Source organism: Vidua chalybeata, chromosome 18, assembly GCF_026979565.1.
Source record: "Vidua chalybeata isolate OUT-0048 chromosome 18, bVidCha1 merged haplotype, whole genome shotgun sequence".
Lineage (NCBI taxonomy): Eukaryota > Metazoa > Chordata > Aves > Passeriformes > Viduidae > Vidua > Vidua chalybeata.
Window position 1 is genome coordinate 4,054,827 of NC_071547.1, and position 68,610 is coordinate 4,123,436.

General features: G+C 55.4%; 2 protein-coding genes across 5 annotated transcripts in view; both read left to right on the plus strand.

Annotated features, from left to right (window-relative positions):
• Positions 1 to 5,712: 5,712 nt before the first annotated feature.
• RPH3A (rabphilin 3A) lies at positions 5,713 to 35,061 on the plus strand. 4 transcript variants are annotated; one of them, XM_053959806.1, is made up of 21 exons: positions 5,713 to 5,805; positions 13,007 to 13,209; positions 13,608 to 13,622; positions 14,413 to 14,547; positions 22,004 to 22,133; positions 22,320 to 22,406; positions 22,772 to 22,934; positions 23,332 to 23,358; positions 25,314 to 25,451; positions 25,566 to 25,673; positions 25,789 to 25,851; positions 25,924 to 26,115; positions 26,782 to 26,861; positions 27,419 to 27,493; positions 28,488 to 28,597; positions 29,607 to 29,733; positions 30,228 to 30,284; positions 30,439 to 30,590; positions 31,608 to 31,689; positions 32,173 to 32,269; positions 32,593 to 35,061. In XM_053959806.1, exons 2-21 carry the CDS (start codon positions 13,133 to 13,135, stop codon positions 32,721 to 32,723), a joined length of 2,046 nt encoding a protein of 681 aa, XP_053815781.1. In that variant the 5' UTR covers positions 5,713 to 5,805; positions 13,007 to 13,132; the 3' UTR covers positions 32,724 to 35,061. The 4 variants fall into 4 exon arrangements, with proteins under 4 accessions (XP_053815781.1, XP_053815783.1, XP_053815784.1 ...); XM_053959808.1 differs by having other exon boundaries at positions 13,611 to 13,622; XM_053959807.1 differs by lacking the exon at positions 5,713 to 5,805 and adding an exon at positions 10,620 to 10,639.
• Positions 35,062 to 48,941: 13,880 nt separating this feature from the next.
• Positions 48,942 to 68,610, plus strand: part of WSCD2 (WSC domain containing 2) — a 21,924-nt gene continuing 2,255 nt past the window's right edge. The window contains exons 1-8 of the mRNA XM_053959753.1: positions 48,942 to 49,305; positions 57,659 to 58,577; positions 61,304 to 61,418; positions 62,054 to 62,238; positions 63,029 to 63,150; positions 64,398 to 64,572; positions 65,324 to 65,488; positions 67,159 to 67,359. Of these exons, the coding sequence (XP_053815728.1) occupies positions 58,208 to 58,577; positions 61,304 to 61,418; positions 62,054 to 62,238; positions 63,029 to 63,150; positions 64,398 to 64,572; positions 65,324 to 65,488; positions 67,159 to 67,359 (1,333 nt within the window). The 5' untranslated portion in view covers positions 48,942 to 49,305; positions 57,659 to 58,207. The remainder of the gene's footprint in view (positions 49,306 to 57,658; positions 58,578 to 61,303; positions 61,419 to 62,053; positions 62,239 to 63,028; positions 63,151 to 64,397; positions 64,573 to 65,323; positions 65,489 to 67,158; positions 67,360 to 68,610) is intronic.

A 68,610-nucleotide genomic window follows, 5' to 3' on the forward strand; every position in this document is an offset into this window, starting at 1 on the left:
TGCCCAGGGTGTGGGAGAGAAAAAAAAAAAAATCAGAGAGAAGAGAAATAGCAACAAATGGGCCCCGAATCCCACCATGTGCTGTCTGGATGGGATAACAACGGGATGGTTGCTTGGAAAAACCAGGAGAGGATGAATTCCATGGATCCAGCAGTCCTGGTCCTTGGTGAGCAGTGCCATGGTGAGCTGGCACTGCCATCCCCAGTGCCTGGCAGCCTCTGTGCCTCTCCCTGTGATCCATGTGCGATGCTCCGGCTGGGAAGGGGCGGGGGAGCAGCCAGCTGAAATCCTCTTCCGTGTGCTGGCAGAACAGGAGGATATTCTTGGAGCCGGGCTGGGGAGCCAGCAGACACCTGCCGTGCTGGGCTTTTCTTTCCCGGTGTAAAATTTCCATTTGGGAGTGAGATAAGAGCGGGGCGATGCTTCCCTGCCGCACGGAGGAGCCGCCCCCTCTCCACGGGAGAGCGCTCCCAGCTCTCCGTGCCGGCCGGGAATGCAGTCTGGACACGGCTTGAGCTGGGGATTGATGCTGATGGATCAAGAACCGGGCAGAGCCGGGATCTGGGATCTCTTTAGATCAAGTCTGCCGCGGGGGGATTGTCCTCGGCCGCCGGCCGGGGCACCTGGAGGTGCCACCAATGCCACAGGGGCCGGGCTTGGGGACAGCAGCACCTCCCGTGAGCCCTGTGCGGGCACATCCTGCTGTGCCCACCCTGCAGCTGGCAATTTTGGGGGTGCAGCGCTGCCCCCCCCTCGGCATCCCACACACCCAATCCCGGGACTGCAGCCGCCCTGTCCCCATCCCTTCCCTCCGGCTGGCGGCTGCCACAGCCCGGGCACGGCAGCAGCCCCCGGCCGTGGGAATGGGAAGTGGAGAGGCTCTATTTTAAACCACCGCTGTGGGTTGGTGACCTAGAAAAGCAGCTCCGGGAGCAGGAGTGTGAAGTCCAACCTCCCCCGCTGCGAGCGGGGCCGCCGAGCACAGGGTGACCTAAATAAAGGCACGGAGAGGTGTCGGGGATGCTGCTCCCCTAAATAAAGCCATGGAGAGGTGTCGGGGATGCTGCTCCCCCAAATAAAACCATGGAGAGGTGTCGGGGGTGCTGCTCCCCTAAATAAAGCCATGGAGAGGTGTCGGGGGTGCTGCTCCCCTAAATAAAGCCATGGAGAGGTGTCAGGGGTGCTGCTCCCCTAAATAAAACCATGGAGAGGTGTCGGGGGTGCTGCTCCCCTAAATAAAACCACAGAGAGGTGTCGGGGGTGCTGCTCCCCTAAATAAAACCACAGAGAGGTGTCGGGGGTGCTGCTCCCCTAAATAAAACCATGGAGAGGTGTTGGGGGTGCTGCTCCCCTAAAAAAAAACTACAGAGAGGTGTCGGGGGTGCTGCTCCCCTAAATAAAACCATGGAGAGGTGTCGGGGGTGCTGCTCCCCTAAATAAAACCATGGAGAGGTGTCGGGGGTGCTGCTCCCCTAAATAAAACCATGGAGAGGGGTCGGGGGTGCTGCTCCCCTAAATAAAACCATGGAGAGGGGTCGGGGGTGCTGCTCCCCTAAATAAAACCATGGAGAGATGTCAGGGTGCTGCTCCCCCAAATAAAACCACAGAGAGGTGTCGGGGGTGCTGCTCCCCTAAATAAAACCATGGAGAGGTGTCAGGGGTGCTGCTCCCCTAAATAAAACCATGGAGAGGTGTCAGGGGTGCTGCTCCCCTAAATAAAACCATGGAGAGGTGTCAGGGGTGCTGCTCCCCTAAATAAAACCATGGAGAGGGGTCGGGGGTGCTGCTCCCCTAAATAAAACCATGGAGAGGTGTCGGGGGTGCTGCTCCCCTAAATAAAACCACAGAGAGGTGTCAGGGGTGCTGCTCCCCTAAATAAAACCATGGAGAGGTGTCAGGGGTGCTGCTCCCCTAAATAAAACCACAGAGAGGTGTCGGGGGTGCTGCTCCCCTAAATAAAACCATGGAGAGGTGTCAGGGGTGCTGCTCCCCTAAATAAAACCATGGAGAGGGGTCGGGGGTGCTGCTCCCCCAGCCCCAGGTTTGCAGCTCAGGACCCTCCCAGCACCATCCCTGCGGGTTTTAGAGGGATAAGAGGCGTTTAAATGGATAAATCCCTGTGTTTGGCAAGGATGCAGCAGGAGCAGCTCTGGGGGTCCCCTCTTCTGGAGGGTTATGGAATATATCCATGGAATATTTCAGCAATGGTTTGGCAAAGCTGGTGCTCCTCGTTGAGGGGTGGGAGGGGAGATAAAGCTGAAGAGAAAGCTCCTTCCTCCCCCCTTTTTAAAGCGCTGTCAGGAGGAATTTCAATTATTTAAAGCTCACAGGTACGTGCTCCTTGCAGCCTCCAAAATGAAACAACGCCCAGCTCTCCTCAGCCCCAAACCCGGGAAGGTTCCGGGCCGCTGCCTTCAGCTGAGTGCAAGACAGGCCAATTAATTAAATCAGTAAATAAGTTCTCCTAATCCCATTAACAAAAGAGGAACTGGAGATTAAATCTTTGATGGCACTTACTGCAAAATTAATGCAGGCAGTCAGTTAGGAAATGTATTCTTCCCCTCACCTCGGCAAGGATAACAGTGCAGTTTTATAGGACAGGGCGTTATCAGGAATGGGAAATGGATGTAAAAGCAGCACAGATCTCATTAAAAGGGTGTAATGAGCTGCAGACACAACGAGCTGGGCCTGCTGAGCTCGGGGCTCTGCGGTGCTGCCACGCCAGATCCTGCCCGTGCCACCACGGGGAGGGGACATGGGGGTGCTGCTGAGGGGTTTGGGGTCCCTGTGGGTTTTCTCAGCTCTGGGGTGAGGCAGGAAGTGGCTGGGGCTGGGAAAGGGGATTTTTCACCCAGGGTGAGCGGGAGCAGGGTGGGATGCCGGAGCCGCCTCGCTGCGGAAGCTCCCTGGCATCCCTGGCAGGTTGGGAGCAGAGGAGTGACAGGCTGGGGGGTGGTGAAAAACATCCTGGAACCCTCCCAAGGTGCTGCTCCTCCTCGGCTTCTCCAGAGGAGAAAATCCCTTCCCCAGCCCTTGGAGCAGCTGCCTTCCCTGCGGCACCACTGGAACCAAGGGACAAGGGGGGGAAATTCCTTTCTTCTTTTTTCATGGTTTGTTTGGGGTTTTTTTTATCCCAGCACTTTCACTGGGGGGATGAATCGTGGACGTCTCCTCTGGCTTGTGCCTGGTTTGGGGTTTTCTCAGGGTGGGCTGGAGGGGTTGGAGGTGTTGATGAAATGGGGGGATCCAGCTGTGTTCCTCGCAGGTCCCGAGGGAGAATCCCAGGGATATTTTTCTCCTGCTCCAGCCTAAATCTTGGCTTGGGGTTTTCTCCCCTGGAAAAAGGAGATGCAAACTGTGTGGTCCCCAAAGTTCTGGGACAACCTCGCTGGATTCAGCTCCTGCTGCTCCCATCACTCCTCTATTCTCCTCCTGCTCTTTTCCCAGGAGTCCTTCCCGGCGAGGAGCTGCTCTGGGAGGCTGGGGATGGGTTTGGGGTGCTGGTTTATGGATGCTTTCCCATCTTTCTTGTGTTTCCAAGAAAGAAATCCCCCTTAAGCCCTTGGTGGGTGTGATGGGCAGCACAAGCTGAGGATGAGTTCAAGTCCTTGTCACATTCCAGGGAGATCCTGGAGGCAGATCCGTCGGGATCTGTGGCCAGGCCAGCTCAGGGGGAAGCAGCTCAGTGATTTACAGGAGTGAAAAACGCTCCCCTGGGTGCCTGAGCTGCCATCAGTCCTTTCCATTTACCTCATCGGAGCTGCTCAGGGAGGGCCTGACGTGCTCCTGATTTATTTTCCCTGTATTGGAATCGGTGACAGCAAAGTTATCCACAGTTTTTGTGAGCCTGAGCTCTGAGAGTTTATCCATTGCCACTGGAACTCTTCTAATCTTTCATCATCTTTATATAAATAAATATATAAATGAGTATAAAAATAATAATATAAATTAATATATAAATGAGTAAAAATTATATCAATGAATATAAAATAAAGATATAAATATAAAATAAATATATAAATAAATATATGCATAAATAAAAATACATATATACACATATCTATAAATATATACATAAATATAGCAAAAAACGTATACATGAATAAATAAATGAGTGTATAAATGAATATAAAAATGACTATATAAATAAATATATAGCCCTCCCTGCTTTGATCTGCTGGAGGATCTGCCAGACTGCCAAACTGAACTTCCAATTCCACAAAAAAAAAATCCAACTGGCTCTTTTATTTTCAAAGAGGGGTTAAAAAAAAAAAAAAAAAAAAGGAGAGTGGAAGTGCCAGGGATTTAGAACAGACAAGTGCAGGTGTTGCTTTGTTTTCTTTCTGGAAAGCCACTTTTAGATCTGATTTTCAAATTGATGCTGCTTTTTGTGAATCTCCAAGGAAGGTGTCAAGACAGATCAGCTTGAAAGTCCCTGTGCTGCTCTCTCCGAGTATTTTGCATAAGTGAGGCAATTCTTTTGCTAAATAAAAACAGTTGGGCCTGGAAGAGAAGAAAATGTCCATCAAGGATCCAGCTGATGCCAATCAACACTCAGCCTGCAGTGCTGCAATACTTTCCTGGCTGAAGGCAGGGAAAAGCTCCATCCTTCAAGGACTTCTCTCTCCGGGGATTTCTGTTTACATCCCCCCAAAAGCGGGGTTTTCATGGGGGGTTTACTTGCAGCTGGGGAAAAACCTCCTATGGGGAAGTGGTGAAATCCAGCTGGAGGAATGAGGAACTTTGCTCCTCCAAGGTCTTGGCCAGAAGCAGCGTGGTCCTGGCTCGTGCCTGGGGGTCAGGAGCTCTCTAGGGCTTGGGAAGGGCTGCCAGGCTGTGGGATCTGCAGGGAACTGGGAGGGGCAGCAGCTCCCACAGCTTTTGGGGGATGCTGCAGGTGGGGAGGGTGTGGGATCTTAAAGCTCATCCCATTCCACCCCCTGCCATGGCCAGGGACTCCTTCCACCATCCCAGGGTGCTCCAAGCCCTGTCCAACCTGGCCTTGGACACTTCCAGGGACCCAGGGGCAGCCTCAGCTGCTCTGGGCACCGTGGGCCTCACAGGGAACAATTCCTTCCCAATATCCCATCCAGCCCTGCCCTCTGGCAGTGGGAAGCCATTCCCTGTGTCCTGTCCCTCCATGCCTTGTCCAAAGCCCCTCTCCAGCTCTCCTGGAGCCCCTTCAGGCACAGGAAGGGGCTCTGAGCTCTCCCTGGAGCCTTCCTTTCTCCAGGTGAACACTCCCAGCTCTCCCAGCCTGGTTCCATCCTTGGGAGCCTCTTTGTGTCCCTCTGGACTCGCTCCAGGTGCTCCCTGTGCTGGGATCCCAGAGCTGGGGGCAGCTCTGCAGGTGGGGTCTCACCTGAGCGGGGGAGAGAGGACAGGGATGGGATTAAAATAAAATAAAATAAAATAAAATAAAATAAAATAAAATAAAATAAAATAAAATAAAATAAAATAAAATAAAATAAAATAGGGATGGGAGATGAGGGTGGGAGAGGGCTCGGGAGGAGAATGAATGAAAGAGACATGGAGAGAGGATGGGCTGGAGGAGAGGACGAGCGCAGGGGGTCCCGCTGCCCCATCCCAGGCAGGGGGAGTGCCAGAGGGGGCCGAGCGGCTGCGCCTGGGAGGGGGGCGGCTCCTTGGGGCGCGGAGCGGGGCGGCCCCGGCCGTGTCCCCTCCCGTGTCCCCTCCCCGCGCCGTCCGCAGTGCTGCCGCCGGAGCCGCGCAGCGCCAGCGCGGCCGAGCGCGGGGAGCGGCCCCGGAACCCCGGGACCCCCAAACCCCGGGACCCCGGCCCAGGTAAGGGGGGGGATGATCAGGGGTCCCCCGGGGCGTGGCAGCGGCAGCGAGGGGGCTCAGGAGGTGTCGCGGGCTCCGCAGGGACAAAGATCGGGATGCGGCTCTGGGGGGGTCGGGATGCTCGTCCGGGAGTGTTCCTCGCCCCCGCACCGCGCTCTCGGCCCGGGGAAAGTTGCGGCATCCCGGAGCGTGCGGGCGGTGGGTGACACCCCCCGCCCCGCGGTGTCGCCCGTGGGTGGCCGGTGGCAGCGGCTGCAGCGGGTCCCCGGCGGGGCGTGGGTGCGGCTGGGGCGCGGCTCTGGGTGCTGCTGCTCGGCTTGGCCGTGTGCGGACAACTTTGAAGCGTGTTGGGCATTCGCGGGGGTTGAAGCCCCCAAAATTGGCTCTTTTCCCCGTCCCCGGAGCGCGCTGCGGTGGCGCCAAGGCTGAGCCCCTTCCCGGAATCCTGGCAGCGAGGGGATGTGGGGAGTGCCCTGACCCTGCTGCTGGAACATTTTGGGGTGCTCTGCTCCCTGTCGGGGCTCTGCAAGGGCATCACTGCCCGGCTCAGGGTGGCCCGCGGGCTCTGGCAGGTGCTGCTCGTTTCCCAGGGTGGACCAAAGTGATGCAAACGGCATCAAAAACCTTTCTGGAGTAACCTGGAACCTCCAGGAGGCAAAACCACCTCGGGAATGAGGCTGAGGCTGCTGGAAGCTGTCGCTCCCAGGGGTGGGTTCTTCCAGAAAATACACCTGATTGTGTCTCTTGCTGGTGTCTTTCTAATAATTCTGGTTATAAGCTGGAGCAGAAATTTGTCTTTGTGTGGTGATGAACACTCCTTAATTTCCCTGCTCAAACAGCTCTGAGCAAAGGCAGCTGCCCCGGCCGTGCCCCTGCTCTGGGCTCGGGCCATGCCACGCTCCTCCCGGGATCCTGGGAGTGTGTGCGGATCAGCCCGATCCCCCTCTTCCCATGAGGTTGCAAGGAAAAAGAAAAAAAACCAAAAAAGACATAAAGCTTCCAAACACGGCCAGTTGGCTCCAGGGATGCAGAGATGAGAACAGATGAACCATTTGCTTTAATTACTGGTATCAAAAGCCCAGGCTGCAGCTTAGCCTGAAAATAAATATTGTTAATGTTGTGACACTGGGCTCTATTTGATGATGCATCATTCATCCGGGAGGGATTGAGCGAGCTGCGAGCTGCTGCTGGAGGGCTGACTCAGATCTGCCTCAGGGATTCCGTGGCGAGGGACCAGCCTGGAGCCGTGGGGCTGAGCCCCACTCGCGGCACCGGGAATTGCTGTCGCATCCCGTGGGCGCCTCGCCGGGCATCCCGCAGGAGGGGAGCGCTGGGTGGGCGCTGCTCGCCCGCAGCAGCCTCGGGCAGCGCTGTGGCATCGCCGGGCGATGCGGTGGGAGCTGCTCGCCGTCACCTGCAGGGTGGGAACCCAGCGAATGCCGGCCCCAGCACCCCCGCTCGGAGCCCCCGCCTGGCTGCAAAGCCCTGCTCCGCTTCCTGCTCCTTCACAGACTTCCCTCTGCGCTGCCCCGGCTCTGCTGCCTGTGGCAAAGGCTTTTTCTTTTTGGTGTGGGTCTCCCTTTGTGCTGACAGCCCGGAGCCCATTGCGGGGCTCTGCGTGGGGTGAAACATTCCCAGCTTTGGAAAGGGCGAGGGGCGGAAAACTGCTGCGGGAGGGTGCGGGGCCTCGGCCTGGCTTTGTGCGCAAGTTTGGAGGGACTTGTCGTGGGGGATGGCAGGGAGCCGGTTCCCCGTGCCCCCCGCGGGTCCCGGGGCGGTGGCAGCAGCGGTGACCCCTGGGCCAGCTCGCTGGTGGCCCCGGCTCGGTGCCCTCCTGCCGCCCGCAGCGCGGTGACGCTGTCACTGCAGTCACTGCCAATTAGCGCTGATTGTAATGAACCGCTCCAGGTGGTCCCAGCCGAGCCCGCAAGGGCTGGGAAGGAAGGGAAGGGAGGAGGCTCCGCTTCCCGAGGCCGGGCTGATGAATTCCCCCGCCTTCCTCAGGCCCGGGAGTGGCTGCGGGTGAGGCCGTGCTGGCTGATGAAGGTTCACGTGCTGGGGGCACCAATTCCCTTCTCCAGCCCCTTCTCCGGCGGGTTTGGATGCAGCTCTCTGGATTTGGCGTGCCACTGATGGGGGCACGTCTGGCTCCGTGAAACCAGGTACGGAGAGAGCTGTGGGGAGGAGAGAACTGGGGAGCCCAGAGTGTCCCAGGCTGGTGCAGACCCTGAGCCGGTGGCCGTGCGCTCCTCTCTGCCCGTGGCCCTCGGGGACGGTCACGCTGTGGTGCTGAGGGGTCCCCCCGGCAGCGGGACCCCTCCCCACAGGCCCGCGTGGCTCCTCTGCCCCAGCCCGGGGATGCCGCCCCCGCTATTGCTCCTGTGGGGTGACACCGCGGCTCTCCACCATCCCTGGGGCACCCTGTGGGGACTGTCCCCGTCCCCTGGCAGCGAGCAGGACCTGCCACCTCCGAGCTCACCCGGCTGGTGCTTCCCAGCCTTTTCCCGTGGCTGACCCTCCCGCAGCCGCTGTCGCTGTGCCAGGGGCCAGCGCTGGGTCCCTGCTGGAATTCTGGTGGCTCTGGCCGCGCTCCGTGTCCCTGGCATCGAGGGTGCGACGCCGGCTCCTGTGCCCGAGCCGGGCAGGGATTTTCCCGTTGCTAAGCAGCTCCTGAGGAGCGATGGCAGCACCGGGTGGGCTCGGGGTGTGCTCAGACTTCACCTGGACCTGCCCCTCCAGCAGTGCCAGGTGAGTCGGATACACCCAGGAGTGGGTTATTTATTTAATTTATTTTTTGCCATTGTCTTTCCTGTAATTAATCAAGGGGAGTAAATCCTTGCGACAGCATCCTAACAGTGTTTGGTTTGAGAGGGAGCTGCTGGAGGAAATGTCAACGTGCTGCTTAAATAAAATTGACTGAGCTGCTGCTCAGCTGCCTTGGGAAGCAGCTTTGTCTGGAGGATGACGGGGAGCTGGGAATTCGGGGGAGTGGAATAAAGGCAGTTCTCAGCACCTTGTGGGAATTTAAAGGCAGCAGTGCCATTAGCCAAGCCAAAAGGAACTGGTGTTCCCAAAGGCTCCCAGCGGCTGTGGTGTGGATTTAACTGGAGGGCACTGGAGGCATCGCTTTGCTTTTCCTGTCTCTGGTCTGTCACTGTCACCTGTGGACTGTGGCTGTCACACTGAGCTTTAATTAACTAATTAGCACCACGCCGACCTGGGATGTTGTGGGGCTGCTGTTCCCTGCAAGGGTTTGGTGTGGGGCTGAAGGATGAGGCTGTGACTCGCTGGCTCTGGGTCTTCCCCAAAAGCTGCATTCCCAGGACCCCTCAGCTGCCGTGGGGCAGTCAGGGGTCTGATCCCACACCGTGGCTGTTGGAGGATGTGGGAACACACAGCGTGTGCTGCCACGGCTGTGTCACCTGGTGCTCCCGCTGGGGTTGTCCTGTCCCTTGTCCGGGTGTCCGGGAGGAGCTCCAGCCCCAGCAGCTTCCTGCCAGCTGAGCTCTGCCCCCCTCCCTCCTGCTTTTAAAGGAGAGCCTGGGCCGTGGGCTGCTCCCTGAGCACCATCCATTGAGCAGCTTGCTCGATTTTGCCCGAACTTTCTAAAAGAATTTGCACGTGGGATGAGACAGAGGACGGAATGTCGGGATTTGATGGAGTTTGGGTGTGTGGGGCCCTGCGGGGCTGGGCTGCCCTCCTGGCCCTCCCTGTGACCTGCTGATCATCTTGCAGAGTTACACAGCTGCTCCTGCAGGTATTTTGGGGGGATATTTTCCCTTTTTCCCCCCCTCTGCAGGTAAATCCTGCCTGGAGCCAGAGGACAGTGAGGAGCTGCTGCCTGCCCCTACAGCCATGAAGGCGTTCCACAGGGAATGGTGTGGGGTGTGCAGGGGGCAAAGTCCTTTTCCTGGGAAGGGACAAGCCTGGATGTGGGGTGTGGGGTCTGTGCCAAATCCTCTGGCAGGATTTGGAATTCCATGTGGTTTGCAGCCCTTCCTGAGTGCCAGGCATGGAGCAGGGCAGGATCTGGTGCTGATGAACTTGGGAGATGGCTGGAAATGCCTCCAGCAGCTGGGAGGGCTTTCCAGCCAAACTTGGCGTTTTGTCATGTGTGCCCTGAGTGGTGAGGAGACAATTCCACCCTGGCTCATCCCAGCTTTGGCATTTGCTCCTCACACTGCTCATCTGGGGGGGATCTCTGTGAGTCCTTGTCACCCCAAAATGAGCCCCATCAGGCAATTCCATCCTCATCCCCTATTTTTCCATCCCTGGCTCCAGCTGTGGAGCATAAACCCGCTCAGGTGCCAACGTGCAAACCCCACCATCCCAACAGAGAATGAGTCTGGATCCATTCCACTTCCAAACCTCCTGCTTGCTGATGACACCCAATAATCTCCCACTTGGCACCAGAGCAGCAGCTTGGGTTGGTTGGTTGGGGTCTGGCTGCTGCTGCGTGTTCCAGGTGAATGGATGATCCCCAAAATCTGCATTTTTCCACCCGGATTAATCACATCAGGCTTTGTCAATGGAAAAATTACCTCATCATTGGCACTGGCAGGTGGTGAGAGCAGCAGACTTATTCAATATTTAAGAAAGCTGCATTGCAGAGCTCAGGAGGCTGAAGGGAGAAATAGGTTGCCTGTGTCAGTGTCTGCTGCTGGAGACAATCTCTGCAGGCATCGGCTGGCAAGCGTGGAGCTCGCTGGAAAAACCTCACCCTTACCCTGGGAGCTTGGAAAAGATGGAATTTTCTCTCTTCTCCCCTGGTTTGGCATTCCCAGGTGGCTCAAGGGGTGCCTTGGGGCTGCCCTTTGTGCTGGGCTCCCTGCAGGTGGGTGGCTCTGGGCCCTGCAGCGCCGTGGGGTGGGATGGGCTCATTCCATGGGCATCCCGCTGCCTTTCCAGGCCTCCCGCGCCTGCTGGAGGTCGAATGGGACCTGCTAACTCCTGCCACTGCGCCTGCCAGATTTTTGGGTGCTGGAGGTGGGCCCACGAGTCGGCAGCTCCGGGAGCGGGATCCGCGGGAGGCGTTCAATCCCGTTTGATTAAAGCATGACCAAGTCCGCGGGCTCCGTCACACACAAGTAACGGAGCGGCGTGATTGGAGTCATGTGGCCCTTCCTTAAGGCCAGAAATTAAGACCTCACTGCTATTCCTGGCTCTGCCCGGGACGTGCCGCGTTGGCGCCGGCGGGAGCTGCCAGCATCCCTCGGAAAACCTCGGGATGAGACAGCTCCTCGCATCCCCACCGACACCAGGGCAGCAGATCCGGGACCCTTCGGGGTCAGCCAGACCCTGGAAGGTCTTGGCACCCTCCTAGGCTGGGATATTTCCATTTCATTAAGGAAATGCTGCTGCATCCCATCGATCCCCGCTTGGATGGCCACATCCTGCTGCTCGGGAGCCAGGATTTGGCAGAGGAGGGGGGAAGAGCCACCCTGAGCTGTTATTTTGTTCTTTCCCATGTGCTAAAAATGCTGGAAGAAGCATTAGGGCAAGCGGGGGTAGTTGCTGGAAGTAATGCAAAGTAGATTTTCCAAATCTATTATTTATAGGTGGAGAAAGGGATTGTGTATTCCTCCAGGAGCCAGCCCCAGGCTCCGCTCCATCCACAGCAAAGTGGAACGGAGCGCTCATGGCCTCGCTCTTATTAGCACAAAGTTCCAGTTGGGCAAAAGAGTTTTCCTTCCTGATCCCTCTTTGCTAGGGAAAACCAAGGATTTCCAAGGATTTCCCCCAGTTGCAGGGTTGGGGTGGACATTCCTGCCCCATGTGGCCTCGGGGCAGTCCCTTACCCACCTGCATCTCCCCAAAAACGGGTGGTGGCATCGTGGTGCTGCCCTTGCTCCCCGTTCAGTCTGTGCCCACCCCGGGACCCCCCGGGACGTTTTGTTCCCAGCGGGAATTCCGTGCTGCAGTGCGGATTGTGGAGGTGGTGGGGGGGACTGAAATGAACAATTTGCTTCGTTAAGTGACCTTGTTAATCGGAGCCTTCTGCTTTGGCTCGGGAACAGGCGCTGTGTGAACCAGCAGAGCACTAATTACCCACGTGCTTCACTTCTCCTGCTTTTCCAAAAATACTTTTTTACATCCCCAAGTTTTCCGTGAAGCCAAGGTGAGCCTCGAGCCTCCACAGCTCCTCAGGGAGTGATGTGCAAAAAAAACCCTGCAGAGCGTTTTCCCCCTTCTTTTTTGGAGAAGTTGGGTGTTTTTTCCTGGCTTGGAGCTGGTGATTTCAGAGGGGCAGTTTTGCAAGCTCCCGTTTTCCATCATTTCCTTGGTACAATCTCCCCAGTTTCTCTGCTGGAGTTTTGCTGGAGTTGCTTCGTGCCCTACAAAGGTTCATTTACCAGTTTGGGCAGAGCTCTGGTCCTGCTGGGATGCTGGTTTTGGGACCAGGTGGGATGAACTGAGAGGTCCCTTCCAGGCAGGGAGGAATCCAGGGCAGCAGGATGGGAAGGTGAATGATCCATGGGCTGGGAGCAGCCTCGTCGTCCGTGGCTGGGCTCTGCAGAGGTTTTTGTGATTTTTTTTTAGCTCTGCTGCAGCCAAATCTATCAAATCCCTGGTTTTCCCTCAGGAGAGGTGACGGATGAATGGATCCGTCCATCCCCATCCCCCTGCAGTGAGTAGGAGCAGTGGGTGGAGGGGCAAAACCCCTCCAAAAATGAGAATAAAGCAAAATCAGCTGTGGATTCAACATCCATTGGTATTTTAATGAGAAGGGTTTGAAGAACCCTCTCTGGATGAACCTTTGGAGAGGAGTGGACAGACCCTCCTGCTGGAGTCCTGGTGCTGTGTTTTCCCTCCTGGATCCACTTGGCAAAAACTTCAGTAAACCAAAAAGGGAAAGGAGAAGTTGTTTTTTTTTTCTTTCCAGAGGGAATGTGGTGTGGGAAAGGACAGCGAGGCATGCTGGAATTTGGGGAGAAAATTTCCTTGTTTGCAGCTGTTTCTCTGGAATGGATCCCCCTCTTCCCTCCTGGCTCTGAAGCCTCATAATTAATGTGAGGTTGGGGATTCATTAATTACATCCAGGCTGTGCTGCCCTCATGGGAAGGAGGTGACTGGAGGCTCCTGCGTCCCGATATCCAGACTAAAGTGACATTCCTGCTCCAAACCCTCTCATAATCCCACAGACAAAGCCTTGCCCAGCGTGATTTTTAGGGATTTTGTTGGGTTTTTTTTTCCCCTACAGCCCGGCTGGAAGCTCAACTTCTTCACTGGCACCTGGGAGCAGAGCGGTTGAAGTCGCTGCTGAGCGGCGTTGGTGACGGCCAGCGGGGCACCGGTGTCCCCAGACTCGTGCCCGGGGCGGCCGGCGATGACCGACGCGGTGCTGGGCGGCTCCTCCGACCGGTGGATGTGCCCCAGTGACAGGACCATGTCCCTCCGAGCCAGGTGACAGCAGGGCACAGGGACAGTCCCACGGCAGGTGGTGACGCCGGTTCTTCCCGTGGGGACACCAGGAATTGGTTCGGTGCTGTTGCACGGGGGCATTTTGCTCCTGAAAGCCCTGAGCGAGGTGGTGGGGACAGAGCCGGGGTGTGCAAGGGACCTGGCGCTGTCCCTCTGTCCTGTCACCCTGCAAGGTGATGCCACGTCCACTCTGGAGCACATCTCCAGCCTGGATTTGGTGCCTGGAGGTTTGGAGTTGCTCTCTGGGGGCAGTGGAGCTCCACGGGGAGGGACCAGGAGTTGGGGACTGTCACCCTGAGGTGGGAGGTGTCACCGGCTGGGCTCTCCTCATCTCTGCTCTCACCTAATCCTCATTCCCTCTCTTTCCCTGTGCTTCCCAGCAGTGAGAAGGAGCAGTAAGTATCTTTTATTTTTCACTTATTCCTCTTTTCCTGCTGCTTTGATGGTCTGGGAACAGGAAAAAAAATGGGTTTGGATGCAAAAAAAAATTAAGTCTGGGAAGTGTCACACAGGGTTTTAATGAATTTAAGCTCAAGACCATGTGGGTGTGTTCAACCTAGAGGGGGAAAGTGCCAAGAAAGGACTTTGGATGAGCAGGAAGGTGAGGAATGTTTGCCTTTGGCACCCCTGAGTGGCAGACGTTACCCTGTCACCAGGTTAGCGCTGCCTGGCACCCAGGCTGGGCGAGAGGATCTTTGGGAATGATGTTAGAGGGACAAACACTCCCATGTTTGGAGAAATGTTCCCAAAAAAAAAAGCCACCCACTCCCGCGCCACCGCCCCGGCCCCGCGGCTGCCAGGCAAACCTGGTGTTCCAGGGTGCCAAAGGAAACGTGCAAATAATGGGAATGGGTCTAAAAAGGAGTTTTCCCTCTGTATGAAGCCAATATTTCCATCTGAAACTCCTTAAAAATAGAGATCAGAGCTCCCAGCTGTGGGTAGGGGGTGTGGGGGGTCATTGCAGGCTGGATGGGATCTGGAGGATGGGGTGGTGGGCTGGGTTTGGGGTCTGGAGGATGGGGTGGTGGGCTGGGTTTGGGGTCTGGAGGATGGGGTGGTGGGCTGGGTTTGGGGTCTGGAGGATGGGGTGGTGGGCTGGGTTTGGGGTTTGGGAACTGGTGCCTGGGCACAGCCAGGGGTGGGAATCGATCCGTGGCTGGATCCCTGTCCCCGCTGTGCCCGCAGGCTCCCGGCGGGCTGGGCAGCGCAGCCCGAGCGGCAGCGCAAGGGCGAGGAGCTGACGGATGAGGAGAAGGAAATCATCAACCGGGTGATCGCCCGCGCCGAGAAGATGGAGGAGATGGAGCAGGAGCGCATCGGGTAAGGCGGGCTGGTGACACCGAGGGACACAGCAGGGACAGAGGGACCCCGGGGCCGCGGCAGGAGGCTCTGCTTGGCTGCTTTCCTGGGCAGCAGCCTCTGCACTGCGGTGCTTCTCCCGAAAGGAGCCTGCGGGGGATTTTTGGGCCCCGGCCAGGAGGAACCTGCGCGCCGGGGAGGGAGCGGCTCCGGGTGCCTCGGGGGGCTGGAGCCTTCTGCACTCATCCCGGATGGTTTTTTTCCAGTGGAAAAGGGATCATTGATAGCAGCTCGCTGCTTGTCCAGTGCTGAGCCAGAGCGGGGAGGAGTTTGGTGCTGTTCTAGAGGAGGGGTGATGGATCCATCCCGGGGGTTAATCCCACTCTGGAAGGAGCTGTGTGAGGCTCAGGAGGGCTGTGATGCTCAGGTTTGCCAGGCTGGCATCTGGCAGGGAGGCAGTGGTGCTGGCTGGCCCTCGGTTGGCCATTCCTGGCCATTTTAGGGAGCCATTCCTGGAAAGCCTGATTTTCTGGGATTTTTTGGGGGATTTTTCTATTCTGGGTCCTGGTCCCCAGAGCCGCTGGTACCTCATTTTTCACCAGGAGCATTCCCGGTGCTCGTGCAGAGGGTGGGAAGTGCCCGTGTTTCCTTTCCAGCCAGGTGAAATGAGCTAAGGCCGGGGTACCCATCCCCTTGCTCTGCTGGGAATGGTTTTCCAGAGGGGATCTCCATGTTCCCGTTGGGATCACGCCTCTTTTCCTGACAGAGGAGCAGTTTCTTCTCACTGAGTTTAAGCATCCACTGCTTTTTTTTTTTTTCCTAGCAGGCAAAATACTCAGCCCCAGGCAGGAGCCACACTCCCCACTGCTTTGGGGAGTGCCAAATTCCCTCCCGCAGCTCAGGGACAGTTTGCTGTCCCTTAAATATTGGCTGTGGAGAAGTGCTGGATTTATTCCCTCGTTTTTCAGAAATCCTCGCTTAGGATTTGAACGTGCTGGGAAGGTTTTGCCTCTCCAGGGGCTGTTCTCCCTGCCTGGGCTCGGCTCCTGCCCCACGGATGTGCTGCTCCCTCAGGCTGGAGGTGCCTCCGGGGCTTGGCATCACTTTCCAACGCGCAGCGCTCCCCTCTCGCGGCTCTTTGGCAGCAGCCAGGTGAGAGTGGCTCTCTCGGAGTGGCGGTGATTCACGCCCAAGCCGAGCTCACAAACAGCTTTCCCTGGCGTTTCCCTTTTGCAGCCCGGTAAGAATTCCTTTCCAACGCGATATGCTCCTTGGATGAGCCGTAAATCATCTTGGGGAGAGATTTAATTTTGTGCAGCTGTTTTCCAACTCTTCCCTTTCTCCTCCTTCGCCGAGCCGGAGGAGGTTTGCTCATCCTCATTCATGAAAAGCCGGGCGGAGGGGCTGGGAGCCGGGAATTCTGGCGGATGTGCAGCCGCAGCTGATTCCCCTCCTGCGAGGAGGCGTAGCGGGAGCCGTGCCAGCCCCTTTGTGTTTGTTGGCTTGCACAACAAGAGCTGTAGGATGTTCAGCCCCGGGAATGTGGGACAGCGGCTGGATCAGCCTCGTACGGAATCATCCGTTCGGGAGAGGCTCGGGTGTTATCCAGGATCGCTCCTTCTATTACAAAATAATCCGGGTTTGCCAGGCTGGCCTCTGGCAGGGAGGCAGCGGTGCTGGCTGGCCAGGCTGCTTTGGGGAGCTGCTCATGGAAAGCCTGATTTTCTGGGATTTTCTGGGATTTCTCTATTCCTGTAAAGGGAAAAATAAATCCATTAAAACTCACCCAGAGGAGCTGTGGCTGCCCCATTCCTGGAAGTGTCCTAGGCTAAGTTGGAGCAACCTGGGATAGTGGAAGGAGTCCCTGCCCTTGGCAGGGGGTCTTTTCCAACCCAAACCATTCCATTATCCCATGAAAACAGTGCTTTAGGTTAATATAAGGAATAGCTGACACGCAGTGAGATTCCAAAGGGGGAATATGTGGTGAATACTTGGAATTGCCTCAATAAGTGGAGGTGTTTGAGGGATTCATTTGAGGAATCCTGAATCCCTCAACCAGGGCTGTGGATGAACCTCCTCATGCCTCAAATCCTTCCCGATTTTTTTGCCCTCCATCTCCTGTATCCTCCATCCCACCAGCCCCTTGTCTTGAGAACAAATCGATGCCTCTTGTTGGGCTGTTGTTTGTGGAATTGGACTTGGTGTCAAACCCAGCTCAGACTAATCCCGTGAAGGAGTATTTTTAGCTCTGAGGGTGGATGGATCCTGTGGGATACGTGAGCTGGATGCTGATGAGGGCTGGAGGACAGGGACACTTGGTGTGGGGGGGATTTTTTTTGTCTCGTGGCGCAGAGAAGGACGAGAGGAGCTGGAATCATCTTGGACGTGACACAGCAGGAGCACATCGAGCTGGAGCTGCTGGGTGATCGGGATCATCCTTTGGGATGAGGGACACAGGGCTGGAAGTTTTAGGGAAAAGGGATTATCCACGTGGGCAGGGATGGATCCGTTCTTGTCCCGTCTCTCTCTGTGCTTGGGGGTCTGTGTGGTGGCTCTGGTGACACTCTGGTGACAGCGGTGCTATTCCAGCTGCAATCCATGAGGATCCTGTTTTCCAGCTGCCACAGGAGCACCTGCAGGCGCTAATTGACTCCGTTCTGCATCTCTAATTGGGGGCCATCAATAACCCAGCCAGGCTGCTCCGCTGCCTAATGAGTTCCAGCACGCTCCTGGCATCGAGGGGAAGATCTGAAACCCTCCCAAGGTGGAAATGGATATTTCTGGAGAGCACGGAGCTGGCTCTCCCAGAGGGGAGGTGACAGCTGGCTCCTGGCTCTGGCCATGGCCCTGTGGTCCCCTCTCAAGGTGCAGTGGCCTGGCTGTGTCCCCCTTTGCTCCAAGAGGAGCAGCTCTGCAGCAGGATTGGATTTTAATTCGGCTGCTCATGGCTGGGATGACACAGGGATGATGCAGGAGCAGATGGAAGCCCCTGGGGATTAAATCATTACCCTCAGTGGCAGGGAAGCTGTCTGGGGACCACAGCCTGGGATCTTCATCCCTGTGTGCAGACAGCACAACAACAAAATGCAGGCTCAGGGCAGGGCAGGGAGGTTACTGGAGACAGCTGGGAGCATCTCCTGGGATGCCAGTTTCTGGAGGAGATGAGGTTCAGTCGTGACCAGGGGACACTTGTGCTGCTTGAGATTTTGTGGGGGTTTGGTTGAGCTTTCCCCTCCAAAAAAAACCCTCCTCTCTTATTTCCAAGACTACAAAAATTCCCAGCCTGCTGTAGCACACTGAGCAAGCACCTGGATGAGCATGGGATGGGATACTTGGAAAAACTCTGTGGCTTTTCCCTCTGTGGGTGAGGGCTCAGCCTGGAAAAGCCCCAGTGGTGCTTTACCTTTAGCTCCCTGCCCACTTGGAGGGGAGGAAAATTGCTTCTCATTTCTCATCCCAATTTTAATTATGTTTCCCTTAATCTGGAGCTTGGCTGCTTTTCTTGTCCCTTTTCCATTGGGAAAATGAACCTTAATTTAATATTCAGCCCTTTAAGGCACACAATTTCCCCATGGAGACGAGGCTGGGCTGCATTCTGGAGGCTCTTGGTGACCTCCTTTGTGTTTCACTGGAATTTTTTTGCCGTGGATGTGGTGGCTGAGCCCATCCCTGCTGCTTCCTGCACGGCACTGAGGAGCACGTGGAGCTCAGTGGCCTAGATCAGGTCCTTCCTCATGGATCAGGTCCTTCTCCCACCCTTTTTGCTGCATTAAAAGTCCTCCCTGCCACAATTTAAAGCCCATTAAGGCCATCTTGGCCATTCATTTCTGCAGTTCTGATGAATATTTAAAGACAGCAAACTCCTGCTCCGTTGTTAAGTCTCGTTTCCTGGGATCATCATTCTGGTCACTCTGTCCCTCTTCCCATCCCTCTTCTCCTGCTGCAGTGCTGAGAGTTCCATAGAACAATCATTTAGGTTGGAAAAGGCTTCTGAAGTAATTTATAATTCATGGAATCCAACCCTAAGCCCAGCTCTGCCCAAGCCACCACCGTTCTGCCCGTCCAGGACTGAACCCAGCCTGAGGCCGTCCCTCATCCCTGCGGGATCCTTTTCCTGCCACGGACTGTGGGAAATGTTGGGATGTGCCCGTGGGCCCTTCCCTGCCTGCTCCAGGGCTCTGGCATGGGGCAGGAGCAGCCAGGGATGTCCCTCCCTGCCCACCTTCCCCCTTCCAAACCACATTCCTGGGACTGGGCAGATTTCCATCGTCAGGGCCCCGTTTCGTTGCTGTTATCTCCGGCGGAACACGGCAGATAAAGCTTCTCCTGTCTCTCTCCCATCAGTGCCCCATCCCTGTTTCCCTGGCAGGGGAGGGATCTCTCCCCATCCCCAGGGCTGTCCCTGAGGGCTGGGCTGAGCCAGCTCCCTGCCACCGGCTCCAATTACTCAGCCCCGGATTTTCCCCCCCTGTTTTAACAATTTGGAAGGATATTTCCTGGGGAGTTGAAGTGCAGATAATGCTGGAGCCGTGGAAGGGAGAGGGATGAGCTGGAGGCTGGTTATGTGCAATAAAAGTGAGGAGGAAATGATATCCAGTGGAGAGAAAAGCTTTTGGGAAGGCAGAAATCTCATTCCTGGTGAGGGCAAGGCTTCCCTTGGTTATTAATGGGAGAATGGGATGGATTTGGATCTCTGGAGATGCTGGATGGAGCTGGAAACAAACCTGAGCTTTTTTTCTCCCAGTTGATGCCTTTATCAAGAGTTTCTCAGCCCTGGGGTCTGGGCACATTCCCCCCCTTTCTTCCTACCAGCTTCACACCAGGACTTTAAATTGAAATTTTTCTACAGTTCTCTTCCAGCAGGGTTTAAGTCATGGGGAAAAAAAAAAAAAAAAAAAAAAAGCAAGAAAAAAAGCCCAATTTTCCCCTCCTGAATGGATGTTTTAATTAGAGAAATGTACTTGGCTTGCAAGTGGTGCCACAGGTGTGTCCTGGCTGCTGAGCCCTTCCAGTGGTTCAAAAATCCCACTTAAGGAGCAGCTCATGGTAAATGAGAGCCTGGGAGAGATTTTTGCAGCTAAATAATGAATCTCTTAAAATGCAAAAGCATTTTCCTCTTTTCTGTTTTTTTTTTTCTCTCCCTTTGATTGTGCCATTTGTTCCAGTTTCTATAATAAGTTTGTTTGGGCTTGCAGATTTCCAACTGGAAGCTGCTTTGCTTGGAGCTCCTGCAGCTCAGCAGGAGGAACTGCAGGGGATATGAGGTTTGCCCATGAATAAAAGAGAGGTTTTTTTTTCCCCCAAAATGTTCCCCCTTGGTGAGGTGGGGGATGATAAAAGCTGGATGTTATGAGGATCATGCATTCCATGGGATGTGGGCTGGGGTTAATTGCTTTTAAATAACACTTGGGGAACAGCCAGAATCCAGGTTTTAATTGGAATTGCTGGCTGGGTGTTCGTGGGGTGATGCAGCTCTGCTGGAGTCGCTGGGATTTCTGTGTTTGCCACAGGCTCTGGAGCTTGGGAAGGCACCAGGGGTGGATGGTGGCTCCAGAGCTGGGTTATTCTCTAGGGAGGAACCACCTATGGCTGTGAAGGGACCACGGCACCTCTCAAGTAAATCCCAGAATGGTTTGGGTTGGAAAGACCTCAAATCTCATCTCCTTCAGTGGGCCCACACCTTCCACCAGCCCAGCTTGCTCCAAGCCCCATGCCACACTGGAGCAGGGAGTTAGGCTGGCAGGGAGCTTCTCCCTGCAGTGGGAGAGCACAAAATCCGCTGGCTGTGGTTCTGAGGATGCTGTTTGTCAGCACAAGGATGGGAACCAGGATCGCTGCTTTTCGAGCCCCCGTGCTCCTGGTGCTGGCAGGAACTCGTGAACTCTCCCATCTGCTGTCTGGTGACACCAGAGCTGTGAAAACAGAGCCTTGTCCCCACTGCTGGCTCTGTCTGGCTCTGCTGCTGCCCACCCAGCCCAGCTTCCAGCTGGGAACAGGCTGCAGGTTCATCTGGAAGTGGCAGGAGGCAGCCGGAGCCCGGCGGGATCGGCCCCCGCCTGGGGAGCAGTGGGAGATTCCTGGCTGGCTTTTGGCAGAGCTGATGTGTTAACGTGGCTTTGCTTGGATAATTTGTGGGATTATGGATCCACATCCCTGAGCGTGGCTGGGCTTGGTGGCTTTGAGATGCCCCTGTTGGCTGCAGTGAGGCCTTTTTGGGCTGTGATCACCAGCACGTCCTAAAATGCTTCATTTTGGGGAGAAATTCCTCCCTGGGAGGGTGGTGAGGCCCTGGCACAGGTTGCCCATCCCTGGAAGTGTCCAAGGCCAGGCTGGAACAGCCTGATGTAGTGGGAGGTGGCCCTGCCCATGGCAGGGGTGGAACTGGATGATTTTAAGGCTCCTCCAAACCAAAACCATTCCACGCTCATACAATTTCCCTTCCTCATGCTGCTGTTCCTTTATTCGACTTTTCCCCACAGAGCCCATGGAATTCCGGCCCTCCAACCCCAGAGGCATTTTGTGTGCAGGGGAACCTGTGGATGGTCCATGAGCATTTCAGAGGCACTGGCAGCCGAGTCACCACAAATCTGAAGCTGTCACCTCTCGCAGGAAAACGGCTTTTCAACACCCGCTGGTTTCTTTCCGCCGCGGCTCCGTCAGATTTGGGTCAGGCTGCCACGGGGGGCTGCTCTCTCCGGTGGGCTTGGGTCTCCTCCTCCCTTTCTTCGTTCCTTCCTCGCTGAATGACATAAATAATGCAGCTTTTTTCCCCTCGCCGTGCTATTTTTAGGGCCAGGATTCTGGGTTAGCTGAGCGCACGACGCCGACGCCAGCTCCCGGCTGCTCGGCAGGCAGCTCCTTCCTGCCTTCCAAACTCCTTCGGCCAATGCTGCCTTTCCAAAACTTCCTGGTTCTGTTCTTTGGGTTTTTTTTAACCTTTGCAGGAACCAGGTGTGTTTTCACAGCCTGATCTCCAGTGGGCTTTCACTTCACTGCAAGAATTTCCATCAAAAATATAAAACATTTTTCCTCAAACAATGAGAAAATTAATTAATTAATTAATTCAGTCCTCATTAGGGGCCTTCCAGGATCTCCTCCTTCAGCTCTTCGTGGGCAGCTGCTGGGACTGGGTGGAAAGGTTTCCTTTTAGGGACAAGTTGCTCCATGCAAAGCTGCTGCCTTGGATGGATTTTCCATGTCCGTGGAGCTGGGGCCGGTGTCACCTCTCTGACAGCATCCCTGGAAGTCGATATTGTGCCATATAAACCTGTTGGAACCTCATTTCCCGCTGGGATGTGCTTTTGTCCCGTAGCTGGAAAGGGAGAGGCTCCGTGGGGAGCGACGCCTGGAAAAGGAACAGCCGGACCAAAGGCAGCGGCCAAGCCCGGGGAGCGGGGCCTGCGCCCCGTACCCTGCCCTTTTCCTGGCATTCCCAGCATCCCTGGCATTCCCTGACATCCCTGTGCCCTCTCGCCAGGCGCCTGATGACCCGGCTGGAGGACATGCGCCGCAGCGTGCTGGGGGACGGCGTCAACCGCTGCATCCTCTGCGGGGAGCAGCTGGGGACAAGGGGCTCCGCCTGTGTCGTCTGCGAGGACTGCAAGAAGGTGAGACCCCTCCCCCGAGCCCCAGAACCGCCCCCCAGCCCCGGGGGCACCGCGGATTTTGGGTGCCCGTTCCCATAGCCCGGCACCCGCGGAGTCGCGGGTGGCCGTGCAGGCAAATCTCTCGTTGCTGGCGTTGGGGACATCTTGGTGGCACCGGTGTCACGCAGATCTTTGTTTTGCCCGCAGAACGTGTGCACCAAGTGCGGGGTGCAGACCACCAACAACCGGCCCCAGGCCATCTGGCTCTGCAAGATCTGCAGCGAGCAGCGGGAGGTGCGTGTGGCCCCTGTCCCCGCTGTCCCCGCTGTCCCCGCTGTCCCCACCCCACACCTCCCAGACGGGACCGACTCAACCTCGCAGGGGCCTCCAGCGCCACCCAGCCTTGCCCAGCGGCTGTTCGAGCGTGGTTCTTACAGGACGGTTTTGTTTTTTACACCAAATGACGTTTTGTTTCATGAAAACAGAGGTTTGGGGGGTCCAAGGGGCTGGCTGTGGGCAGAGATTGGCTGCTGCAGCATGAGCCGGGGAGTTAATTGGTTCATTAATTAGCGGCCTGGGCTGCAGGGTGTGGATGTGGGGTCGCGCCGCGGTGGCACGGGCGGGATGAAGCTCTGAGAGGCCCGACCCTGCTCCCGCAGGTGTGGAAACGCTCCGGCGCCTGGTTCTTCAAGGGCTTGCCCAAGCAGATGCTGCCGCAGCCGATGCCCGTCAGCAAGAAGGGACCCCAAACCCCGAGCGAGCCCCGCCCGGCCGAGCCACCCGCCCCGGACCCCAAACTCCCCTCCCGGGCACCCACCCGAGGTAGGTGACAGCGGGTGCTGCCCCCCCAGCACTGCCAGCGAGGCTCTGGGGCTCCTTCCCATCCTCGGCAAGGGAAAACTCTGGGGGAAAAACATCCAGAGCAGTCGTGTGGCTGCTGCCTGTGCCCTAAAGGGGGTAGCGGTGGAGCCTGGAGATCTTTTATCCAGGAGTTCCAGGTGGGGATGGATGGGGCTGCAGGACATGCTGGAACGGAGCAGCCCCTGGTGGGGATCAGGGCCTGGGTAGGGATGTGGTGATGGGAAAGCCTTGAAAAAATAGGGATAAAATAGGGATAAAATGGGGAAATCCGGGGAAACAGTGGCAGCGCGTCCCGGGATGGTGCTGGGGGTGCGTGTGCCGCAGCTTCACCCCCTCTCGCTCTGTTTGTGCCCCCAAGGCCAGGCGGATGCCGAGGACACCGAGGGTAAGCACCGGCCTTTGTCCCCTGCCTGTGCCGAGCCCCGTCCCTGCGTCCTTCTCTTCCCAAGCTGTTTTCCCGCCCGGTTTTCCCCGGGATGCTGCAGCAGGATTTCTCCTTGCTGCTGCCGCCGCCCACCCTGCGGGGGGCCCGGGTTATTCCAGGGCTTCCCCACCTCCCGCACACGCCGGGGCTGAGCCGCTGCCGTTCCGGAGCCGCCTCCGTGGGTGGTGGGATCTGCTGGGAGGGGCAGGTGGCTTTTTTTTTTTTTTTTTTCTGGTTATTTAACGGCAGTCCTTGGAAAACCTCCCGGGGAAAGTTTAGGAGGTTTGTGGCAGCTTGTGCCTGTCTGTGGGGGATGGAGCAGCCCAGCCTTGCGCTGTGCACGGGAGGCAGAGCAGGGCGAGGATGTGGAAGTGGCTTGTTCCTTGCACCCTCCAGCACTTCCAGTGGTGGAATCATCCAGTTTGGAAAAGCCCTCAAAGCCCATCGAGTTCAGCCGTTCCTCCAGCACTGCCAAGGCCACCACTGACCCCTGTCCCCAAGGGCCACATCCACACTGCTGTTAAATCCTCCCACAGGGATGGGGACTCCTGGGCAGCTGTGTCAGGGTTGGACAATCCTTCCAGTGAAGAAATTTTCCCTAATACCCAACCTAAACCTCCCCAGGCATAACTTGAGGCCCTTTCCTCTTATCCTGTTGCTTCTTACCTGGGAGAAGAGCCCGACCCCCACGTGGCTCCTGCCAGGGAGACGTGGAGAGTGAGGAGGTCTCCCTGGGAAGTTCATTTTGAGTAACAGCCCCCATTTTCACACTTCCACATGGGATGCCAAGGGGATGAGGATCTCTGATCCCCCCTCCAACACCGTCTGCTTCTCATTTGGGTGATCATTAAGTTGGGAGCAGTGCAGTGGCTGCAAACCCCCCTCTTCCTTGGCTCCGTGAAAGAAGCAAAGAGGAGCTGAGGGGACAGTTCCTGCCTGGAATGGTCCCCTCTAGCCCAGGTTTTGATGTCCCCAGTTGATGATCTCCCTCTTCCCGTGCAGCAGCAGTTGGGGAAAGCACTTCATCAAGGCGATTTAATCACGCCCCCAGCCGGTGCCGTTAAACCTCCCAGCCCCACGGGCAGCTTTTATTAATCCGACGGCTCCTGGAGTCGGGAAGGCTTTGCCAGCTCCGCACGTCCCTCCCGGTGCTCAGCATGCTCCTGCCGTGCCCATGATTTTCCTACAGCTCCCTTGGAAAATTATTTATTGCACGGCTCTCTCTGCACCACGGGGCTCCTGCTCCTGGATGCTCATTTCCCCCCACCTCCCTGCTCTTCAGCATTCCCGGTGTTTTTCCCTCTCTCCCTCCTCCTTTCTCCCCCCACAATCTGTTGCGTTCCGCTTTGTCCTCGCGCCCGGTGACCCTGAGAGCCCAGCCAAGGAGAAACAGCCCATTTATGTCACGGCAAAGATTTATCCCTGGCGTCTCCAGCAGCAGCCAGGTGAGCGCCGAGACCTTTTCCGTCACGTCCGTGGGGTCGCAATTCATCACCCCGGAGCGCCGGGCTGGGATTTATCTGCTGGGACGCTGGGTGATGGAAGGGAGAGGCAGAGGCAGCTGCCACGGCTGTCTCCTTAATAAATGGGAGATGATCAGAAGGAAAATAGGATCCCCACCCCGCCCCAATCCGAGGAATGTGGAGCTGTGGTCCCATCAGGGTGCTGAGGACCCGGTGATGGATACCTCGGGCCTTGTTTTCCCGTGGGACTCTCGTGTCCTTGGGGATTTCCTGAGCACTGTGTGCAGGTTTGATGGTGCAGAGCCCTCCCGCCGCAGTGCCCGCAGCTCGGGAGGTGCTGCTGGCAGCGGCCGTACCCATTGTCCCCCTGCTGCTGGCACCCAGGCCGGGCAGCGCCCAGGGACGGCAGCTCGCTTTTCCAGCCTCACTGCTCCTTTCTCCCTCTCCCTGCAGGCACCGACGCCACAGCGGCCGCCCGGGGAAGCCGCAAAGCGGCCGAGGGCCGGCCGGGTCCGTGCGGCAGCGAGGACACCGGTGGGGACAGCGACAGCCGGGACTACGCTGCGGAGAGCGGGGTCAGCAGGAGCCCCGGTGAGAGCGGTGCTGCTCCTGCATCCCCGCAAGTTCACATGGGGGGGGGGGGGGGGACACAAAGCCGGGAGCCGTCTGCGGGTGGTCTCTGCTGATCGTCCCCTGTCCTTGCAGGCGTGAAGAGAACCAACTCCGTGCAAGGCCAGCGGCCACCCCCGCCAGCCACGGCCGGTCCCGCTGCCGCATCCGCCGCTGGATCTGCGCCGGCAGCGGCACCCGCAGGTAGGACGCGATGGGAGCGCGGCCGAGGCGTGCGGTCCCTGGGGACGCCCCACGGGCAGGGGCGCGGTGGGAGAGGGCACCGGGGGACGCCCGGTGATGCCACCTCTGTCCCCAGCGCCGGCGGCCGCAGCGGCAAGGCCCGGTCCCGGGGGTCCCGCCCGCTTCCCGGAGAGACAAGGTAACCCCGGGCTGGCTGCGGGGGGGGCTGGGGGGCAGAGCGGGCCGGGGGCTAACGGGGTCCCTCCCGCAGCGAGCCCCCCGGAGCCGGCCCGCGGCGCCGCCAGGGAGGAGCGGGGAGGGGGCTTTGGCGGCAGGGAGGACAGGCCAGCCTGGCAGCCCCCTGCTGCCACGCAGCCCCCGCCCGCAGCCGCGGCCCCGCAGCGGCAGCAGCCCCGCGAGGAAGAGGAGGAGGACGCCAACAGCTACGACTCGGATGAAGGCAGTACGTACCCAGGGAGGGAGTTGCTTTGGGAAATGCGGGATTTGGAGGAGGTTGCTGGGTGGGCGTGACTCGCACTGGAAGGCGGTGGGTGTCCAGCAGGGAAGGTCCTTGGGGAACGATGCTTCCCTGCGGGGTTTGGAGCTGGGGTGGGGATTTGGGGGGAGGATCTGTGGTAGAACATCCTGGGTGGGAAGAGCTGCTCGGGGTCGGGAGCAGGTGCTTGGATTGGAGCAGCTGATGCCCTCTGTGCCTGCTCTTCATCACTGGGATGAAGGAGCACGAGCCTGAGCTGGTTTGCAGAAAGCCGAGACAGGAGCCGGGTGCTGAGCCCCAGCCTTGGGAGGAGCTGCTGTCCGAGCTGGAGCATCTCCTCAGGGTGGTCCGGGGTGGAATTGCTGTGGGAAGGTTCTCCTTTGCCTGGGGAGTATTGGAGCCAGCCCCAGAGCTGCTCTCCCTGGGCAGTCCCTGCCCTGCAAAGCTGTGCAGAGCTCCCGAACCCGCCTGGATTTGTGGCGGTTTGGCCGCTGCCAGCACAGTGTCACTGCATTAAACAGCTTTTACATTTGACCCGCAAATCTTTCTAATTATTACTAATCGGGGATGATTAAATGCAGTTATTGGCTGGGGTTTTAACGAGGTTGTTTCCTCCTCCTCCCTCGCTGTCAGCCACGCTGGGAGCTCTGGAGTTCAGCCTGCTCTACGACCAGGACAACAGCTCCCTGCACTGCACCCTCATCAAGGCCAAGGCAAGAGCTCCTCTTTCCCCCCCTTTTCCCTGATTTAAATCCATCTGGATCCCAGTTTTTGGTACAATGGAAGCCATGTGGCTGCTGGCAGAGGCTGCTCCCTTGGGAGGCTCCAGGCACAGCTGCTCCTGGCTGGGGAGGGTTGGGGGGCTTTTCCTTGTGTGGATCCAAGAGATCCGTGGGAGTGGTGATGGCCTGGAACAGTCCTCCCAGAGAAACTCTGGCTGCCCCGTCCCTGGAAGTGTCCAAGGCCAGGTTGGACAGGGTTTGGATTAGCCTGGGATGGTGGAAGTTGTCCCTGCTCGTGGCAGGGGATGAAACTTGATGATATTTGAGGTCTCTTCCAACCCACACCATCCTGTGATTCTACAATTCTGATTTTTCCAGGGATGGGTCAGATGTTTCAGCACATCCTGGCACCCACAGCCGCTCGGGGCACAGGCTCTTGGGTCACTGAACACATTTTCTCTTTGAGCTTTTCGTGGGCAGATTTTTCTCTTCCTTGGCTTTGCTGAAGGAGGATTCACGTCCTGTGTTTCCTTTATCCTTTTTTTTAGGGCTTAAAACCAATGGATTCCAATGGCCTGGCTGATCCCTATGTGAAGCTGCACCTCCTGCCCGGAGCCAGCAAGGTGAGGCTTTGCCAGGTTTGGTGCTGGGGATGGAGCAGAGGTTTCTCAAATCCCCCTCAGGTCCCTCCCTCAGATCAGATTTTCTCTGTTGGTTTTGTCTGCTCGCTGCTGTTTTTCCCTGGGGGTATTTTTGAACAGGGAGGATGCTCCCAGATGCTCTCCCAGATCCGAGGAACAGCTCATCCTGCAGGCAGGAATCTGCTCAGGGGTGGAGGGAAGCTCCAGAGGAGACATTGCTGTTAATGCATCACAAAACATCTGCCCAAAAATCTAATTATGCCCAGGGTTGGAATTATCCATTTGCTTGGAAGCTGCAGCACGTTCTTGTTGGAGCTGTGGGGAGAGAGCCTTGGGGGAAACTCTGGCTCCATCATGGAAATTCCTGGAAATCTCCCTCCCCAGCCCAGCTGGGCTGATCTGGGTGGGCAAATCTTGAGGAAGGAATGACAACCTGCAGTGCTGGCTCTTTCCTTAGAGGGTGCAGCAAAGAGGAACCAGGAGTAAAACCGGGGGAAAACTGATAATAAAATAATTGGATTGATTTTATGGCTTTGTTTTATGCAGGGGGGTATTGGTATTGTTCAGAGGAAATCCAGGTGTGATGTTGGGAATCACTTTGATTCCTGTTGCTCTCATTTGCTGATAGTAATTTCAATTTTGTTTTTAAATTTTGAACGTGTGGTTGCGAAAGACACGCAGGCAAGTGACGGCTCCTCCTTTAGACCCTGAGAGCTGTGACCTGAGCCCCCACATCCTGCCCTGGGCACCTTTTCCCCTCTCCTTGAGGGAATAAACCCCAGGGAGTGACAAAATCCAGGCTCTCCCAACCACCACGTGTCACCAAGTCCCCGGTGCTTGTGCAAAATCCCACCGCGATGCTCCCTGGGAGCTCACCATCACCCAGCTGTGCCAGATGTGACGGGGCATCCCTGGCAGGAGCTGGGATTTGGGCAGGGAGGAATCCCGGGGTGCAATTCCCCGGTGTTTATTGCAGTCGAACAAGCTGAGGACGAAGACGCTGCGCAACACCCGGAACCCGGTGTGGAACGAGACCCTGGTGTACCACGGCATCACCGACGAGGACATGCAGAGGAAAACCCTCAGGCAAGCCCAGCAGGAGCCCGGGGCTCCCACGGGGTGGGGCTCTGGGTGTCCTCATACGGTAAAAATGCGGCGAACCCCGATGCGGGAAGAAATGGCCACGTCTGATTTTATATCAGAAAGTTGAAGAGTAGTTTTGTTAAAACGGTGCTATATTATATTAATATATTATTTAAAGATATGTTATTTTATATATTTCATTTTAATTTTACTTATTTAACTAATTAATAAATTCGTGACGCTCTGTTGAGAGTCTGAGATATAGCTGGATTTGATTTTGGTTATCAAATAACTTTCACTAGAATTTAATTAAGTAATCACTTCAGGTAAATAACCTCCATACCACATTCCACATGGGGAAAACAAAGGAGTGGAGATAAAGATTGTTTTCTCTTCTGCTCTCTGTGCTTCTCTAAGAAATCCTGAGAGAGAATTATGTCTCTCTGTCCAGAGAATGTGAATGTCACAGTCCCCACTCACAGCACCACCACCAGGAGTGCAGGGGGTGGGTTTGGGGCAGTGGGAGATGCAGTTTTGGGTTAAAATCAACATGATTTTGTTCATTTGGGTGGTTCTTTGAAGAAAGGAAAACTGGCATTTTGACCTTGTAATTTAATAGTGAATTATTGATTATACTATGATTTTTATCATCAAAGAGACGTGCATCTCTGCTGATTTGACAGTAGCCCAGAAAAAAAAAAATCCATATAAATATCTCTTGAAATTTATGGCTCTTTCCTCCCTCAGAAAACTTCCACCTCTTCATTTCTTGCCCCATCACAAAGCAAATATTAAAAACGTTGATTTTTTTTTTTTTTCCTTTTTTTTTGGCAATCCAGAAATTTGGGGGTTGATGGCTTTTGGTCAGAGGAAATCCAGACCCAGGGTGGGTTTGGGGGGGATTTGCTTTGCTTTTCCCTCCCCCTAGCAGTGCCCCTGCAGGGATGGGTTTGACTCTGGAGTTGGGCACTGCTCCAGCCTGGTTAGGTTCTCCTTTCCCTCTTCCCTCCAGGATCTCCGTGTGTGACGAGGACAAATTCGGCCACAACGAGTTCATCGGAGAAACCAGAGTTGCCTTGAAAAAACTCAAAGCCAACCAGAAAAAGAACTTCAACATCTGCCTGGAGAGAGTAATACCAGTGAGTGTCTGTGAAAATTCCTTCCATTCCTGCCATTTCCTTGGAAATTCCTGCCATTTCCTGAAAATTCCTGCCATTTCCTTGGAAATGGCACCTGAGGGATGCAGGGATGGGCTGGAGGCGCCCGAGTTCCCCGGCACCTTTAGGAGTTGCATTCCCATCTGGGCTGATGTGACATCCCGAGGCCAGGAGATGAGAGCCTGGTGGCAATCCATGGGAAGTGACTCCAGGGCCTGCTCCTGTTGGCTTTGGCAGCCCCTGCAGATGGATGTCACCGTGGAGGAGGGGACAGGTGGCTCTGTCACCTGTTGATTCCGCTGGGACGGGGGTTGGTGGAGCAGATGGACATTGCTGAGGCCCTTCCAGTGCAGGAGCTGGGCTGCATGCATTCCCAGTTTTTTTTTTTTTTTTTTTTTTTTTTTTTTTTTTTTTTGCTGTGGGATGTGCCTCTCCCGGTCACTCATGGCAGTCTCCTTGTCCCTTTCCCACCCCAGACGAAGCGCGCCGGGACAACCGGCGCATCCCGTGGGATGGCTCTGTACGAAGAGGAGGTGAGTCCTTGGAGCAGGACAAGCTCCACCCATGTCCTTTCCACCATCCCTTGTGTACAACCCCGTCATCCCCCCGCATCCCGGAGATCCCACATCCCCTGATATCCATCTCATCCCTCCGAGACGAGTTTTCCCATGGCGGCTCCTCCCGCAGGTGGATCGCGGTGGGGACGTGGAGGAGCGCGGGAAGATCCTGGTGTCCCTCATGTACAGCACCCAGCAGGGTGGGCTCATCGTGGGCATCGTGCGCTGCGTGCACCTGGCGGCCATGGACGCCAACGGATACTCGGATCCCTTCGTCAAGCTGTGAGTGAGCCGGGAATGGCTCCGGGCTGGAGCACGTGGTCATGGAGCCACCTGCTGTCCCTCCTCTGGAGCCCTGGCGCAGCAGGAGCTGTCCAGCAGCGGTGCTGGTGTCCCCCTTGTGCGTGGAGCTCAGGGGTGTCGAGGCAGCCCTTGGGTCTGTGGTTCTCCCAAGTGCCCAGACCCCGTGGTTAGCCCATGGAGAATCCCAGAGTTGTTAAAGGCTGGAAGAGATTTCAGGAGCCCAAGCTTTGACTGATCACGTTATGTCTGCAAGCAGAGGACACGTGGGGGATGTGGGGGTGGGCTTGGGGCTGGTGACCGACTTCCCTGGGATCCATAGGAGTGGGATTCCCACCCGGGACTCATCAAGGGCGTGGTGGGAGTTCAGGGACAGTGGAAGCTGGAGGAGAGGGGTCCTTCTCTCCACCTCTGACCTGCCCTGGCTGCAGGACAGAGGTGGCTCCATGTCCCTCCGTGTCCTGCTTGCTGTCCCATAAACCCACGTGGCTCCTGGGAATGTGGGGAATAAGGTTTTTATTCCAGCCTCGTCCGCTGCACCACGGAGAGGTCCCTGCAGCCATTCCTGGTGGGGGTTTTGCTCCTGGTTTTTTTTTTTTCGCTTTTAGAAAAAAACTCTGTTCTCCCTAAAACTCATCCAGTAATTCTCATGTTGAACATATTCTGCTCAGCTTTTTGTAGCTCAGTGGAACTGGGCAGTTTCCCCTCCCAGTCTCTCTTTATTTGTTGTATTCTCCATTTCCACAAACAGAAGATGGTGGCTTTACGTTTTTAAATCAGCTTCTAACAGAGATCTAATTAATCCCAGCCCTAAAATGAGTTCTGGATCTGCAGCCGGGCTGCACAGCCCCAGCCCCACACTTTTCCCACATCCTCTGGAAGTTGGGAAGGGAGAGTGGCCCTAAATAAATCTCTTCCAGCCCAGAAACTCACTTTTTAAGCTTATAAACTCCCACTGTTCTTGTACTTGAATTTTGAGCTGTTTTCTGTTGCCCCCAGTTGGCTGAAACCTGACATGGGAAAAAAGGCCAAGCACAAGACACAGATTAAGAAGAAAACGTTGAATCCTGAGTTTAACGAGGTATGGATGGATATTTTTTATATTATTAAATCAATTCACTGAATGCTGTGCTGAGTGGAGGAGGTGGAAGACAAACGCCCCAAGGTCTGGCTCTTTGCTCAAGCTCCTTTCCCACTCCTGTGCCCAGGAATATTTTGGGAATGACTTTGCCATGGCAGCACCACACACCCTGAAAGCTCCCTGCATCCCAGCTGGGGATGTGGGTGGGATGAGCATTGCTGGGGGTGGAATTTGGAAATTCTCCACTGGTGCTGCTTTGGTGGGACACCTGGAAAGGGCTCACGTAGGTGCAAGGGGTGAGCTCAGCTCCTGGAACAGAGATGCCACAAGGAAGGAGCATTTTTCCTCCAATAATGACATTTTAACCATCCTCTCCTTGGATTTTGAATCCCAGCTGAGCAGAGATCAAGTCCAACCCCTTAACTGCAGCTTTTAGGGTGTGTTTTCCTTTGGGGTGTGACGTGGGTGCTCCCATTTCTGCAGGAGTTCTTCTACGACATCAAACACAGCGACCTGGCCAAGAAATCCCTGGACATTTCCGTCTGGGATTACGACATCGGAAAATCCAACGACTACATCGGTGAGCGATGGGCTGGAAGGCTCTGCCCTCTGGGGCAGGGGTTTGGTGTCTGCTGTGGGGTTTGCTGGATGGGAGGGGGGCCCGGGTCACCTGCCAGGTGGGATGATGGAATCTGGTGGGTGCAGCCCCTGCACTGCCCCACCTCCAGCATCCTGGGAGGTCTTCTGGGCAGGAAAAGCGTCTCCAGGCGTTTCCAATTAGCCCTTTTGATCCAGGAGGTGGAAAAAGCGTTGCAGGGTGTGAGGTGTGTGCCCACGGCAGGATTTCCTGGAACATCAGCACCACCTCTGGATACAAAGCCTGCTCTTCTCCCCTTTTCCCAGGCGGTTGCCAGCTGGGAATCACGGCCAAGGGCGAGCGCTTGAAACACTGGTACGAGTGTTTGAAGAACAAGGACAAGAAGATCGAGCGCTGGCACACCCTGCAGAACGAGAACCACGTCGCCAGTGATTAAAGGGAGCCTCTGCCCGGCCCTCCCCGCCCTCTGCCACGCCCCTGTAGGTCCCTGATGTCCCTGATGTCCCTGATGTCCCGTCGTCTTCCAGCGCAGCCACGCCTTGCTACAGCCTCCGATCCCAGGGTCCTCCCCCTCCTCCAAGCCCCCTCCATCCTCCCCTCCGCTGGAAACTCCCCCAGATCTTTTCTATTCTCCTTTATTTATTTTCAGCTGGGGGAGGGAGGCCGTCGAGTTCCCCTGGTGTGTAATTTTGGCAAGCAATAGTTCCCTCCTGACTGTTCCCCCTGCCCTCTCTGTCCCCGGTCCCCGTGGCAGCGTTCCCGTCGCGTTTCTGACGCTCTGTGTCCCTCCAGCCTCCGCTCCTCGCGGCTCCGGCGTCTCCCCCCGGGGAGATGGGAGTGCTGGGCTTGGGAGCATCAGCCTGTCCTGCTTGTGTGATCTCAATACCTCAGTTGCAATAACGAAAAAGCTCCTTGGCTTTTGGTGTGGGTGTCACCGTCGCCTGGTGTCCGTGTCGTCGTGGTTAGGCCAAATCCGGTGTCACCGGTGTCATCCTGCGAGTCCTGCTTGAGCTTCACCTCTGGTTTGGCCCACCTGAGCAATGTTGTGGCACATCCTTTGCTGAGAAGATCCACCACCAACACAGCAACAGCGGCAAGGAGGGTTTAGGGAGCTCTGTGCTCGCAGGGGAGCAGCTTTGGTTTGGTTCCTGTCGTTTCCGGCCGCCGCCGGCGGTTCCTTCGCCCGAGGAATTCGGGGGCTCCGCTGCTGTAGGAGCCCAGCTGTGTTTTAGGGTTGTGACTACCTCCTCTTCACCTCTGAGCTGTGTAGTAGTGACTGGCCGAGCCCTGAAGGCAGTCCTGGCTCCCCTCAGACCCCTCCTGCTTCCAAGGATTTACTGTTCCTCAGGAGGGAAGCTGAGGGAGCTGCTACTTCCCCCAGCCCCCTGATGTGTGCAAGGATTGTTGCTTTAAACCACCACAACTCCTGGAATTGGCTGGAACAGTCCGAGAACTTCCAAACTTGGGTTGTTTTGGTTTGCTTTTCTTTTGTTTTTTTTCCCCAGTTTTCTGCACAAGAACCCTCAGCCTGCACTTTAAGGATGGCCTGGAGCTGTTGGATTCGGTCTGGAGAGCAGGAGAGCACAGACTCTCTGTAGGTGCTGCTGCTGGGCAGTGGAGCCATTCCCTGGCTCTGGAGCCATTCCCTGGCTCTGGAAAACCCCAGGCCTCGTGGATAGGAGCACACTGAGCACTATGGAATAAATGGAATTTTTTGTCACACTGAGCATGAGGTGTGAAACCTCCCCCCGAGTCCCCTGCACCCTCTGCTGCAGCTGCCCTCTCTTTGAGTTGGATGAGTTCTGTTTTCCAGATATTTTCTTTATTTCCCCTGACCCCAGCAGAACTTGCTGATGTGCCCTGAGTGTCCCCAGCCCTGGGTGACACAAACCCCTCTGTGCTGAGCTGGCCCAGCCTGACACAGGCTGCATCTCCAGGTGGGAAAAGCCAACCCACCCCACCCCAGAGGGTCCAGCCAGGGCTGGGAATCCTCTTCCATCACCCCAGGTGGTGTGATGGTGCTTGTGGCTTGGCTTGGGGTGGAATGGAAGAGAACACCTGGAAATCTTCCCCTTTTTCATGGAATTCTTGCCTCTGTGCCAGTCAGGGTGGCATCCCTGAGCCACTCTGGCCAGGACCAGACTGAAACAATCCCGTTCTTTTGGACTGTTTCCCTCTGCATCCCGTGCTGAAGCCTCCCTGCTGCAGGCCCAGCTGAGCTGTGGGATGGTGGGATCCAGGATCAATGGTTGGACTCTCCTTTTTTCAACCTTAATGACTCCAAGTTGCCACCACCCTTTCCAGAGGGATGGACCTGGCCCAAACATTCCTGGCCATACCCAGAGCAGCACCTGGGCACGGAGCTGTGCTGGGGAAATGTGTGGCTGAGGGTAAAAAAGCCTTTAAAAATCATTATTTAAGCAATTCCTTAATTTCTCCCAGTCCTGCAGCAGCCCAGCCTCCTCTGTATGTGCAGAACAACTCACCTAAGGTTACCCTTATCCCATCCTGTATTCCCATTCCCTGTTCAGCCTGCTTTCTTTGGGAAAAGGATATTCAGACCATCTCTTTGCACCTCCAAAAATCAAGTGCAACTTGCCAGTCTCCTCAGTATCGTGCAAAACCACAGCCCTGGTCTCTGCCCCCTCCCTCTTCTCAGTTTTTCTGATGGTAATTCCTGCCCTGAATGACTTGTTTTTGTTGTAAATAAAGCATGCACCTATGGATTGGGAATGGTGAAAAACAAACAAAAAAGAAAAAAAAAAAAAGGGAAATGAAAAGCCTCTTCTACTGCTGTTTGCATTCAGACTCGCATGCAGTGATTTTACAGCCAAATATCAGTTTACAAAGGTTAAGAGAAAAAGAAAATGTTACACAGGAATTAGAAATCCTCCAGTCTTCCGCTGCATGCAGCACAACATCCTCTCTTGATGTGGTATCTAATAAAGTGAGACTATTGGAAAAGAACAAAAAAAATGCAAATTTTTGGCTTCTTTCATTCCCTGTGGGATCAGGAACCTCACGGGGTGGGCGGAGGGCCTGGTTCTGGGAGTTCCTGGTGGGGTGGGGCTGCTGGAATGGAGTTGGGCTGGAGATGTTGAGAAGTTTGGGGAGGCTGGGAGAGAGATCCTGGCTCGGGGTAACAGGAATTCCTGGGTTTGGGAATATCCTGGGTAAAATCGTGCAGGTTTAAATCTCCCACGGGCTCCCCTCGCTTGGTGCCTGGGAGTGAAAGCCCTGAGGAAAAGCAGGAATGCTGGTGGGAGAATTTTTTTCCCCTCACCTCCAGTTTGGGGAGCAGGAGCCGCTCCCTCGGGTGGTGGCAGCTCCACCCGAGAAACGATTTCCTTTTATTTCCTTGTCTTTATTTTCCTTTTATTGGGGCGTTTTTAGGCTCAATTCCCAGGGCAGGGCTGGTGGGAGCCCAGGGTGGTGACGCTGCCCCTCCGTGCGCCCCGGCGGGGACCGGGGGTGGCCGGGCCGGTGGCGATGCCCAGAGACAGCAGCAGATGTCACTGGAGCTCCAGGCATGGAGCGGGAAGGAGGTGCCGGAAGGATATCCCGATATTCCCAGGAATTTGGGAATTTTTGGGGCAACCGCACCCTGCTCCTGCCGCTCCTAACGCTCAAACCTTCAGCGGCAGGGAAGAGCTGAGGCTTTGTCCTCTGGGTAAAAAGCTCCCAGGGAAGTCCAGCAGCCTTAAAACTGAGCTTTAGCTTCTTTTTGGTGTTTTTGTTTTCCACCGTTGGGTTCTTCTCATTGATTTTTCCTCCTCTTTTCCATTTCCTGCCCGGCAAGTGGCCAGCAGAGAAATCCCAGTGGAGGAATTCCAGTCCCAGCCAAGAAATCCAATCCAAGAGGTCCCAGCAGAGAGAGCATCCAGTTCCAGAGGAAGACTGGGATGAGGATTCTCTGGCATGAACGTGCTGTGGTGCTTGTGGCTGAGGCAGCACCAGCCATGGTTGTTGTGAATTCCTACATGGAAAATGATTCCAAAGAGGGATTCTGCTCAAATCCATGGGAATAAGAGAGGAACCTTTATTCCTTCTAATTCCTATTTCTCCTCCCATTTTCTTCCCAGCCACCCCAGAAGGAAAGTCCTTGGATTGCAATTTGGGCAGTTCAGGACCATCCTTTCAATCTCCTGCTTCTGTAAGTGGCTTCCCAGTTTTAATCCCACCTCAGCACATCTGAACCATTCTGCTCTCCCAGCCACTTTCCTCGTGTGCTAATTGGATTTGGACCTTTGGAGCAATCAAAATTTGGATTCTCATCCTGGTTCTGGCCAGGCCAGTGAGGAGCAGGAATTTACAGTGGTTGGGAAATCAATTCCAGTTTGTTCTTCATCCAAGGGGCTGGGAAATGGGGATGGCAGCAGCAGCTTTAGCAGCTGCCAGGACCTGAGGCAGGTCCTTGGCTGATCTGGGAGAGGGGCCAGGAGCATCCCTGGAGAAAAGCCATGGGATGGAGGCGTTGGCAAAGTCTCGGGCTCTTGTTCCACTCCTGTGAAACCCAGGCCAAGTGGTTCCTCTCCAAGGCTCCTGTGGCTCCAGGAGGTCACAGCAGCACCCAGTGACCCAACCCATGCCCTGCAGTGCTGTTTTCTGATTACCTCCTGTGGGATAATTCATTAAAAATTCCGTGTTATGGAGCTCTCCTCATCTCCTGCCTGATCCTGGGGCACCAGGAGGGCACTGAGCAGGAGAGAAACCTTCTCTGGCTTCCCATCTCCTGGGGGAAAAAAAAAATAAAATAAATAAACCAAGCTTTTCCTCTTTAACATTTCACCTAAAAAATAGAGGAGCTCAAATAAATAAATCCCTCCTCTATCCGCTTCGGAGCCCAGCTTTTCCAGAAGCCAGCAGGGAGAAATCTCTTTATCTCCCAGGGCAGAGATAACAATGTAATTACGAGCTGGGATCAATGGCTTTCATCTCATCAGTCCTCAGCCTAAAATAAACAGTTCTCTTTCCACCCCAATGCCCAGAGTGTGGCTACCACCTCCTCTGGGCTACTGGCCACTGCAGTGGTGAAAGGTCTTGCTGGCATCTGGGGAGGCCATGAAGATTTTCCTGGGGAAAGCTGAGTTTTGGGATGTTTTTTCCACAGGGGAATGTTGGATCTTGAGTGGGAGAGGCCAGTGGAGACCCTCCGGGGACGCTCAGCTCCTCCCGTGCCAGTGAAGCAGGGAGCTGTGTTTTAGTGCTTGTGTGAATTTCCCAATTTTTTTTGGAGAAGAAAAATCCAGAAAATAAATATCAGCTTTTTTGTTTTCTTTCTTTTTTTTCTTTTTTTTTTCAGGCTGCAGAATGGGAGTGTAACTTAGGGCAGTTGGAGTGAGGAGTGGTCTGCAGCCGCCATAAATCCCAGATTCCAACAGACCCCACACTCCAAGAAAAGTAGCACGGGTTAATGGGAAAGGAATTGGAAAAGGAAAGGGAGACTAATTAAGCCCAGCTTAAATATTAACTGGGCATAATGGTGACTGGTTTGTACTGGGAGAGAGCCCAGGAATGAGGAATGCACCCTGTGTGGGGGTGTTTGGGATGGGATGGGATGGGATGGGATGGGATGGGATGGGATGGGATCTCCAGCACATGGGAACTGGCTCAATGCCAGGCTCAGCTGGGATAATTTGTGCACCTGCCCGCTCTGCCCAGCGTGGAAAGTGGCATTTCATTAGAAATGAGCACAAAAATCCAACCTTTTTCACCCTCCTTCCATCATCCCGTGGCTTTGCTCTTTTCCAGCCAACACCACTCCATCCCAGCCTGGCTGTGGCACTGAGCTCATCTCAGCTCTTCCCTGGGGACTGCATTTCAAATTTCCCCGTTGTCCAGGACACGGGGAATGGGTTTAAACTGGGAGAGGGTGGGTTTGGATGGGATGTTATTCCCACATCCCACAGGGGGTGGGAAGGGGATCACTCCCTCCCCCAGTCCCTGCCGTGTGGATCCAGCTTTTTCCATCCTGCTGCTGCACCAAGAGCTGGAAAACTGCGTTTTCCTGGAATGCAGGGGGGTTATGATCAGCTGGGAGTGGAATCCGGCCTGGCAGGAGCGGGATGGGAGCTGGGGAGCAGCGGGTGCCGCATCCTCAGTGTGGGGGACACGGACACGGCTCCTCTGGGGACATTTTGGGAACGCTGGGCAATGAATGCAAGCCCCCCACCAAAGGTCACGGGCGGATTGGGAAGATCAGGCAGTGGGGTGCCAGCACCTGCCTTCCAAGCTGGATGGAGCAGCTGGAATGAGGGTGGAAAACCGCATTTTTCTGCTTTCAGAGATCTGAGCAGCTCCCTGAGTCCATTAGGGCTGCAGAGATAACGGATTTCTCAGGTTTGCTGGGAAAAATCCCGACAAACTCCTTTCAAAAGCTGTCCGAACAAAAAGGCTCGCCTTGATCGAGGCAAACCGGGGAATAAAAGCTGTGGCAGACAAAAAGGAGCAAAAAAAAAAAAAAATTAATTTAGTTCGGGTCAAAGGGAATTGCCACTGAGAAGCCTTGGGGGTGTTTGCAGACAGGATGGGCCGAATTTGAGAGGGAAGGAGCCTGAGAAATTCTCGGGTGTCTCTGTCACTCCTCTTTGTCCCCTGATGAGGGTCAGCATCGTTAATCAAGGGCCAGCTGGGCAGAGCCGAGGAGCTGATCGGTATCTCCCTGATAAGAGCCCTGTCATGGAAACCCTGAGTGCCACAGCCAAGATCTCCAGAGCCTCGGCAAATCAGGGCTTTATTCAGCCTCTAACAAAGAGTATTTTCCTTTTAAAATCCAAGTTATTCAGCTCCGTGTGACTCCAGCTCCTTTGTAAAGGCAGGTGGCACTTCCAGAGGGGGAATTCAGGCTCTGCCTTATCTCCGAAACTCTCCCAAAGGATGAGTTTCCAAGAGCTCTCACCTTGCTGGAGCTCACACCTTTCATCCCCATCTGCTCTCAGGATGTTTTAAATGTTCTTGGCCTTGCAAATTGGCTGTGATCGAGCAGCTGGAAAGTTTTCAGGGAAACAAGGCTTTGGAGACCGGCCGGAAAAGTGAGAATGAAAACTTGCCTAAGGGAAAGCTGCTCTGCCAGGTGTAATCAAGGTAGGTTATATCCCTGAAAAATTGACTCCTTCCATCCCTGGAAGGGCTCCAGGTGAGGTTGGATGGGACTTGGAGCAACCTGGGACAGTGGAAAACAACAGGGGGTGGAACGGGATGGATTTTTAATTCCCTTCCAACCCCAAATTTTCTGCAATTCACGAAGGAAGCAGAAGAACGAAGCAAAGCCCGTTAAGCAGCTGCTGAATTAAAAACCCAGGGAAAGGGAAAATAAGGCCCAGCAGGTCCCTGGGAAGGGCTCACAGGCGGGCTCTGGTGCACCAGGATAACCCCGAGCCGGAGCTGCTTTCCCGGAGTGGGAATCTTATCGATCTCCTTTGTTTTACAAGCGGCGCTGACGTGATGATATTTGGCAGCAGCGTTAACACTGAAATATGAGCTGCGCTCGGGCCTCTTTATCTTTAATTGTTTGAAAAATGACACGGGGATGGCGTCGGTGCCCTGGAAATCATCCCGGGGCTGCGGGGGAGGTGCTGATGCACAGGTTGGGAACCTGCTGGTGTGACGCAGGGACCCGCGTGGGTCATCCACCTTTTCCCAGTCTCTGGAATCTCGTGGTCCTGCGGCCGTGGCCGAAGGTGCTGGAAGGTCTCCTGTGCTCATGGAAGTGGCCGCTGGCTGCTGTCCCCGGGGCAGGGTGTGACAGGAGGAGGTGGGGGCAACAGGGCCACCCATCCATGGGACAGCTGCTGGCGGAGCAGCGCTACATTCATCCATCCCGGGTTGTTTTCCACGTCTTTTTTCCCCTAATCAGCTTGAAACCCTCGTCAGCATCCCATGCAGGGGCTGGGGAGAAAGGCAGAGGGAGGTGGGGTGCGCTGACATTTAGTTCAGGCGAGGGTTTGAGGATTTACGCTGAGATGGAGTTTAAAATTCCTTTCCTGGTGCCAACCAGCTGCAGCCAAGATCTTGGGGGTAGCCACGGCCAGGGAATGCTGGTCTGTCCCTGGGAAGGGGAGGATTTACATCCCAGATATTCCTGCCTTTGGAAAGGGGTCTGACACCTCTTTAGGCTGCCACGGACACTTGGGGCAGGTCCCTCCCTCCACTTCACACTTTGTTTTCCCCGGCTGGGGGATGATGGGGTGGGAATTCATCCCCTTGCTTCAGTTCCTGGAAAATCAGCTCCCTGCCTGATGGGGAATGTGCTGACCCAAATCTGCACCTCCTTAACCCTCAAATGCCGATGAATTTGTGGAAGAGCCACAGATGCACTGGGAGGAGATTTTAAGCTTTACTATGGAAAGGAGCCTTTTAAACACCCCCACTTGTTTATTGACAGCTTTGTGCCTCAGCATGGAAATGAAACACAGCAATTCATTGACTTCTTTTTTCCCCCCAGTTTTTAATTTAGATATTTTCCACAGATACTGCTCAGGGCAGGTGTGACCAGCACCGTGGATCTCTCGCTGCTGAGTTCACGGCAGCAGCAGCAGGAGCAGATCCGTGGGACAAATCCCAATCCATGGAGCAGCTGGGATGCTCGGGATGTGAGCCAGCCCCGGGATGCAGGGAGGGCGCTGCTCCAGGAGCCGGCTCCAGGTGCAGCTTCCCCTCTCTTGCTCCAGCAGCGAATGGTCCCTCCTGGAGCTGAATAATTCAGGCTCTGCAGCGCTGCCGCTCCCGCCGGGGAATGGCAACGAGCCGGCGCTGCGGAGCTGGGCTCGGCAAGCCGGGAATTCATCCTTACCCCCTTCCAGGCGATGCCATCCCGACCCTCGGGCCGTGTCCCCTTCCCAGGAGGACCAAGCTGCGCGTTGGAGCCAGGCTGGATGGGCCGGGATGCAGCGCTGGCACGGGAAACGCACTCCTGGCATGGCGTTGGGATGTGAGTGGTGTCACGGCCTTGGGGACACCAGTGAGGACACGGGGTGGCTTCAGGACAAGGAGAGCCAGGGGCTGCTAAGCAAATAAACCTTGTCCCCAGGTCCTTGTCACCATGTCCAGGTGTCCCCAGGGCTGGAGCAGAGCCCAGACACCCGGGGCTGTCCTTGCAGCATCCCTGTCCCTTTCCTCCTGTCCCTGCCCTTCGCATCCCCCTGCTCTCCGGGGATTCCTCTTGGCTGTGGCTTTTCCAGGGAGTGCTTCCAGCATTGTGTGGTACAGGAACGGGAGACAAATCCCTACAGAGAGCAGGAGGGTTTGTCACTAAACTGGGAAGCAGGAGCCTGGGGGCTGCAGCTTTGTGCCCTCCATGTGTCCCATGGGATGGGTGGATGGATGGATGGATGGATGGATGGATGGATGGATGGATGGATGGATGGATGGATGGAGACCAAAACCATCTCCACTCCTTGGTGGATCTGTTCCTGCACCAATGGAGCTGGGATGGGGCCCTGAGCAGCACCTGGAAGGTTGCACATTGTGGGATGTCCAAGGAGGGACAATGGACTGACTATCCCGTGGTTCTGGTGTCCGTCTCTCCTGATGGAGCTGCCAACATTCCTGCTCAGTTTTCGAGATGAGCCAGGCTGTGAATAAAATAATTTGCTGAGAATCATTAACCTAATGATGGAGGTTTTGGATAAACAGCTACGCCTGGCTGGGGGGAAAATGGCCTTAATTGTGGCTCTGGAAAAAGACAAGGAAAAGGGATTGGGATGAGCACTGGGGGTTTAGGGGTATCAAGGCTGGGGTCTCCCCCCAGCCCCCCCAATTCCAGGGACTTTCAGCCCCACCCCTCTCCATCCCAGAGATGGAAAGGAGCAGGAATGGGATGGGAGCACTGGAATCCTGCTTAGCCATGGATTTATGGATAAAACCCCAGGACCACATCCCAGCCCTGCTGCAGGGTCAAAGGGGAAACTGCAAAGCAGCTCAGGGACCTGAAGCTTTTCCTGTTTTTGGAAATATTGGAGATGATGGGAAGTGACACTGGGCAGGAGGAAGTTCAGAGTGAATATTCCCATTTATCCAGACAAGCAGGTTTTCCAGGAAAGGAAATGTCACCAGCTCCATCTTTAGGTGTCGTTGCAATTCTTCTATTTTTATCAGAATGAACTTCGGAGCTGGGCGAGCTCTAAATGCCAATAATTAAACCCAAACAGCCCCAGGATCAGGTGCCACCCCCTGTCCCCAATGGGGCCCTGGCCCTATTATTCGAAATTGATGCAATTATTCTTCTGGCAGAGTAATAAGTTTCTGTTCTGCAGTACCCAGCGGACCTTAAAGCAGAACAAATGCTTTAATAAACCCAGGATGGGCCTTCCTGGAAGCTGGAATGTCAGGTTATTAAGGAGTGGAGCAGGTTTGGGAATGTTTAATAAATGATTGCCTGGTATTTCTTGCTTGCAACGTACCTCTCTGATTAGTAAATGTTTTCTGCTCACTGATTAACTTTGTTTATTTCTTAATTAGGTTCAGCGCCGGCTGTCTCGTGGTTCCCAAATAATTGTTTGATTAATGGGCCTGGATTTACATTTTCATTAAGCCCCCCCCCCAATTAGCAGTGCCAGAACAGGCAGATCTGGGTCCTTAGAATGATAATTTTAGCCCATTAAGTAATAACTGTTCTATTGATCGGGGATAATGGAGCACGGGCAGTAAATCCATGGCTGAGTCACAGAATTCCGGGGGGAATGTGGGGAATGTCCCCCAGCAGCACCTGCTGCTCCAGCTCCCTTTGCCCCCACTCGGTGATTAAGGGGTTAATTGGTTCCAGTTCGGGCATTGAGTGGTGAGGGAGGGCTCCCAGTCAGGGAGTGCAATCACCACGTCCCGGGATGGGGAATGGGATGGGAATGGGGAATGGGATGGGAAAGAGGATGAGAAATGGGGCTGGGATGGGATAGAATGAGGGATGAGATAGGAATGGGGTGGGGATTGGAATGGGGACACAAATGGGAATAGGGGCAGGACAGGGATGGGAACACAAGGACAAAGAGGAGGACGCTGCCAAGGAGCCGCTTGGCTGCTCATCCCCAGGGAAGGGAGAGGAGTCCCTGCTCGTGTCAGCCTGAAATGTGTCTGGAGATGCTTCCCCAGCGGGGAGGATGAGACTCTGGGGGGCAAACAAACCCTTTTCCATATTCCCAGGGGACATGCCAGGCTGTGGGGATGTCACCGTGGTGAGGACATCACCCTGGCAGGGTTTTGTCACTCGTAGCACTCCAGAAGAGCCCGTTGCTATATTTGCTCTCACCACAACCCTGCTTTTTTTTTTTTCCCTTTTCTTTTCTTTTTTTTTTTTTTTTTTTTTTTTAATACTGGATTCTGCTCTCCAAAAGTAGGACACAGCCATCCCACGTGTCTGCTCCAAAGCTCCATAATCTCCTGCCCTGGGCCAGGCTGGGGAATTGTCCTGCTGGGATCCCTCTGGCCAGGAGCAACTTTCCAGGTGCTCCAGGGGCTCCAGATCCAGCAAGGAGAGGTTGGAGGGGATGGACCCCCCCAGGAACCCCTGGGATCTCCTCCTGTTTTGTGGGAGGATGTCACCCCTGCCTCGGTGGCCATCACACAGTGATGTGGCACTTCCTCCTTCCCACCACCCCACTGCCCTCATCCCGGCCCTGGGATGCTCCTCATCCTCGGGAGGGCAGAGCAAATCCCTCTGCCAGGAGCTGCCAAGGGAGGGTGGCAAAATGGGGCAAAAATGGGGATTTTGGAAGGTTTCCCTGAGTTTCCCCATTCCACATTGGAAGAAATCTGGATTTGCCTCACTGTTCTCCAGCTTTTCCCCCTCTGGAGTGCAAACCTTCCCCAGGGAGGGTGAGGAGCAGCTCACAGCTCATTTATCAGCCAGAGCTGAGGGAAGAGCCAAAATCCTGTGGCAAAGCCACGGGAAGCAGCTTTTCCTCTGGATTCACAGCTCCATGGAAGTGTGAGGATGATCCCTGCACACAGATGGTTCCTCTGCTCCCCCCCAGCCAAACACCTGCGCTGCCACCAGGATTTGGGGACCTGCTCCAGCTGGGAACGTGCTGATCCAGACCAAAAGCACCACCAGGGCCAAGGCCAGGAGCAGCCACAGCCTCAGCCTCCAAAACTCCAAATGTTCACTGGAAAATGTCCAGCTCTGCCTTGTGTGCTGTCCATCCGTGGTCGAGGATTTACGGAGCTGCCTCTTGCCCAGGTCAGGGCAGATCATCGTCCCTGCCTCTGCTCCAGCCCTTCCCCACATCCATCACCCTTATCCCAGGGATTTAATCATCCCTGGGGCTCCCAGGAGCTGCTGGAGGATTTATTTCCCTGCATCCAGGACACGCTGCCCTTCCAGGGTGGGTGCAGCTGGGGAACTCCTCGCAGATCCAAACCCCTCATCCCTCCAAAAATTCCCTCCTTCAAACATTTTTTCCTCCAAAAGCCCCGAGTTTGCAGGGCAGGAAGAAATTCCAGGAGCTGTTTGGTGATGCCTCCGTGGATTCTCCTGGCACAGGCTCATCCCAGTGCCTGCTGTGCTCCAAGGGCAGCTTGCAAACTCCAACACGTGAAAGACAAACCCAGATCCATGAATTAGTGGGAAGAAATGGAAATTTGATCCCTTTTTTGAAGTTTTAAGGGAAGGGGGGCTGGGGGAATGGGAGCTGCAGCTGGGATGTGCCTCCCCTCCTCATGGAGCACCAGGAATACTCAGGACACCCCTGACAGGAGTCTCCATCACATTTTGGACTTCACCAGCTCTGGAAAACAAAGCCCTGAGCCCAAAATCAGCTGGAAGCAGCTGCATGGATTACAAAATGCCCATTGCTTGGGAATTCCTGCCTGGCTTAAGGCATGCTTTGTGTTCAGGGAGAGAATTGCGCTGCTGAGGACAAGGGGGGGTGGTTTTCAACTAAAAAAGGAGAGATTTAGATTGGATTTCAGGAAGAAATCCTTCCCTGGGAGGGTGGGGAGTGCTCAGAGAAGCTGTGGCTGCCCTTGGATCCCTGAAGGTGTCCAAGGCCAGGTTGGATGGAGCATTCCTTCTTTCCCTGAGCCACCCCCTCCTCCCCAAACCATCCCTTCCTGCCCTAAATCTTTCTTTCCTGACCCAAAATGCCCCCCCCCCAACACACACCCTGTGCCAACAGCACAATCCCAAAGTGTTGATTTTTATAATTAATTAGCAGGACAATCTGATTTAGGCCCTGCTGACAAATGGGATGTTGTATTCCAGGAGTTTATCCCTGGGGAACAAATAAACAAATAGAGTGCTGGAAACCTCATGAATTTTTTAAAGAGCTTATCAAAACCTTTTTTTTTTTTTTCCCTTTTCCCACAGGCAGAGTGGCTGAAAGGGGAAATATTCCCTCCATCTGCATTCCCAGCACTTCTTTTCCCTTCAATCCCTTAATCCTCTTCTTTCCAGTTTTAATCCACACGGTTGCCTCTTTCTTCTTTGGTTTTTTATTAATTCTCCCCACTCCAAATAATCACAAAACCAACACGGAGACTCCAGAGCTCCGTGACCAAACTCCCGGCTCCAACAAAACCCTGAGCATTACATCATCCCAATTCCTATTTTTCCCCTCCTTTTACCCTAGAATGACCCCGGATTTGCAGCCCCGGGGCATTTTTTGGGATTGCAGGCAGCAGCAATTGGGCATCCATCACTGCCTGCGCTCCCCCCTGGAGACATCGCTGGCACTGGCATCCTAATGAGTTAATTAAGGAAAAGCGGGGCAGGAGAGGTGTGGGCCCTCCGGGAATGCTTCCTCTCACGGAATTCCCAGGGAACCGTGGCTGCTTCCTGGGGGAGCAGGGAAACACCAGAACCGAGGAAAAGCCTTCAGCAGCTCCAGGGGCATCACAGGGCCGTGGATTCCCGTTCCAAAGAGAGGCTTCCCAAAATTCCCCCGCAGCCGCCAGGGGCTGGCCCGTTCTTTCCTGGGGATGACTCGCGTGGATTTCCTGCCTCCAACCCCTCCAGATCCCCAAAATTCATCCCTAAAAGCAATTAAAACCCATCGGGAAAACTGCTCAGCCCCTTTTCAGTGATTCCAGCTTGCTCCTGCCCAGGTTGTACCGCTGGAAAATGGCAGCGGAAAGGAAGAGCAGGAAAGGCCAGCAGGAGCTCGTTATTCCACAACTTTCCTGATTCCTGGGCATTATTCCCTTTCCTGCCCCACAGCTCAGGTGGGGCAGAGGCACTGAGAGTGCAAGATTTGCTAATTACTGACTTCTAATCAGCTGATTATCCCTGATACCTCAGCCCAGCTCCCGAGTCCGGGAAAACCGGGATTGCAGGGACATTTTCCACCTGCAGAGGAGCACCCCGGGAGGTCAGCAGGGATATAAATACACCAATAAATGAAATGAGGCCCCTTATCCTGCCCTTCCCTGGATGCCACCTCGCTAATAACCCAGATCTGGAAGTACAAGCACAGCCTCCTCCTTGGGAAGATGGCAAAAACGTCTGGAAAAGCTCTGGGATGCTGCTCCAGCATCTGCCATGGGAATGGCAGGGAGCAGCAGGAGAGAAACTTCCTTTCAGCTGTACCCTGCTTCCAGGAAAAAAAAAAAAAAAAAAAAAAAAGTTGAATTTCCAATCCCAAAAGGCCCCAAATGTGACTTCAATCCCAAATTAGTTTTCCCACATTATGGAGCAGAGCACAACAGCACCAGGCATCCCATTTAAATTGGAGATTCTGACTTTTCTGCTGAGGATCTTTCCAGCAATTTCCTCATTTCCAGCTTTTTATTTGTGTGTGTGTGCTGGCACTTCCTAATCCTCCAAATGAGATTGGATGCAGCTTTTTCAATATTATAATGCACTGCATCCTCTTTTTCCCGAGGAGCCCTCGGGTAATTAAAGGGTTTTTAAATGCCCATAAACGAGGGCTGCAGTGCTGGGGAGGAGGGGACTGTCCCTCCAGTGTCCCCACCGGGGTGGGCACCCAGTATTTGCCCTTTTCCAGTGAAAGCCACCCCGGTGCTGGGCACTGGGAGCCACTGGCTCCATTTCCCTGGATAAGGCTGGTGCCAGGAACCTCCACAATCACTTTTGGCTCAAAATCCAGCATCCCTGACGTAGGGATTTATCTGGGGACACTTCAGGCCAATGTCAAAAGTCCCTTGGCAATAACCTCGATGTTTTTGGGATAAAAACAACCCTTAAAACCCTGCGGAATTGGGTCCTTCTGGTGCAGCATCGCCGGGAGCAGGGATTGGGAATCGCTTCCATTGCACCATGGTCCATAAGGAAAATAGATTTGCTGTCCCAGGAGGGTCCTGGAAAGCCAAACTTTATTCCAACAGGTGCTGCTCCCAGGGGATGGCAGCGTGATCTCATCAGGAGAGCTGGAATTGCAAACACCCCCTGGGGAGCTGCAGAGGGAGAGGATATGTAGAAAATACAAGGAAGAATCGCTGGGTTTGGGGGGAATATTTGTAAAGCCCTCGGGCAATGGGATCCACTGCCCAGCCCATCCCATCCCCGCCATTCCCAGAGCTTGGCTGGAGGGAGGGAGCGTTGAGTGGCCGAACACAATCCCGGGAGGATGAAAATAGCACAAAGCAGCTCCGCAGCCCCCAGGCTGGGACTGAGGCAGCATTCCCAGCCTGGTTTCCTATGGAAACCAGCGCCGCGGTCCAGCCGCGTCCCTGCGCCTGCCCGGGAGGTGCCGGACGGCTCCTGGCACACGGATGCGAATCCCGCAGGGATCGGGCCCAGGCTGCGCTTCCCTGGGCGCGATCCAGCCCTCCCCCGGCTGCTGCGTTCCCAGCAGGGGCTCCAGCAGGAATGGGCATCTCCGCGGGATGAGGGAACCCCTGTGGATGTGTTGGACACCCCCAGGCACCCGGAAAATTCCGCGCTCCCAGCTCGTATCCCTGGATGTGGCTTTGGGAGCGGAGGTTCCCAAAAATTTGGGACAAGGTGCTGCCTTAACCAGCTTCAAGAGATTCCTCTGGAGCCTTTTGGAATTCTCTCCTCACCTGGAGGGACTTGTTGTGCGCCACAGCCGGGAATGCTGAGGGATTGGGATCACAGCCGGGAATGCTGAGGGATTGGGATCACAGCAGAGCCAGCACCGGGAAGGGGATGAATGTCCCAGCTGCCACCAGGACCCCCTAAAATCCACCCCCCCAGCACTTAAAGTTGGCAATAAAAAGGATGGGGAAAAATTCCCGCTCAAGTCAATCCCTTTTGAGTTGCAAATTTTTCTTATTCCCAGGCTTGGGAAGTTTTGGAATTAATTTTTAATTGATCTGACAGCGAAAAAAAAAAAAAATTCCACAAATGCAAACAAATATACCCACAGATATATCCCATGATATATTTATACATCTAGTAATTTTGATATATTTAGCTATGATATATTTATTTAGAATGCTTATTTAGATAATGTATATGTATTTACATTTATATATGTAGCTATACATTGAATGTACGCGTTTATCTATATATTTATATTTATTTATTTATCTTTTAAATGTAGGTTTAATCCTTGCTGGATCCATTCAGTAATCCTCGGGCCGGTCCCGACTGCCGGGAGGATGGAACCGGATTCCCGGGGGGATCCAGATCCTCAGCATCCCTCGCTTTGGGCGCAGCAGCGGGGCCGGGGCCACCCGAGAGCTGCTTCCCGGCACTGCCGCATCGCTGAAAAAACAGGGAAAACAAGAAATAAATTCTAAAAAAAAGATGCCATCGGGGCGGCGGGAGGGAAGGGGTTAATGCCGGCAGCCGGCGGAGGGAGCGGAGCCGCTGGATGGAGACGTTAAGAAGCGGCGCCCGGCAGCGGCTGCGGGCAGAGCCGAGCGGCAGCCGCCGGGCCGGGCTCTCCTCGGCCGCCACCGGCACCACCGGAACCCTCCCCCCGCCCCCGAGCGGTACCGGCACCGTCAGAGCCCCCCCGGCAGCGGGGCCGGGCCGCGGGCAGCGCCCGGAGCGCCCCCGGCCCCGCCGCTCCCGGGGGCGGCCGCGGATGGAGGCACCGGGGGATGGATGGAGCGATGGATGGAGCGGCGGCGGCGGCCGGGAGCAGGGCCCGGGGACGGTGAGGAGGAGGCGGCGGGGGAGGAAAAAGAGGGAAAAGGGCTCGGGGGAGGGGAGCAGAGGAGCTGCCGGCGGGGGGAGCGCATTGAAACCGGGGCTAATGGAAAAAAAAAAAAAAAAAAAAAAAAAAAAAAAAAAAAAAAAAGCCCAGATGAACAACCAAAAAATAAGAGTAGAAAACAAACAACGCCACCCCCCAGCCCCCATGCGCAAAATAAAATTTAAAGAAATAGGAGGAAAAAGGACCACGGGGCTCCGCGAGCGGGGGTCGGCAGGACCCCGGCCCGCCGGGAATTGTGCCTGGGAAGCGGCGGCTGCGTGTGCGGGAAGCTGGGGGGGCACCGCGTCCCCCCCGCGGCTGTGCGGGAGTTGGTGATTCCCGCCTCATCCCGGCAGGGATTTTTCGCTGGTTCCTGCTGGTTTGGGAAGGGTTTTGCTTCGCTGAGGGAGCCAGGCGGGAGAGAGCTCTCCTCATCCTCATCCTCCTTCCCAGACTTTGTGCAGGAACATCTCCGCCGGGGAAATAAGGAACATAAGGGAATGTAATCCTGCCAGAAGCCTCTCCCCTGTTTATTTTCCTCTTCCCACATCCATGCTGGCAACTTCGGGGAATAATTTAACATAAAGATGAGCAGGGAGAGCCGAGGCAGTTGCAGAACGGCGTGAAGGTAACCTTGAGCTGAGCCCTATAAACCCCGGCCTCCGTCAAGGCAGGATTAAAGAAACTTTCCTGGCAATGCAGAGCTGGGAATCCCAGCCTGGCACTGGGAATTGCAGCCCCGGGGTGCCCCCACCCAGCCCTGCCCTGGCCCACTGCACCTTCTCATCTGGTGAGTGCTGTACCCTTCCTTCCTCTGGGAATTTACCTGGGAGTTATCCTTCACAAGGGGCTGTCCCTTCCCTGGGCTTGGGAAAGAGCCCTCCCTTTTTTTATTCTAGCCTCCCTTGAATATCCAAAGCTGTTGAGCTCCAGGGGTTTCTCCAAGACAGGATTTGTTAGATTTTTAAATGTATGTTATTATATTATAGATATTAATAGCAATTATTTTGGGTTTAGATAGATTATATTCAATCTATTTTATATATTATTAGGAGATGTTATGGTTTTACATTTATTATTTTATTATCTATATTATTAGCACCTACCATGGTTTTTATATACATTATATTATAATATTCCATATATTATTATCAGTTATTAGGCCCAGGGAGAATTCCCCAGGGGGTTTTGCTCTGTTTTTTGGGATGCCTTTCCCAAATCCTGGTGCTCAATGACCCAAGCCCAGCTGCAGCATCAGGGCTGCAGGTGCCTGGGTCAGGTGGGGCTCATCCATGTGAATGTCCCTGTTTTTAGGGTCCTTGATGTTTGGGATCCTGGCAGATGGGAACCCCCTCCCACACACCCCTGGTTCCCCATGGATTTTCTCTCCCAGGAAAAAACTCCACTCTTCTGGGGGATCTTTTCCCCATGGAGAGCTGGGCCAGCCCTCAGCAGCTCCAGGCTCACAACTCCCATGGCTGAGGCAGGATCCAGGAGTGCTCAGCACCATCCCCAGCTCAGCCCAGATCCTGGGAAAATCTCTGCTTCTCCCGACCCCCTCGGAGCACCAGGGACTCCCTGAGCAGAGCAGGCAGCTCTGGGATGGGAATTTGTCCTTCCCAATGTGTTGGCTCTCTCCAGAGCCAGGAGCTCCTCCTGGGACTGGGGAAGGAGCGTGGGACAGGAGGATCTGGCCCGTGCTGAGGGATGAGCCTGCAGCAGCCATGGGAATGGCAGATCCTTTCCAAGCCCGGCCTCCCTCTCCCTCGTGCTGCAGGATGAGGGGAAAGAAAGGAATCAGCTCTCCTGGGAAAGGAGGTTTTGAAGGAAGTGTTGCACGAAATCCTCCTTCTCACTCCATTAATGTCCGTGGGCTGTGCAAGGCATTGTCTGCTGCTGGAAAAGCTCGTTAGTTAATTGCCCCAGTGCTGCTGTAATCCCAGATTAACGAGGGCTGAGGCAAATCTCCATGGAGCAGACCTGAGTGTGGGATTTATGGGGAGATTGGATTCTGCTCTTCCTCACCTGGGGAGTCCATGGGGGCTTCATCCTGGGCTGGATGTGCCGGGTGCTCCCATGGGAAGAGCTTTCTGTGACACCCATGAGGGGTCACACTTCCCAAATCCCCCCTGATGGTCCCCGTGGATCCCATTGGGATGGGATTTAGGCAGGTCCTGCTGGGTGCACCTGGATTTCCCTTGGGACAATCTCCTGTTGGTGTTTCTCATCACCTCCCATGAATCCTAGAGCCAGGACTGGGCTCTGGTGCTCAAAACCTTGGGATCAAACCCTGTGGCTGCTGCGGGGTTTGCTCCTCCTCGTTAAGCACAAGGAGAAAAACAGCAGCGTCCTGGCTTTCCCTGGAATAAGGAGCTGTCAGCTCGGGATGTGCCGGCAGCTGCGGCTCAGGAATGCTTTTCCACAGTGACAGGGACGTGCAGGTGTCCATGGATGGAGGATTTGGGGAGGATGAGCAGTGCAGGGAGGGCCGTGCATCCCCCAGGGGTGGCTGCCAGCCCCGGCACTGCCTCTGGAAAAGTCCATCCCGTGTATCCTAAACCTTCTCCTCTGGGATTCAGGCAGCTCCGGCTGGGGGGAGCTTTGCTGAGCCAGAAGCTGGCTGGGATCCAGCTGTGCTTCCCTGGGGAGCAGCCCCGGCCTTCCTCCTGCCCCCCTCCTCCTCCTCCTCCTCCTCCTCCCGGCTCCGGGTGGCAGCGCACTCCCTGGATGCACATCCCGGCTCCCCAAGCCTGATTGAAAACCGTAACTGGATTTTGCAGGCTGGGCATGAAACCCCCCGAACGTGAGACATTTAAACTCCTTAGGTTAAACCCTGTCACAGACACTCAGCGTCCTCTGAAGGAATTACATCACCTTTTCCAAGGGCTTGAGTGTCGGGAGGGTGGGAAGAAACGGGAGAGGGAGTCTGGGAGCATCCCTCGGTGTCACTGAGACCCCGCAATCCGGGGTGGCCCCTCCCAAAAACCGCCGTGTGCCACCCAAAATTGGGGAATTAGCGGGGAAACTGAGGTTTCTAGCCTTGGACGCAGGGATGGGGCTGATGCCGGCAGCAGGAATGCTCAGGGAAGGATGCTGGAAGCCGGCAGGGATGTGGTGGAGGAAGGTTGGGATCCTGCTCCCCAGCACCCAAATTCAATCACCCTGGTCCCAAAGGAGGGAGCCTCCCGCTCCTGTCACAGCCCCACCCAAAATACCCCGGGCAGACGGGATAATGCTGCTGGGGAGAACTGGATCAGCCGGACCCCTGGGGCTGCTGCAGATTAATTAATTAATGAAAATGCTAACGATGCTGGGAGGGGAACACCAAGTCCCACAGCTGGATCCCCGCTGTGCCACCTCATTTCCATCATCCCACAATTGCCTGCACCCTCTCCCTGGAATCTCAGCAATCCACGGCTATTTCCTTCCCTATTTCCTTCCCTGCCTTCGGCAGCGCCGGGTGCTTTTTAAATGATTCATGACTTAAACCATTTTTCTTTATGAGCTGCTTTTCACACTTGTGAGGGGAATTCAGCCTCCAAGAACCTGGAACGAGCTTTGATGGAATTGTGGGTGGAGGAGCAGAACGTGAAGTAAAAACTCTCCATTTTCAGCTCCACTTGGGCCATTGTGGAGGAGAATATCCAAGGAAAGGAGCAGAGCCATGGAGATGAGATTACCTGGGAATTAGTGGCCTGGAGGCAGCAACATTTCTTTGCTTCTGGGGTTTGGAGCAGCCTGCTCATCCCAGCTGGGGTTGGTTTTGGGATTCTCTCTCTGTACCACAGCAAATTCCCACCACCATCATGGTGATCCCAGCCCGTGGCTGTGGGGTTTGGGTGGGGATGAGCATCCCCTGGGCTGGAATCAGCATCCCTTGGGCAGGAATCAGCATCCCTTAGGTCGAGGGACATCAGTGGGAATTTGCAATGCCAGGCAGCTCAACGTCATAATTAAAAATGGGGTTAAACTTCCTTAAATAACTTGATTAAACAAAATTGCCTTTCTGGGCCAGGCTGCAGGCCCTGGGCTCGTGTAGCTCTGTCCAGTTATTGGAATAAGCCAGGACAGGATCCATCCTGATGTTCCTGGATTTATTTATAGCTCAGCCCTGGCAGAAACGGGGCTGCTGCCCTGTGGGCTCTGTCCTCTGGAGAGCACAGGGAGCACTAAGAGGAGGTTGTGCAATTAGCACGACCTCATTTCAGAGGAGCCTTTTAGAGACCTTAATCAATTAGTCTGGGGCAGCCCCGAATGGATCCTGGATCCATCTGGATCCCTCTGGATCTCGGTGCCTCATGCCCTGGGAAAGTGCTGAGGACATCAATATTTCAGAATATTTCAGAAATATTCAGAATATTTCAAAACCAGTTTTTATCCATAAGCAAAATCAGCTCCCTAATTCCAGTCCAAACTCCTCCATGGGCTCCCAGCAAGAAAGAGGATTTGCAAACCCCACAAAACGCTTGGAAATCCCACACAAAAATCCACCAGCAGATGGGCAAATCCTGCCCTGGATCTTCAAATTGAGCCAATAAATCCCTAATGAGAGGTTTTTCCTTTGCATCCCTTGCTGGTTTGGCCTGTGGAAGGGATTTAGCAGCTCCACAGGGAAGCCCAGGCCTGGGAAGTGTCTCACCCTTGAGGATGAGGATCCGATCCCGGTGCAGCTTCCTGGAATGAGTCTGGAAGCTGCTGAGTCAGCTGCTTTTAAGGCTTCCCCAGCGGAGAGGAGGCACAAATCCATTTCTCAGCAAAATGAAGGCAGAGAGAAGCTGAATAAACAAACTTTGCTTTGATTTGAGGGCGACTGACAGCTCCCTGTGCTCGGCTGCCCCCTGGGAGAGGCACTGGAAGGTTTTGGATGCTCCAGGTGTGCCCTGCTGGGATGGAATAATCCTGGTTTATCTCAGCTTCATTCCCACCCATAATGGGGTTTAAATTCAGCCCCATGCATCTCATTTGCTGCTTCCTTAAAGAAAGCAAAAGGGTGAAAATCCATTTCCATGGGGCTGGAAAAGAGGATGGGCAACTCCACTTGGGATCTTGGGCTGCTCAGCCTCTGTCAGGGCAGGAATTCCAGGCTTGCACTGCAGGACACTCCTAGGGAAGGGGGCTGAAGGGTTTGAGGGATGGCAGCACCCAGGGTGCCCAGCGTCCCTGGGGCTTGGACTGGTGTCCCTGGTTGGTGCTGGGGAGGGTGTGGAGCTGCAGGAACTGCTCTGGGATGGAGGGACATGGGGCTTTCTGGTGGTCCCTGCACCCAAGTGGGTGGCTTTTGGTGACAGCACGTCCAGGGAGCCTCCATGCCCTGGGTCCTGTGTCCCATAAGTCCTGCACCCCATGGACTGGGGTCTTTTACCCCATCCCCTGCGTCCTTCACTGCATTTCCAGGCTCGACAGAAGCATTCCAGCATTCCCAAGGGTGCCCAGAGGGGTGCAGAACCTGCTGTCCCCACGAGGTCATTCCCTGCGTCACAGCCCACCCGTGGGGTCACCCCACTGATGTCACCACCCCTCTGTTTTCAAGCCCTATTCTTTCCCCCGTCCCTGTGATAAGAAATGTTAATGAGGGGATGAAATTGGATATTCCCGTCGCCTTCTCCTCCTAATGGAATTCTGGTGGTGGTTAATTTGCTGGTTTTAATGGGCCCATTGTTCTCCCGGGCTGGGGGAGCCACGTGAGGGTGTTTGGCCCTGCTCAGATGGGAGGTGGTGCCTGAAGACAAGTGGACCTTGGGGCTCAATAATTGCAGAGCAATCTGAAGACAAGCCCCACATCCATAATTGATGGGCCCTTCATTCATGCCGCTCCCGGACCTGTTCCCACCTCTCCACGCGCAGAGGGATGGATGAACCTGGATAAAGCTGGCAAATTATCGAGGATTTCCTTGGCCTGGGGACGGCTGACACCGCTCAGGGAGGTGGGTTGGGTGTGGAGCGATGCTCTGCCGGGTGTCCCGGTGCCGGGATGAGGATTTCGGCTCCTGGTGGGGTTATACTGATGCAGAGCGGGGTGTCCCATTGATGGGATGAGGATTTTGGCTCTTGGTGGGAGGGATGGATGTAGGCAGGGAACCATTCCCCAGTCCCGGCTGGACCCACATCCTGGAAAACGCCCCCAGCTGCGCTTCGGCTCGGCGTGCCGAAGGGTCTGAGGGGGCAGGGAGGGATTCCCCAATCCTGGCTCTGCCAGCCGGGGGGATTTTTCCAACACTGCAGCTCCCAGGGCTGGATCCCTCCCCTGGGATGCGAGCAGGGGGATGGATCACAGCGGGTCGTACCCGAGCGAGGGCCGGCGGATGATTCCCTGGCGGATAATTCCCTCCGTTCCCCGCTGTCCCAGCAGTTTCCCGAGCAGCCGCGGGAAGGCCAGGCTGAGGACGCTGCATTGCGCTGGCTGGGGACTGTCCCCGTTTGCTTCATTAGTTTGGATGACAAAGTGTGTCACCACTGTCCCCCGGCCACGCCGCGGGCTGGGCTGGCACCGGCGCCGCCGCCGAGCGCAGCGGGATTCGGGCAGTGGCGTTGGGGGCAGGATGTCCCTGGGGACAGCGTGGCGGGTGACGGTGGCGATGGGGACCAGGGGTGACCTCTCCTTCACCCCGGCGCCGCTGCGCGGGCGTGGATCCGTCCTTACAACCCAGGGAGCGCTGGTGGGATGCAGGGAATGGCGTTCTCGGATGGTTCCTGCATCCATCAGCTCCCGATTCCGCCGGCCCCTGCTGGTACTGGGAGCGCTGGTGTCCGTACTGGGAGCACTGGTGGCGGCCCTCCCCGCCGCCTGTGATCCCCCAGGAGCCCGAAGCCGAGCCCATTATCTGCTCCAGACAATTAGCAGAAGCATTAATGGAATATATGCAAATGCGCAGTAATTGACCTGTGACTCCGCAGTTCGTGATGGAGAAGGATGAGCTCCAGATGGCTTAATGAGAGTAATTTAAGCCCCTTCTTTATATGCTGTGCCAGAGCCCGGCAGCGCCCAGCCGGGGAGGGGAGGAGCGGGGGTGGCACTGGGGACACTGAGGAGCAGGGACACCCCTGGGGACGCTCCATTTGCTCCCCAAACCACCCCGCATCCAGCTCCCATCCCAACCCCGGCAAGGTGGATTTGTTTTGGATAAGGGAAAGCCAGAAAATGCTGGTCAGGGAGTGCAGGAGAGCAGCCAAACACCGCCGGGACCACCGGGCTGGGGGCTGCTCTCCCAGCACGGCCCCCCCTCCCTGGCCACGCCGAGGTGCCACATCCTGCACATGGGAAACCCAAACCGCTGCTGCTCCGAGATTACTCAGCCTTTACTCCAGCTGTGTTGGCTCCGAGCCGGGCTGGGGAGGGCTGGTTTGGGGTTGTGCCCTTCCACTGCTCTGCCCCAGCCTGTCCAGCCCTGAGCTTCGCAAAATTCCCGCGGCAGAGCCGGAGGTATCTGAATAACCACTCTGGGAAACCAAATTAAAATATTGATGTATAATTCATGCCATATGTTCCACCAATATTTTTTATTTAATCAACTGAAGACAGATGGCAGGAACACAGAGGCCATTAAACTAATGGCACTTTGTCTTTCCATTTATTTCCGTCTCCTTTCCTAAAATAAGACGAGACCGTGACAGGCAGCACACCCTGGGCACTGCGATGTGTCAGCAGGGGCATTTCCCACGTGGCATTTTCCCAGAAAGGGCTGGAGCAAATCTTCCATAGCTGGGAGGGTTGGAAGGAGAGAAATCCAGCTGGATTTCTAGGGAAATGAGCCACCAGGGATGGTCCTGGTGTTCCTGGGTGGCTGGGTGGGAATGGGAATGCTCCTGGCTGGAGGTAGAGGACGTCATGGCAATCTCCTGTCCCTGGGGACATGAGGGACTGGAGGGACACCCGGGGATGTCGTGCTCCTGACCCTGTGGGATGCTGGAATTGCCACTGGCAGCACCCCACTGTGCATGCACGGATTGCACTTGGGATCTGCTGCTGCAGAGATGTTTGGATCTAGGGGTGCAACGTGTCTGTGAAGAGTGTGTCGTGTACAGCTCATCCTCCTGGGGGTGAAACTGGGAATTTTCCACATCCCAGAGCCATCCTGGAGCACCTCTCCTGCACAACGAGGCAGAGACGTGCGGGCTCTGGGATTTGGACTCACCCCACCAGGATCGCTGCCACTGCACCCAGTTATCCCCCTGGGAGAGGTGGAACTGCCCCCCTCCAGGGCTGGAGGGTGATGGAGACTTCGGGTGGCCTTCCTCACCCCCTGGAGGGACAGGGCCACCACCCTCCCGTGTCCTGGGACGCTTTCCTGAGTGTTCCTCTCTCTTTGACTTGCAGGTGGAGATTTCTTGCCCTGGGAGTGAGCTGAAAGGGGTTTCCTTTCACAAAGGGTCCCAGGCAGCATTCCAGGCTCCAGGCGCGTCCAGGCACCTTCCATTCTTTGTCTGAAAGGGCAGCGGGGCCGTTCCCATTCGAGCGATGCCTGACGGAGCCGGTGCCGCCGGGAGCGAGGAGCTGCGGCAGCTGATCGGCTTTCAAATCACCTTCAAACCCCGATTTCCTTAACATGATCCCTCCATCAGCGCAGTCCCCGGGGCACAGCCGGGGGACTTTGCCGGCAGGAGAATAAACCGGGGCTGGAGGTGGCAGCCAGCGCTGGAACACCCCGGCCACGACGCGGGGACTCAAAATCCACCTTCCCCAGCACTCCCGGACTTTTTAGGGTCGGGCAACAGCTTTGCACGACCTCGCCCTGCAGCCCTCACCCCATTTGCTCGCCGGGATTCACCTCCGATCCAGGCGGGATAATCCCCTCCTCGGAGCATCCCTGGAGCCGCAGAGCAGCTTCCCCGCGGCGCCGGCTGCCGGGGAAGGGATGAAGACGCTATGGCCAAGCTTTTGCTAAAACTCCAGCGGTATTTTCGGCGCAAACCCGTGCGTTTCTTCACTCTGCTCGCCCTCTACCTGGCGGCCGGCAGCTTGGTTTTCCTGCATTCCGGTTTTTCCGGGGAGCCCACGGTGCCGGGGAGCCCGCGCAGCCCCGCGGCCGCCGAGGGGCCGGGGCTGCCCTACCTGGGGGTGATGCAGCTCAGCCGCGGCTTCAAGGCGGCAGCGACGATGCCGGCGGGGGGCCGACGACACGGTCCCTGGTTCAAAAGCACCTCCAAGGAGCCGTCGGACAGGGGAAAATCCCGGGATAACGCCCGGAGCCGGGCGCTCAGGGGAAGGAGCGGCCGCGAGAAGGAGGAGGACAGAGGTGAGTGCTGTCCCAAGGGGAGGGGGATCCCTCCTTTTGCCTTTCCCAGGGGGACATCACGAGTTGGGGCAGTGGTGTCTGAGCGATTTTGGGTTGTGCATCCCTGCCAGGACCACACCCCCCTCCCAGGAAATGTGTATTTGTTTGTTTATTTATAAACCTCGTGCACACGCTGCCAGAGCACCGAGGTTTTCCTCCCGCATCCCACGGGAATGCTCTGGGGAGCAGCACCCTACTCTGGGGAACATCAGTCCAGAGAATATTTCCAGAAGGATCTTCTCCCTCCTTCTTCCCTCTTTCCTCTCCTCTCTCTCCAAGTGCCAATAATGTGCTTTTATTTTTCCATCTTCACTCTTTCCCCCTGGTGCATCTCTGAGTCCCCCCTTGTTACAGGCGATTTTGGGGGTGGCAGCTGGGGGGATGTTGTGCCCCATCTTCCTCCCACCCTTTGGCTCTGCCAGGGGCCAAATGCAGTTTTCATTCTGTTGGCTTGAATCAACACAAAATCCAGGTTTGTGTGGGTGTTATCTCGAGGCAGGGGCTGGCTGTGATTCCCATGGAAGTGCAGACAGAGCTGGGCTGTGGCCTCTGGAGCCAGGAGAGCCCGCCTGGCTGGGGGCTTGTCAAGTGGGTCCATTATTAATGATCAAGGATAAGAAAATGGAATCATTCCCATTGATTTTTTAAAATGGCATTTATTTATCTTGAAGGCAGCCAGAGCTGTGCATTCTGTGGGATTTGGGTGGCTGGACTCCAGCAGGAAGCTCCAAACCACGGCACACTGGGGCTATCCCAGGGGTCCAGGCTTGATTCCCCTCAACTTGGGCTGCTCCTGGGGCATGGAGGGCTCCTCTCCCTCCTCCAGTAGGATGTGACTGTGCTCATTCCAGGAATGATGCACGGTCCAGGCATGGAAGCCAAAGGAAAAGTGGTGCCTACGGGATTTTCTCCTGCTAAAAGGAGCTGAAGTGTTCCCTGGTTATGACCCTGCTCTGAGAGGTCTCTGAGGGGTTTTGGTGGCCACGTCTCTCCAATAATGCAAATTAACTTCAGTGCAGGCTCAGCAGATGGTCCCTGAGCCCAGGCTGTCTGTCCCTATAAAGACCCCAAGCAGTGCCCGTGTCCCGGGCCATATGTCCCGTGTGCTCCAGGATTAACCTCATCCAGCACTGCCAGCAGGGATGGGCTGCTGAGCTTGGCCTGCTCCCAGGTGCTCTGGGAATATCGTTTCCCCCCTGGAGCATCTTGGCAGCTCCTGAGTGGGATGGAGCAGAGAAATTCAGCAGCTTGAGAAATCCCACGTGCCCAGTGTTCCCGGGGTGGCTGGTGGAGCTCCCCCTCACTTCCCTGCTCCTCTGGAGCACTGGGATATCTGGCAGGAACAGGTGGAGTTAATGATGTTGGTAATTAAGTGGGGACAACTTGATGAGGTGGCTGCGGAGGCTCTGCCACGTGAAATCATTCCAGGGGGAATACTGCTCCAAAAATTAGCTCTGGTTTAGAGCGTGATGTGCAGCTCCCTCTTCCTCCTCTTCCTCCTCCTCCCTCTGCCGGCAGTGTCAGGTGAAGGTGTGGGTGGAGAACAGCCCTGTCTGCCAGGGAACGGCCTCATCCCCATGGGAATGCAAATCCTGAAGGGAAGGGACATCTCTGCCTCCAGCCAGGGAGGATTTCTGGGCAGTGAAGCCAAGGGAAGCAGGAACAGACCCCAGCCCTCAGCCACATCCACCTCTGGTGCCTTCCTGGACAAGTCCAGCCATTCCCACCTGTGACACACAACCAAGCAATTCCATGAGGATGGAGGGACCAGCCACCCCAGGCAGAGAGCTGGAGCCATCCCTATATCCCCAGCTCTGGAAAAAATGGGATGCTTGGGGAATTTAATGACAATCACTGGGTGGATGTGTGTGTCTGCTCACAGCTGTGTTTCCAACAGGCTCCAAAATTCCTCCTGGAGAGGTCCACCTCTCCCTGCAAACTGCCAGTCCCACCCTCCCCTTTCTCTTGTGTCCTCGTCTGTCCCTAATTATTCCGGCTGGCTTCCCAATAAGTGGCAGCACGCATATGTCAGGAGCATTGGATTGAAGGTAATGCACATCAGTCACCGGCTCCGTGCAAGTGTCTGGAGCCATCCCACACCCGCTGGAACCCTCTGACCTGCCAGGACCTGCTCATCCCTGTGGGAACGCCGTGTGGAGTAACTGGGAGTTATGGCTCTGGTGGTTGGAGTCATCTGGCACATTTCTCTCCATCCTCCTCCTCTTCAGCCTCCAGGCTGGTTTGGGAAGGCGGCTCCAGCACTGGTGGGGTCTGTGCTGTGCTGGGATGATTGGGAATGAGGGGGTCTGTGCTTGGGGCACACCATGGATGGGGTGAGCTGGGTCAGGGACCCCAGGGAGGTGTGGAAAGCAGGGAGGAGGTGAGAAATGTTATCCCAGAATGTGGCTTGGAATCGGAGTGGCAGAGTGAAAGAAATTCCTTCCTGTGAGGGTGGGGAGACCCTGGCACAGGGTGGCCAGAGAAGTTGTGGCTGGAAACGTCCAAGGCCAGGTTGGACATGGACAAGGCTTGGAGCAACCTGGGATAGTGGAAGGTGTCCCTGCCTGGTTTGGACCCAGAGTTTCCAAAGCAAACAAACAGGGAATGCTGCCACACATCCCTGTTTAGGGAAAAATCAAGAGGGGTGGGGTCAGTGGGTTGTGACCCTGTCCCCTCTCTGTCCCCAGCCCGGTACATCGGCTGCTACGAGGACAACACCCGGCAGAGGACCCTGCGCGGGATGTCCTTCTTCGACTACAAGAAGATGACGGTGTTCCGTTGCCAGGACAACTGTGCCGAGCGGTAGGGACGGTGCCAGGGGCTCCCTGAATCCCGGCACACTCCATCAATCCCTGCACACCGGCTCCATCAATCCTTTCCATGAAACCCTGCACACTGCCCCCCTCAATCCCTGCACACCGGCTCCATCAATCCTTTCCCAGCGTCTCCATGAATCCCTGTGCACTGGCTCCTTCAATCCTTTCCCACAGGATAGGATAGGATGAAATGGAACGAAATGAAATTATATTATATGATACCTTAGGATGTGATAGGAAAATAGGGTAGGATAGGAGCTAGGATGGGATAGGATGGAATGGAGTGGAGTAATAGAATAGAACGGACTAGAAAAGAATAGGGATAGGATAGGAAAGAATTGAAAAATGGGGGGAAGGGAAGGAAAGGAAAGGAGAAAGGAAAGGAGAAAGGGAAAGGGAAGGGATGGGAAAGGAAAGGGAAGGGATGGGAAAGGGAAGGGATGGGAAAGGGAAGGATGGGAAGGGATCTTTTCAGTTGGAAGTTCCCTACAAGGATCATTAGCCCAAAAACGAATCCCTGGGATGCACTGCTGATCCCAGCATTGGCCATAGGCAGGAATGCTCCTTCCCACCCCCCTGGAGCCGGGGGGATGTGCTGAGATCCCGTCTCCCTCTCGGCAGGGGGTACCTGTACGCGGGGCTGGAATTCGGGGCCGAGTGCTACTGCGGGCACAAGATCCAGGCATCCAACGCCAGCGAATCCGAGTGCAACATGGAATGCAAGGGAGAGCGGAGCAACACGTGCGGCGGGATCAACCGGCTCTCCATCTACCGCCTGGAGCTGGCCCAGGAATCCGCCCGCAGGTGTAAGTTGGAGGCTGATCCCAGCTCAGCCCTGGAATGGGAGGGCTTCTCTTGGTGCTGGAGGGCTGATCCTGGCATTCCCGAGCCAGGTCATGGCTCCAGGGAGGTTCTTGGAGAGCGTTTCTTGAGTCTGGGGTAGTTTTGCTCCTGCAAACATCAGGGATCTCCTTGTGGGGAATGCTGCTGGCTGGGGTTGGGTGGAATGAGGAGCCCCAAGGACTGCTGCTGGAATTCAGGGAGTTTTGGTAAACTTTGTGTGGAGATTTCTTTCCCCACGGCCAAACAGGACCATCAGTGTCTCCTGTGTGTGCTGCAGGATGAAGGATGTGTGGGAATTCCAGACAGAGCTGAGGGTGCTCCCTCGTTTGGCTCCCAATTAAGCAGCTCTATAATTACCCACATTCCCTGCTCACCTTTCCTCATATCCAAGGAATGGGAAAGGGGATGGCAACAACCAGGAACGCACAGGAGCTGAGGGTACCAAGGACCAGGGATGGGATTCCAGACCTCACCAAACCTGGCCCTGCTCTCCTCCCTGGCTCTTCCCCTGCTCCATCCCTGGGATCACGGAGCTGATAAAAACAGCCAAAAAAAAAATATCCCTGACTTTGCTGCCGGGGTTTTGCTCTGATTTTGCTCCATCAGCAGCCAGATGAGCGTCATCCAATGTGGCTGCACTGCTGGAGGGGCCAGGAGCCACTGGAGCAGTCGGGAATGCCATGTCACACGGAGTGGCAGCAGTGTCATTTTTGGAGTCTCACTGGGGTCCCTCTCTCTCTCTCTCAATCCCAGATGGAAGCGCGATTTTCCGGGGGTGCTTCCGCCGGCCGGAAAACGTCTCCATCGCCCTGCCCGCCAGCCAGCTCATGCTCAACATGTCCGTGGATAAATGTGTGGATTTCTGCACAGAGAAGGTACTGGGATAAACTTCTCCATCTTTGTTTCCATCATCATCATCATCGTCACACTGGGAGATCTGAACTCAGTTTAGGGATGTAATTTTTGCGTATCCAAAAAAAGGATAAATGGATTTGTGTCCCTGCCCCAGGAGGGGCAGCAGCCCTGGGAAAGTTTGGGAAGGAGCATCCCAGAATTAGAGTTTAGGTTGGAAGGGACATTTAAAGGAGCCCCATGGGGTCCTGCTCTGGTCCAGGGGTCTCATCCTGGGGCGCGGTGCCTCCGAGCAGGGAGGGGAAAGGTTGGCAGCGGGAACTGATGGAGGGTGGATGCTGGAGTGAGCTGTAAGGATGCTGGAAATGGTCTGGAATGATCCTTGAAATAGGTTGGAAGGATGCTGGAAATGAGGTGGAAGACGCTGGAGTTGGAAGGATGCTGGAAAGGGCTGGAAGGAGGCTGGAATGGGATGGAATGGGCTAGAACAATATTAGAATTGTCTGGAAGGGTACTGGAATTGGAAGAATGGTGGAATGGTCTGGAAGAATGCTGGGAATGGCCTGGAAGGATGCTAGAAATAAGGTGTAAAGATGCTGGAGTTGGAAGGATGTAGGAGTGGTCTGGAACGGTGCTGGAAATGGAACGATGCTGGAATGTTCTGGAATGATGCTGGAATGGTCTAGAATGATGCTGGGACTGGAAGGATGCTGGAAATGGTCTGGAATCATGCTGGAATGTTCTGGAATGATGCTGGGATTGGAAGGATGCTGGACATGGTCTGGAACAGTGCTGGAACATTCTGGAATGATGCTGGAAATGTTCTGGAAGGATACTGGAATGTTCTGGAAGGATTCTGGAATGATGTTGGGATTGGAAGGATGCTGGAATGGTCTAGAATGATGCTGGGATTGGAAGGATGCTGGAAATGTTCTGGAATGATGCTGGAATGTTCTGGAATTATGCTGGAATGTTCTGGAATGATGCTGGAATGGTCTAGAATGATGCTGGGATTGGAAGGATGCTGGAAATGGTCTGGAATGATGCTAGAACGATCTGGAAGGATACTGGAATGTTCTGGAAGGGTGTTGGAATGGTCTGGAATTGGAAGGATGCTGGAATATTATGGAATGATGTTGGAATTGGAAGGATGTTACAAACCACCCCGCGCTGCCCAGCGAGGGCGGGTGCGGGGGGCGAAGGCTCTGCCCCGGTGGGGGGTTGGTGCCAGCGCCATCCCTGCAGGAATTCCCTCTGGCCATCCCTGCAGGAATTCCCGCTGGCAGCGCTGGCGGGCACCACGTGCCGCTGCGGCTTTCCCAGCACGCTGTTCCCGCTGCACGAGCGCGAGGACGAGCAGCTCTGCGCGCACAAATGCGCCGCCGAGGAGTTCGAGAGCTGCGGCTCCGCCGAGTTCCTGCTGGTCTACCAGACACAAGTGCAGGGTGAGCTTTTCCCGACCTCTCCCCCCAAAATAATGCCAGCAGGGAGTGTGAGCATCCCATTAAAAACGAGTGGTTTTTAATTCCCTGGGAAATCGGCGCTCCCCTGGTGAGCTGTGGCTGCTGCCTGACTCAGCTGCAGGGCACAGCAGATTCCGTCTGCTTCAGGCAGGATTCCTCATTCCCAGGGCTTCTCCCACCTCTCCATGATCCCATGGGAGTCTCCTATCCAGAGGGGACAAAATCCAGGGAAAAATGTGCGGCGGAAAAAGGCTGTGATCAGGCAGAACATTCCCGAGAGCAGTGGGATCAGGGAAGCACTGGGAGAAAGGAAAACTGTTCCTGGGAGAGGAAAGGGTTGAAGGGAGCAAATTTGGGTGGTTTTGGGTCAGTCTTGTCACAATCCTTTGGTGTTTGGGGCTGTGCTGGAAATGCTGTTCAATGATTCATCAAAAAAGCAGGAGCGTTGCTTGGCACAGGAATCCCTGTTAGTCACTCTTCCCTAAGCACGCAGCTGGGAATGACAGAGAACTCTTTGGAAAAATCCTCTTAGGACTTTTCGGGTGTTTAGGACTCTTTGAGGTGTCCAGGACCCTTTGGGATGTCCCTCTAAGCTTTAGGCAGGGCACCTCCCCCTGCCCAGCCACCTCCTCACCCCTTCCCCAGCATTTTCCTGGCAGAGGCAGCGTTCCCTCAGACGTCCCAGTGGGGAAAGCAGGTTTCCACGACACATTCCTGATGGGTCTCCCTGCAGACAACCGCTGCATGGACAGGAGGTTCCTGCCCAGCCGTGCCAAGCAGTTGGTGGCCCTGGCCAGCTTTCCTGGAGCCGGGAACACCTGGGCCCGGCACCTGATCGAGTTGGCCACCGGCTTCTACACCGGCAGCTACTACTTCGATGGCTCCCTCTACAACAAAGGTGAGGGGACGTCCTGGGGTGCCACCCCAGCTGGGGACAGCCCCGGTGACATCCCAGGGGCTGCAGGAAGGGCGGAGCAGAGCTGGGTGTGACCGCTGCTGCTCCATGGGGTGGTTTGGGCTGGAGTGTCCTGGAATTCCTCCCTGGGAGGGTGGGGAGGTCCTGGCAGGGGTTGCCCAGAGAAGCTGTGGTTGCTTCATCCCTGGGAGTGTCCAAGGCCAGGCTGGACAGGGCTTGCAGCAGCCTGGGAGAGTGGAAGGTGTTCCTTTCCAGGAGGGTTGGAATGAGATGAGCTGTAAGATCCCCTCCAACCCAAAGCATTTTGGGATTCTGGTTCCAATTACCCACCCCATTCCCAGCTCCCCCAGTTTAGAATCACTCAAAACAGTTTTATCTGGAGACCTTGAAGGTTTCCCCTGTTATTTCTTCACTTTTTATTTGGCTTTGAGAGGAAATTCTCTGTTCCCCCTCAGCTGTGGTGGAGTCGGGATGTGTATCCGTACCGTGTGGTTGGTGGGGTCTGTACCCAGGCTATTCCCTAAATCCTCATTTTCCCGACACCCCAGGCAGCACATTCCTTCCCAATTCCTACCAAATCCAGCCTTGCAGAGAGGGAGATGCTCAGTGAGGGAGCACTGCCCCAGCCCTCAGGGTGCAGCAGCATCCCAGGGAAGGGAGCAGCAGTGGGAAAAGCCTTGGCTGGGTTTTGCCGAGCCACACGAGCGTGGGATCCGTGTTCATTCCCTGTCGGAGGGGCCAGGAGGTATCCAGGCAACCGGCAGATTTATCCACTGCCGAGAGCCAATTACACCTCTCTAATTGATGGAATACAGCTCCTTCCAGCTTATCCCCCACTCCAGGTGCATGCCAGGGGCTGGGATGGATGCTGGCACAGCCCCATGCTCAGTGCAGGGTCTCCTCTCTGGACCCCCCCCATGGCATCACCCCCACCTTGGGCTGATCCATTGCCCCACAGGCACAAGGATTTCCCTTTCTTTATTACCGGGAGAGTTTCGGCTGTGCTCAGGGAGGTTATACCCATAAAATCTGCCCTTGACCCCTCAAAACAAGCACAAGAGCCGAGTGTGGCCAGGGAGATGTCGCTCTGAGGGGCCCCTGCGCCTGTGAGCCACCCACTCATCAATTTTATGAGGCTCATAACATGGGAAAATAAATTATTTCCATCTGGGAGAGGGATGCAAGTCCTCCTTCACGCCCCAGCTGCTTTCATCATCCAACTGGATTTTGCAACCCGATATCCCTGTGATGCTCCCTTTCGTGGAACTGTGGGATCCTTTGGGTTGGAAAAGTCCTCTGAGACCGAATCCAACTGTTCCCCAGCACTGCCAAGGTCACCACGTCCCCAAGTGCCACATCCACACGGCTTTTAAATCCCTCCAGGGGTGGGAACTCCATCACTGCCCTGGGCAGCTGTGCCAGGGATCGAGCACCTTTTGGGTGAGATATTTTCCCTCATATCCCATCTAAACCTCCCTGGCACAGCTTGAGGCCATTTCCTTTAATCCTGTCTGGTTTCCCCTGGGAGCAGAGCCCGACTCCCCCTGGCTGTCCCCTCCTGTCAGGGATTTGTGCAGAGCCAGAAGGTCCCACCTGAGCCTCCTTTTCCCAGCTCCCTGTTACCCCCATTAATCCCAGCTCTATCCGGGCAGGATTCAAGGGCGAGCGGGACCACTGGAGGAGTGGGAGGACCATTTGCATCAAGACCCACGAGAGCGGGCAGAAGGAGATCGAGTCCTTCGACTCGGCCATCCTGCTCATCCGCAACCCCTACAAGGCCCTGATGGCCGAGTTCAACCGCAAGTACGGGGGACACATCGGCTTCGCCGCCCACGCCCACTGGAAGGGCAAAGGTAGGGAGGGATTCCTCTGGGAGAGCTCCAGCCCTGCTGCCGGAGCTGGGAATTGGTTGGGAAAGCCCGGCAGAGCCGGAGTTGGGTGTCCATGGGGGGGGGGGATCTTGGGCTGTGCCACCACTTTGGGGCCATCCCTTGGTGTGACTGTGGGTCGTGGTGGGACGAGATGGGAAGGGATGGGACAGGACAGCAGGACCTGGCTGGCCCAGGCAAGGATGGGCATCTCCTGTCCCCAGTGTGAGCACGGGGAGTGGTGGCAGTCCCCAGCCCATCCCTGTGGTATCCAGGTGTTATTTCCATGTGTCCAGCTGCTCCCCAGCCACCACCTTTCCCACGCACAGGCGTGTGCCGGAGGCTGCTTAATTACAGCAATTTCCAAATTGCTGTTGTGGGATTGACTTCATTGGAAAGAGTTAAAATGTTTAGCTTGATTGAACATCTGCTACCCTTAATTCCGAGTTTATTTAAGGGGAGCTTTGGCTGCTGTGGCTGGGATGTGCCTGGATTTCGTTATCTCCATGTGCTCACAGGGCTGGGCACAGCCCAGCCCTGCTCTCCCCATCCCATAAAACCAGCAGGGTGTGGTGTCCCCCACTTCCTCAGCCTTGTGTCCCTGGGCTGGCACTGTCCCCACTGTGGTGGCATAGGAACCTCTTGGTTGATTTTTTCCCCATCCATCTGTGGATGGAGCCAGGATTGGTATCCCAGCACCACAGGGAGCCTACTGAGCCTTCCCAATCCCTGTCCAGGGACCTCTTGAGCCTTCCCAATCCCAACCCCCTCCCCAGCCTGTCCCAGGCCTCGTGTCTCCGAGGGGAGGGAGATCCAGAGGGGACCATGCCAGCACAGTCTTGTTTGGATGCACTTCAAACACATCACCAAATTCTTTCCAGAGGGTGTGTGGAGTAATTAGCCGACGGGTTAATTGTCAGGTTAATTAACCACTGCTGGGAAAGATGGAGATTTTCCATTCCATGGTTGGTGAGTCCATTCCCAGCTGGAGTGGCCCCTGAACATGGAGCATGAGGGTCCCATTCCTGGCCTTCCCTGCAGCCCAGCTCTCCAAATTATTTTCTTCTCCCAGGAACTAATTTTGGGGCAAATTTGGGTAAAAAAAATCCCCAGGTCCTCTCTGCAGCCTCACCCCCAGTGCTGAGGGGGTGTTTTCCCATTTCCCCCAGCCCATTCCCAGCCCTGCAGAGGCCAAACCCCTGTTTGGTTCCGTGGCGTTAATTTTACGACGTACCT

Bases quoted from the DNA above. Each gene is read 5' to 3' on its own strand.
- RPH3A (XM_053959806.1), top strand. From the start codon at position 13,133: ATGACCGACGCGGTGCTGGGCGGCTCCTCCGACCGGTGGATGTGCCCC. The intron at 26,862-27,418 runs GCAAGAGCTCCT...CCTTTTTTTTAG, and splicing joins GCACCCTCATCAAGGCCAAG to GGCTTAAAACCAATGGATTC. The intron at 27,494-28,487 runs GTGAGGCTTTGC...TGTTTATTGCAG, and splicing joins TCCTGCCCGGAGCCAGCAAG to TCGAACAAGCTGAGGACGAA.